The sequence below is a fragment of the Meles meles genome, chromosome X, assembly GCF_922984935.1.
Source record: "Meles meles chromosome X, mMelMel3.1 paternal haplotype, whole genome shotgun sequence".
Lineage (NCBI taxonomy): Eukaryota > Metazoa > Chordata > Mammalia > Carnivora > Mustelidae > Meles > Meles meles.
Window position 1 is genome coordinate 79,609,072 of NC_060087.1, and position 72,089 is coordinate 79,681,160.

At 38.9% G+C, this 72,089-nt stretch overlaps 1 protein-coding gene across 1 annotated transcript; it reads right to left on the reverse strand.

Moving 5' to 3' along the window:
• Positions 1-39,636: 39,636 nt before the first annotated feature.
• Positions 39,637-41,013, reverse strand: LOC123935004 (mitotic checkpoint protein BUB3-like). The gene has a single exon (XM_045995397.1). It carries the CDS (start codon positions 40,952-40,954, stop codon positions 39,974-39,976), a length of 981 nt encoding a protein of 326 aa, XP_045851353.1. The 5' UTR covers positions 40,955-41,013; the 3' UTR covers positions 39,637-39,973.
• Positions 41,014-72,089: the final 31,076 nt, after the last annotated feature.

A 72,089-nucleotide genomic window follows, 5' to 3' on the forward strand; every position in this document is an offset into this window, starting at 1 on the left:
GCTGCCGGGGCACCTAGGTGGCTCAGTGGATTAAGCTGCTGCCTTCGGCTGGGGTCATGATCTCAGGGTCCTGGGATCGAGCCCCGCCCCTGCATCGGGCTCTCTGCTCCACAGGGAGCCTGCTTCCTCCTATCTCTCTGCCTGCCTCTCTGCCTACTTGTGATCTCTCTCTCTCTGTCAAATAAATAAATAAAATCTTAAAAAAAAAAAAAAAGAACAGCTGCCCACAGCCAGATGCTTCTCACAAAGCATTTCTGAAAGCTTTTGCAACCCTAGGCTAGAGGAAAGGATGGAAGCTGTTTGCGCCTCAGAAGGGAACTGCTTCAAGATTACTGAAGAAACACCATGCATATAATATATTATCATGGTTTTCTTTTAACTTCTCTTTCCTGTGACTCATGTTATGTTTTTTTCCAGAGGCTTTGCCTTGGTGTTATTCTTCATCTACACCTTGAACAGAACTCAGAATTTTTGGAGCAAGAGTTATTTTACCATTGATAAATCTGACAGAGTTTATAGATACTCCTTTACTTTTTTCAACAGTATTGTAGAAATAACATAAAAAGATCCTACAGATATAGAACCCCTAAAAAAAATCCTCTTCATTCATGCTTAAGGAATCAAAAATATGTACTGAGCCATTCTTCTAACAGACCTTTATTGAGGGCCTACTTTATGTCAGAAACTATGTGACAAAGAGTGGTTATAACCAAGAAAAAGTTGGAGAGACCACCTTTGAGAAACTCACTGTTTGCAATGTTGGGGAAATGTGGTTTGTAACATTACCTCTCCTTATGGCTATTTCATTTGAAATATCTCAATATGGGCAGGGCCAGGACTCAAAATGGCCTACAATAGTGTTCAGCCTCTTAAGCTTTAGTTCAAAACCTACTTATGTGGGGATACCAGTAAACTCAACTGCTTTTTGAGTCATGGAAATTAACTTATAATTTATGTTTAAATCATTCCAATCATCTAAAGGCTCAAGGTAAATCCAAACAACAGGTCCAGCTAGAAATTTTTTTTTTCAGCTAGAAGTTTAATGTCTTGATTTGTTTTCTTAATTTTTCATGCATTATTTCAGGATATTCTTCCTTTCAATTAAAAAAATAAACATAAACATACATATTGCTTAGGGGAGACATAAAAAGAAATGTTCTCTGGCACAATCCACCTCACTCTACCTTTCCTAGATATTGAGCCTTGGGGAACTTGGGTGGCTCAGTCAGTTGAGTGTCTCCCTTTGGCTCAGGTTATGATCCTGGGATCCTGGGATGGAGTCCTGCATTGAGCTCCCTGCTGAGCAGGGCGTCTGCTTCTCCCTCTGCCCCTCACCCCACACATGTTCTCTCTCTCCCTCTCACTCTCTGTCCCTCGCTTAAATAAATAACTAATATTAAAAAGATAAGTATTGAGACTCATATCTTTTATGTGTAGAAAACTAGAGGAAATTTCTTTGGATACAGTTCCAGAGTCTGTCCTGGAGACCAGACCAGATTACATTCTTGTTGAATATAATCTGCTGTAGAGAGAAGTAACCTGCTTTGGTTCCAAGGTAGGAGAGGACACACTTTTCCTGTCACTCCCTCCTCCTTCTATAAACCTTGGTCAGAATTAGTTTTTTTATTTTTTTAATTAAATTATTTATTTTTTCAGCGTAACAGTATTCATTGTTTTTGCACAACACCCAGTGCTCCATGCAATACGTGCCCTCCCTATTACCCACCACCTGGTTCCCCCAACCCCCCCCCGCCCCTTCAGAACCCTCAGGTTGTTTTTCAGAGTCCATAGTCTCTTATGGTTTGCCTCCCCCTCCAATTTCCCTCAACTTCCTTCTCCTCTCCATCTCCCAATGTTCTCCATGTCATTTGTTATGCTCCACAAATCAGTGAAACCATATGATACTTGACTCTCTCTGCTTGACTTATTTCACTCAGCATAATCACTTCCAGTCCCATCCATGTTGCTACAAAAGTTGAGTATTCATCCTTTCCTTTTTTTTTTTTTTAATAAACGTATAATGTATTTTTATCCCCAGGGGTACAGGTCTGTGAATCACCAGGTTTACACACTTCGCAGCACTCACGATAGCACATACCCTCCCCAATGTCCATAACCCCCTCCCCCTCTCCCAATCCCACCTCCCCCCAGGAACCCCCACTTTGTTTTGTGAGATTAAGAGTCATTTATGGTTTGTCTCCCTCCCAATCCCATCTTGTTTCATTTATTCTCCTATCCCCCTAACCCCCATGTTGAATCTCCATGTCCTCATATCAGGGAGATCATATGATAGTTGTCTTTCTCCAACTGACTTATTTCACTAAGCATGATACCCTCTAGTTCCATCCACGTCGTTGCAAATGGCAAGTTTTCATTTTTTTGATGGCTGCATAGTATCCCATTGGGTATATATACCACATCTTCTTGATCCATTCATCTGTTGATGGACATCTAGGTTCTTTCCATAGTTTGGCTATTGTAGACATTGCTGCTATAAACATTCGGGTACACTTGCCCCTTCGGATCACTATGTTTGTATCTTTAGGGTAAATACCCAGTAGTGCAATTGCTGGGTCATAGGGTAGTTCTATTTTCAACATTTTGAGGAAACTCCATGCTGTTTTCCAGAGTGGCTGCACCAGCTTGCATTCCCACCAACAGTGTAGGAGGGTTACCCTTTCTCCACATCCTCACCAGCATCTGTCGTTTCCTGACTTGTTAATTTTAGCCATTCTGACTGGTGTGAGGTGATATCTCATTGTGGTTTTGATTTGTATTTCCCTGATGCCGAGTGACGTGGAGCACTTTTTCATGTGTGTGTTGGCCATCTGGATGTCTTCTTTGCAGACATGTCTGTTCATGTCCTCTGCCCATTTCTTGATTGGATTGTTTGTTCTTTGGGTGTTGAGTTTGCTAAGTTCCTTATAGATTTTGGATACTGGCCCTTTATCTGATATGCTGTTTGCAAATATCTTCTCCCATTCTGTCAGTTGTCTTTTGGTTTTGTTAACTGTTTCCTTTGCTGTGCAAAAGCTTTTGATCTTGATGAAATCCCAATAGTTCATTTTTGCCCTTGCTTCCCTTGCCTTTGCCGATGTTCCTAGGAAGATGTTGCTGCGGCTGAGGTCGAAGAGGTTGCTGCCTGCTTTCTCCTCAAGGATTTTGATGGATTCCTTTCTCACATTGAGGTCCTTTATCCATTTTGAGACTATTTTCGTGTGTGGTGTAAGGAAGTGGTCCAATTTCATTTTTCTGCATGTGGCTGTCCAATTTTCCCAGCACCATTTATTGAAGAGGCTGTCTTTTTTCCATTGGACATTCTTTCCTGCTTTGTCGAAGATGAGTTGACCATAGAGTTGACGGTCTATTTCTGGGCTCTCTATTCTGTTCCATTGATCTATGTGTCTGTTTTTGTGCCAGTACCATGGTGTCTTGATGATGACAGCTTTGTAATAGAGCTTGAAGTCCGGAATTGTGATGCCACCCACTTTGGCTTTGTTTTTCAATATTCCTTTGGCTATTCGAGGTCTTTTCTGGTTCCATTTAAATTTTAGGATTATTTGTTCCATTTCTTTGAAGAAAATGGATGATATTTTGATAGGGATTGCATTAAATGTGTAGATTGCTTTAGGTAGCATAGACATTTTCACAATATTTATTCTTCCAATCCAGGAGCATGGAACATTTTTCCATTTCTTTGTGTCTTCCTCAATTTCTTTCATGAGTACTTTATAGTTTTCTGCATATAGATTCTTAGCCTCTGTGGTTAGGTTTATTCCTAGGTATCTTATAGTTTTGGGTGCAATTGTAAATGGGATTGACTCCTTAATTTCTCTTTCTTCTGTCTTGTGGTTGGTGTACAGAAATGCAACTGATTTCTGTGCATTGATTTTATATCCTGACACTTTACTGAATTCCTGGACAAGTTCTAGCAGTTTTGGAGTGGAGTCTTTTGGGTTTTCCACATATAGTATCATATCATCTGCGAAGAGTGATAGTTTGACTTCTTCTTTGGCGATTTGGATGCCTTTAATTTCTTTTTGTTGTCTGATTGCTGAGGCTAGGACTTCTAGTACTATGTTGAATAGCAGTGGTGATAATGGACATCCCTGCCCTGTTCCTGACCTTAACGGAAAAGCTTTCAGTTTTTCTCCATTGAGAATGATATTTGCGGTGGGTTTTTCATAGATGGCTTTGATAATATTGAGGTATGTGTCCTCTATCCCTACACTTTGAAGAGTTTTGATCAGGAAGGGATGCTCTACTTTGTCAAATGCTTTGGTCAGACTTAGTTTTATGAGAAACTCTTTTCCCATCCACTTGAGCAGTAATTCAGACAGAGTACATTTTTGAACTTATTATATTCCTTTGTGAGTACTCCTGACATATAAGTAATATAGACATATCTAAAAATACTTGGAATTTGGGATTGCCCCGTCTTATTCAAACCAAATGGGATTTGATTGCAAAACTAACATTTATTCAGCTGAAAGAATTTAAAATGTTTCCTTTATGCATAACATACAAGGTTAGAATATGAATTTATACTCAGGACCAGGATTCACCTCAGTAATTGTACACTGTAATTTCTTTTGGATAATCCCTCCAATAAGACTTATTTTTTAACCAATTGCAGTGTAATGGTTAAGAACAAAATACTGGGGATGGACTGTTGGGTTCAAATCACAGACCCAACACTTCCTCTCTGCAGTACATAAACTTTCTGTACCTCGGTTTCTATACTTACAAATTGGAGATACTATTTTTCTTTCACCACTAGAATTGAAGATCTACAAGAAATATTTGCTCTGTTCATTGTTTTCCAAATGCTTTGAATAGTGCCTGCTAAAGGATGAAAGCTTAATATTTACTAAATGAAGAAAACCTAACTCCTGGGGTTACTATGAGGATTATATGAATGGATACAGGGAGAGTGATAGAGACTGGCCGAGGGTAAACCCTTTAGTAATTTTTTTTAAAGATTTATTTATTTATTTGACAGATAGAAATCACAAGTAGGCAGAGACGCAGGCAGAGAGAGAGAGGAGGAAACAGGCTCCCCGCTGAGCAGAGAGATCAATTTGGGGCTCTATCCCAGGACCCTGGGATCATGACCTGAGCGGAAGGCAGAGGTTTCAACCCACTGAGCCACCCAGGCACCCCAAACCCCGCAGTAATGTTAAGTTACAGTCATCAAGATCATACTCTCATATTTAAATATGAATAAGAGTCTCCACCTGCTCAGTTAGAAAAACTCAAGGTTTTACAAGGACATGGCAGGAAGCTCTAGAGCTAGTTCTGCTGTGGCCTTCTCATGGTCACAGAAATTCTGGAATCCATGGTTACAGGGTTTGGGAGATGCAAAATGGGGCTGAAAGCATATAAACCTCAGAAATCTAGAGTCTGTTAAAGTGACCTTGCAGGCTCCCTATCATTTAAACTGCCTCCCTCTCTTCCTCCTTTCCTCCTTTCCTTTAAAAAAAAGAAGGAAAAGAAAAGAAAAGAAAAAGAAAATAATATAGATGCACTGTAAAATGTTCAGAAATTTCTTTAAAAGATAGATAATACACACACACACATATATATATATGAATACTGTTACGCTATACATATATGTGTGTGTGTGTGTGTATATATATATATATATATATATATATGAGGACAACTTATTTTAAATTAATACTTAAAAATCTCTTTTTGTTACTAAGTACAATTCTACAATATATAGCTCTTTTATAACTGAAGTTTTTTCAGACAATTGCACTAGTACCATGTAGAATAAAGAATGTAGAGTTTAGCTTGAGTTCAAAGAGTCTCTGGAAAGAAATAGAAACCTATGAAGCAGCATTTTCTGAGTCAGACATATCCCAAGGTTACCATTGGGAAAGTAAACTGGTTAAAAAAAATTTAAATTTTGGGTTTTAGGGGTTACCATCCATCATAAACATGTGCTCTGATTCAAATCTAACTAATAAATATTATTGAAGGTGTACTATGTGCCAAACATGGTACTAGGTGCTTTATGGTGTTTCAAATCATCTTTTTAGCAACACTTGGAGGGACCTATTGTTATCTATATTTTACACAAGACAAAAGAGAGGTGGTTTGCATTTGCAAGCACTCTGAGGAATACAAAGATGTGTGAGGCACACAGTTCTTGCCCTTAAAAATGAGATAATTTTCAAAGTTATTGGTTGGGGCTGTTGTAAAGTTTGAATGAAAGACTACATGTTATGCACTATGTATCATTCTAGGGATGTAATAAGAGCTCAATAAATGTTTTTTTTTTCATTTTTTAAATCTTTTCAGCATAACAGTGTTCATTGTTTTGCACCACACCCAGTGATCCATGCAATACGTGCCCTCCCTATTATCCACAACCTGGTACCCACAACTTCCCACCCCCTGCCACTTCTTGACCCCCAGGTTGTTTTTCAGAGTCCATGGTCTCTCATGGTTCATCTCCCCTTCCAATTTCCCTCAACTCCCTTCTCCTCTCCATCACCCCATGTGCTCCATGTTATTTGTTATGTTCCACAAATAAGGGAAACCGTATGATACTTGACTCTCTCTGCTTCGCTTATTTCACTCAGCATAATCACTTCCAGTCCCATCCATGTTTCTACAAAAGTTGAGTATTCATCTTTTCTGATAGAAGCATAATACTCCATAGTGTATATGGACCACATCGTCCTTATCCATTCGTCAGTTGAAAGGCATCTTGGTTCTTTCCACAGTTTGGCGACCGTGGCCATTATGCTATAAACATTGGGGTACAGATGGCCCTTCTTTTCACTACATCTGTATCTTTGGGGTAAATACCCAGTAGTGCAATTGCAGGGTCATAGGGAAGCTCTATTTTTAATTTCTTCAGGAGTCTCCACACTGTTCTCCAAAGTGGCTGCATCAACTTGCATTCCCACCAATAGTGTAAGAGGGTTTCCCTTTCCCCACATCCTCTCCAACACATGTTGTTTCCTGTCTTGCTAATTTTGGCCATTCTAACTGGTGTAAGGTGGTATTAAATTGTGGTTTTAATTTGAATCTCCCTGATTGCTAGTGATGATGAGCATTTTTTCATGTGTCTGATAGCCATTTGTATGTCTTCATTGGAGAAGTGTCTGTTCATATCTTCTGCCCAATTTTTGATATGATTATCTGTTTTCTGTGTGTTGAGTTTGAGGAGTTTTTATAGATCCTGGATATCAACCTTTTCTCTGCACTGTCATTTGAAAATATCTTCTCCCATTCCGTGGCTTAACTCTTTGTTTTGTTGACTGTTTCCTTTGCTGCGCAGAAGCTTTTGATCTTGATGAATTCCCAAAAGTTCATTTTTGCTTTTGTTTCCTTGGCCTTTGGAGAAATATCTTGAAAGAAGTTGCTGTGGCTGATATCGAAGAGGTTACTGCCTATGTTCTCCTCTAGGATTCTGATGGATTCCTGTCTCACGTTGAGGTCTTTTATCCATTTCGAGTTTATCTTTATGTACGGTGTAAGAGAATGGTCGAGTTTCATTCTTCTACATATCGCTGTCCAGTTTTCCCAGCACCATTTATTGAAGAGACTGTCTTTTTCCACTGTATATTTTTTCCTGTTTTTTTGAAGATATTTTGACCATAGAGTTGAGGGTCCATATCTGGGCTCTCTACTCTGTTCCTCTAGTCTGTGTGCCTGTTTTTATGCCAGTACCATGCTGTCTTGGTGATCACAGCTTTGTAGTAAAGCTTGAAATCAGGGAACGTGATACCACCAGTTTTGTTTTTGTTTTTCAACATTTCCTTAGCAAGTTGGGGTCTCTTCTGATTCCATACAAATTTTAGGATGGTTTGCTCCAGCTCTTTGAAAAATACTGGTGGAATTTTGATCGGAATGGCATTAAAAGTATAGATTGCTCTAGGCAGTATAGACATTTTGACAATGTTTATTCTTCCGATCCAAGAGCATGGAATGGTCTTCCATCTTTTTGTGTCTTCTTCAATTTCTTTCATGAGTGTTCTGTAGTTCCTCGAGTACAGGTCCTTTACCTCTTTGGTTAGGTTTATGCCCAGGTATCTTATGGTTCTTGGTGCTATAGTAAATGGAATTGATTCCCTAATTTCCCTTTCTGTATTTTCATTGTTAGTGTATAAGAAAGCCACTGATTTCTGTACATTGACTTTGTATCCTGCCATGTTACTGAATTGCTGTATAAGTTCTTGTAGTTTGGGGGTGGAGTCTTTTGGGTTTTCTATATAAAGAATCGTGTCATCTGCGAAGAGAGAGAGTTTGACTTCTTCCTTGCCAATTTGGATACCTTTTATTTCTCTTTGTTGTCTTATTGCTTTTCTAATACTATGTTGAACAAGAGTGGTGAGAGTGGGCATCCTTGTCATCTTCCTGATCTCAGTGGGAAGGCTGCAAGCTTTTTCCCATTGAGGATGATATATGCTGTGGGTCTTTCATAGATAGATTTTATGAAGTTCAGGAATGTTCCCTCTATCCCTATGCTTTGAAGCGTTTTAATCAGGAACGGATGCTGGATTTTGTCAAATGCTTTTTCTGCATCAATTGAGAGGACCATGTGATTATTCTCTCTTCTCTTATTCATTTGTTCTATCATATTGATTGATTTGTGAATGTTGAACCATCCTTGTAACCCAGGGATGAATCCCACCTGGTCATGGTGGATAATCTTTTTAATGTGCTCTTGGATACTGTGTGCTAGGATCTTGTTGAGAATCATAGCATCCATATTCATCAGTGATATTGGTCTGAAAATCTCCTTTTTGTTAGGGTCTTTGCCTGATTTGGGTATCACGGTATTGCTGGCTTCATAAAAAAGAGTCTGGAAGTTTTCCTTCTGCTTCAATGTTTTGAAACAGCTTTAGGAGAATAGGTGTTATTTCTATTTAAAAGCTTGGTAGAATTCCCCAAGGATTCCATCAGGTCCTGGGCTCTTGTTTTTTGGGAGGTTTTTGATCACTGCTTCAATCTCGTTACTGGATATCAGTCTATTCAGGTTGTCAATTTCTTCCTGGTTCAATTTTGGGAGCTTATAGTCTTCCAGGAATGCATCCATTTCATCTAGGTTGCTTAGCTTATTGGCATATAAGTGTTGGTAATAATTTCTGATGATTGTTTCCACTTCCTTGGTGTTAGTTGTCATCTCTCCCTTTTCATTCATAATTTTATTAATTTGAGCTTTCTCTCTTTTCTTTCGGATTAGTGTGGCCAATGGTTTATCAATCTTATTGACTCTTTGAAAAAACCAGCTTCTAGTTTCATTGACACATTCTACTGTATCTCTGGTTTCTACCTCATTTATCTCTGCTCTAATCTTGATTGTTTCCCTTCTTGTGTGTGGAGTTGGTTTGATTTGTTGTTGATTCTCCAGTTCTTTAAGGTGTAGAAACAGCTGGTGTATTCTTGATTTTTTCATTCTTTTGAGGGAGGCATGGATGGCTATGTATTTCCCCCTTAGAACCGCCTTTGTTCTATCATATAGGTTTTGGACTGACGTGTCTTCATTCTCATTGGTTTTCATGAATTGTTTAACTTCTTCTTTGATCTCCTGGTTGATGCAAGCATTCTTTTTTTTTTAAGATTTTATTTTATTTATTTGTCAGAGAGAGAGATCACAAGTAGGCAGAGAGGCAGGCAGAGAGAGAGGAGGAAGCAGGCTCCCTGTGGAGCAGACAGCCCGATGCCAGCCTCGATCCCAGGACCCTTAGATCGTGACCTGAGCCAAAGGCAGCAGCTTAATTCACTGAGCCACCCAGGCGCCCCTGATGCAAGCATACTTAAGCAAGGTAGCCTTTAGCTTCCAGGTTTTGAGTTCCTTCCAAACCTTTCCTTGTGATTGAACTCCAGTTTAAAAACATTGTGCTCTGAGAACATGCAGGGAATAATCTCCATCTTTTGTTATCGGTTGAGTCCTGATTTGTGACCAAGTATGTGGTCGAATCTGGAGAAGGTTCCATGTGCAGTTGAGAAGAATGAATATTCTGTTGTTTTAGGGTGGAATGTTCTGTATATATCTATGAGGTCCATTTGGTCCAATGTTTCATTCAATGCTCTTGTTTCTTTATTGATTTTCTGCTTGGATGATCTATCTATGGGGTAGCATTCATTGGGGAAAGGGGATTACCTTGAAGTTTAACTCTATATGAATATTAGAAAATAAAAATAAAAAAAGAATAAACTAGACTAAACTGAATTAAAATTAAAAAATAGAAAAGCAAAAGGAAAACATGGGTGTTTGTATCAAAAAGTTAAGGTTAGAAGGTTTTTATGGAATTTGATATACTGGACATCTCACTGTGATGGTAAATAGGTTAAAAAATTATCTATATAAAAAATATGATCCAGAATAGTGGGAACGAGTTAAAAATAAAAGTTGTATCTATGAAGTATTGGTGGTTGTTCTCTTGTCCTCTTTTTTTTTTTTTTCCCCTTTCCTGGTTGGTTTTTTTGGGGCAGGGTCCTGCCACGTGGGTTTTCAGTCAATGATGTTCCCTGAGTTAAGTCCTCCAGCCCCCCTCAAGGGTGTTGGCTCTGAGGAGACTGTTTTTTTCAGGCTTTTGTTCCCTGGTGTTTTTATGTTTGTTCATCTGTTTCCTCTCGCCTTGACAGCTTTTGATGGTTTTGGGAGGTTTAGAGGAGAGCAAACTGCACCCTGACCTCCCTCTCAGAGAGAAGCCTCAGAATGCTTTGCAGAGCTGCTGGCAGAGTAGTTTCTGAGTCATGGTCCCTGGGGATGCAGGATCTTCTCCTTGTACCGAAAAGCATGGCTGCGGCGGCTGTCTGGGCATCTCCAGACTGCCAGAGAGGTTCCAAGCAACGATCACACACTGAGATTTTTCTGCTGGCCCTGGCTTGGAGTTCCTGGTCTTTCTGGGTCTGAGAGCTTCCGCCTGGGGCCTGTGTGCACTCTCCCAGGGGAGGGTGTGGGGCGCATGCTTCTCAGGCTCTGATGGCGCCGTGTGGGTCTTAAGAGTGAGCGCTGGGCTGGTGGTGCCTGCCCACAATTCTCTCAATGAAGGGTGTGGGGCTCGCGTGTCTCAGGCTCTGATGGCAGGGCCTGGCTTTCTGCCATCTGGCGAGGCTCCCAGCCCCTCACAAGAGCTGGACCCCACGGGTTCTCGGACACACTGGCGGCTCAGGGACCAACACCTGGTTTCTCCGCCTCACTCTCTCTGGCTCAGCGCCAGGGGAAGCTGTTCTGGGTCTGGGGACTTAAGCACCTTCCCCTAACTGCCCCGATTCCCACAATTCCCCCCACCCCCCGTGATCTTTTGCTCTTTTTGAGTGCTTTCAACAAGACTCCAAGTAAATGCTGGTCCCCAGTCACAGGGCACTCACGTATTGGGGTATTACTTTCCAGTCGGTTGTCTCTGGTGGCTCCCTCTCCCTTTTGTTTATCTTCCGATATCAGTCCCACGTTCCCACTCCACTTTACCTGCCCACTGGTGTCTTCTGCTCCTGTAGAGATCCAGACGTGTATAATTCTGCTCTCAGGTTGATTTCATGGGTGATCGGACTTCTTTGGTAGGTAATCAGCTCACTTTAGGGTACAAATTGAAATGGCACCTCCTCCTACTTCCCTGCCATCTTGTCCCCCTCCAGTGCTCAATAAATCTTATCAATGATGAGGATGAGAATGAAGATGACTGCAATGATGGTAGATTGTGAAGAAGATGATGTTGGCAAGATACAAGGGAGGAGAAATAGCGAAAAGTTAGGTTGAGGACATAGCAACCTACCTGAGAGCCTCTGGATGCTGACCAAAACAAGGTCAATTGACTTGTCATTCAGTTCTCTTTTCCCTGTGAGAGAGTTATAATTCCATGATCAGAGATATCCAAGGTCAATGCTATCAATACTAGCTACAATAGGAGGAGAAAATTCTTAGCTTCTAAGCTGGATAATGACTTTGGGAGATGTTTTCTCCCTTTTTAAATTGAAGGTTAAAATTGAACTTTTAACAAAGTCTTAATTACTTTTTCCAATATATTAGTTTACATACTATGGCTAAACTTTTTTCTTGACCAGTTTTAACAAGGTGGGGATTTTGGAATAGAGTTCAGTATAAAGAAATACACATTTATTACCACATTGTAACACTCTAGGTAGTGCTTAATTAAAGATTATTTTTTTAAATTAGCATATGACACTTTATGTTTCCAGACATATACAGAGAGTGCAGAGTTTAGAGGAAATGGAAATGAGGTTTAAGTTCAGAGATATTCTTAGACAGAAATTGACCTAGTGAAATTTGTAAGTTATTCAGCATTGCAGAGCTTCAGATTCCTAATTTTTCAGAATGTAGTTTATAACAGCAATGTCACATATTTGCAGTTCACTTTCTGGTGTGCAAAGTAGCCTTTCATATGTTCTCTTCTTTTGACTCTTACAATGACCCTAAAAGGCGTTGGGTAGGCATTATTATCCTCATTTAACAAATGAGGGAAGTGAGGTTTAGAAAGGTTAGTGGAGGGCGCCTATGTGGCTCAGTGGGTTAAGCCGCTGCCTTCGGCTCAGGTCATGCTCTCAGGGTCCTGGGATTGAGTCCCGCACTGGGCTCTGTGCTCAGCAGCGAGCCTGCTTCCCTCTCTCTCTCTCTCTGCCTGCCTCTCTGTATACTTGTGATCTCTCTCTTTCAAATAAATAAATAAAATCTTAAAAAAAAGAAAGGTTAGTGGATGCCTAAATTCACAGAACTAATAAGTATTACATCTAGAACTCAAAACCTTGGTCCCTATTTCACATATAATGTTTCGTATACATTATATACTCAAGTTCTCTAAGGAAAAGTATGATGAATGCAAGACAGACCTGAATTCTAGATCCAGCTCTCTCACTAAGAGGCTATGTGATGTTGGGCAGTTCACACTTCTCTGAGTCTTCTTTTCTTTTTTATAAAATAAGAAAAAAAAGATTAAATTTTGTAAAGTCTCTGCAGAGTATATTCATAACCACTCGCATAAACTAAGGAACCTAAGCAGACAAGTAAACCGCTTTGCTCATCATCACACAATAATTGGTAGCAAGGCTACTTCAGGCTCCAGAATGATGTAACTTTTGCTTAGCAAGGGGTAATTATCTACACAGTTCAAAAGAGAAAATAAAGAGAGGAATATATTTCTAACATGCTAAGGTGCATGGTGAAATCCAGTTCCTCAGTATGATAATAGACAAAAAGAAGAAATTCCCTACCTTCCCACAGTTTACAATTATCCCCTTCTTAGGAAATCCTCCACTAAGAGATGATAAGAGTGACAGACTACACCATGGAGAAATTAGTCTATAGAACAGTGGTTCTCACCAACATTTTCTTAAGGGCTATAGCAAATGTCTGAAAAGAGAACATGCAGGTAATTTTGTCAACTTTCAGACTGTGTATTTTATTCTTATACTTAGAGATAATAGTGATGCTGATGATAATGGAGATGATTGCTAATGAATAACCCAGACATGTCATTGAATGCGCACCCACAAGGCAATTTTTTAAGGAGTAAATTTTGCCTTTAATTAGGCTTTTATCTAAGTATATGCTGTGCTTTCTCTATAACTAGGAAGCTACCCCCTAATGACATGCACACCCAATCTTCCCCCAGTTAATTCCTCCTTATCCTTCATATCTCAGTTCAGTAACACTTTTCTAAGAAATCTTCCCTGAGGTTTAGTTCAGTTTGCCTCTTTAGTAGTAAAAATCCTTGTTTTTACTGGAGCAATAGCCATTATGCTTCTGGGAAAGACAGCTTAGATTTCTTAAGAACTTCTTTTTCCTCATGCATGGAGTGTTTGTAGGAATATCAATCAAAGTAATCTCATTTTCCCTAACCAAGTAATGGGACTGTGACCTGCAGTAGGTCATTCTGACTCTCCCTCACAGGAATGTGTACCTTGAACAGCATTGCAGAGCTGGAAAATTGAACCAATTTTTCTGAAGTCCATGTCCATTAATTCCTGCTACCTGGCTCCCTGAAGCTGCTCTGTTTGCTGTTTCACAGACCCTGGATATATCAGTCATTCCTTCTTTACACCGAGTTGCCTCAAATCCTTCTGATATTATTCATTTTTGCTTATGCTAACCTAAATAAATTTTGGTTGCTTGCAACCAAATAACTTAATCATACATCCCCGTTATGTGGTCTCATGATACATGCACCTCTCTTTAATAGCACTTCATTTATTTTGTAAGTACACATTTTGGTTGAGTTTGGTTAATGTCTGTCATCCCCACCAGGCTATGAACTCCAGGAAAGCAAAGAGTATATCTTCAATACTTAAAACAGCATTTAACATTTTTAATAACTTAATAAAGTTTTGTTTTATTTAATGAATGATTAAATTTGGGTTCTTAGTGCTGTCTACTGCTTCTAGTGTGGGAAACCCCACCACAGCATGCCACCAAGACTTGCTCTCCTCAATGTCTTGTTTTCAGCCTTTCTTTCTTTCCTTTTTCTCAGTCTCTTGCTTTCTCTCACTCTCTCCCTATGTCCTTTCCCTTTTTCTCTCTCTGTTTTCTCAGTCTGAAGCTGCATTCATATTTTCAAATTGGATTTCTCCCTTGACATAAAACTCCTGCTTGATTCTCTTTTACTTTCAGGAAAAAGTGCAAGGTTTTTCATGATCCTGAGACTGGTCACCTCTATTATCTCATGTCTCCCATTAATTCCACTTGTATTTTTGACTCTGGCCATACAGAACTCTTTCAGTTTCTGGATTCTCCATGCTCTTTCATGTTTCTATCCCTTTAGACTAACTGTCATCTCTTCCTGCAGTGACATTTATTTACCCCTCTCTTTCAACCCTCAGCTTTATAGTTTCTTCCTCCATGAGTTTCCACCCATCATAAGGTCTATCTTTGCCTAATCTTAGACTAGCTGAATGACCTTCCTTTGTGTTGCCAAAGCTCCTTCTGCACAAGTTTATTCTTATAATTGTTATGTATTTATTTATTTTATTGTTTTTATTTGTCTGTTAATTTACTGCCCCTTTTAATCTGAGCCCCTCAGTGACAGGGATCATCTTTTCCATCTATATCTCCTCAAAATCCAGTATAATACCTGGAATATAGCAGGTGTTTTATAAGTGTTTCTTTTGAAAAAATGGCTTAGTAAAAGATTGAACCACCCTACCAACTGAACTCCCTGCTGAAATTTTAGCATCATGCTTATAATCCTCTCTTTTAGTACTTCTCAATTTCAACTTTTCACTACAGGTATCTGTATATATCTCCTATTTTCACTGTTTTTACTCCTTAAAAGTGGAGTGTATGTCTTCTTAATCTATATATAATCTGCAAAACCTGGTATAATTCATGGCCTATAATAGGTACACAATAATTGGCGTGATCAGGGGCAGGAATCTACCTGTCATCACAGAGGTGTTTGTTCTCTGAAGGTTGCTGTTATATGGGGAACATCAGTGACTCCCTGTTTACCAGCTAAGCAGGCATCAAACTTGAGTTTAATCCATTTGTCCCTTGAAACTTGCTAATAAATAAAGTTATTTGCCACTGTAGGTGACCATCATGTCAGTGTTATTGATAATAACGAGGGGAGTAGCTGTTATCTCCCTAGTCTCTCCTCCTTCAATTTGGCAAGTAGTTCCTTCTAGAACTGATTTTGCAGTTTTAATGATTTTTATCATGACTTTTCCTTTCTCTAACCAAACCAATTTTTTATGAACACCATCCTTGAATAGAAAGTTTTCATCTCTCCAATTAACACATCCCTAACACCTAAACTTTCAAGCAAAGGCAAAAGCTAAGTTGGAAGCTAAGTGGAAGGAGGGCCAATAGCCCCATCTAGCTGTTAGTTTGAGCTGCCCATATGTATAACACCACTGCCTTATGGTGAAAACAAGTTGTTCATAATACACAGCTCCTCAACTTTTTGCTGACCACCTTCTTGGTCAGTCATAATCAGTTCTAATAGTGAGTTATGTTTGAAATCCGGTATCTGCCATCACTTGTAATAGTCTTTTAACAGGTGTTCTACATATGAGAGACATGTATTTCTCTCCATTGGTAGGTAACCAAACTTGTAGAGTCATAAATTCAATTTTCAGGGCTTCATCAACATAAGATTAGATTCAAATGACATAAGAGCCTCCATTTTAGCTGGTGGAGGTAAAACTGAAGACACATATATTTGAGCTTCTTTGCCAGAACACAAAGTCAAGTTCTTACACTTTAGTTTCTGAAATTTCTAACTCACACATTGAAGATCTGTTTGGGTAAATTATTAAGACTAATTATGGTGGGGTCAACTTTTCTCCAAGTTCAGTTTAAGTAAACTTCAGAGGCTATTATATCCCACATTCTAGTAATTATATCCCACATTCTAGTAATCACTTTTTGCACAAAGTAATAGTGGGTGTGATGTTAAATTAAATGAACCATAAAGAGATCTTGAAGATACGTTTTAGGTCTAGGCTGGTTGCTATACCATTGTCAATGACATCAACTGCTTCAATATGTGTGTTCTTCTTGGAAGCCCCGCCCCCCCGCCAGAAACACGAATCCACCTTCTCAAACATTTGTCAATCTTTCACTCCTCACCTACACCTGCCTTTTCAAAACCAACCCCAGAAAGCCCTAACCTAATGGCTCTGATTTAATCTCAAAACCTCTCTCTCTCTCTCTCTTTCTCTCTAGCTTTCTCCTATCTACCTCTTTACCATTTTTTCTCATTTACTTTAGGAAGAACATGGATTTATTGGATGCATAGGAAGTGCCTGGACTGAGAATCAAGGGAATTAAAGCCTATTCTATAATTAGACTCTATAACTAGATACATAATGTCCATTAACTTTTCAAAGAATCCTTAAAATTCTGCAGAAAAGATATTTAATCCAATATCTCACAAACTTATTTAACTATATAACCTTTAAGAAACACAATTGAGAGACAAGATAGCTGGAAAGTAGGAGGAGGTGCCGTTTCAACCTGTACCCTAAAGTGAGCTGATTACCTACCAAAGAACTCCAATCACCCATGAAATCAGCCTGAGAGCAGAATTATACATGTCTGGATCTCTACAGGAGCAGAAGACGCCAGTGGGCAGGTAAAGCAGAGTGGGACTTCAGACTGATATGGGAAGATAAACAAAAGGGGGAGGGAGCCACCAGAGGCGACCCACTGGAAAGTAATACCCCAATACATGAGTGCCCTGAGACTGGGGACCAGCATTAACTTAGAGTCTGGTTGAAAGCACTCAAAAAAAAGAGCAAAGGATCACAATGTGGAATTGTGGGAATCGGGGCAGTCAGGGACAGGGGCTTAAGCCCCCCCAGACCCAGGACAGCCTCCCCTGGCACTGAGCCAGAGAGAGTGTGGCAGAGAAACCAGGTCTTGGTCCCTGAGCCACCAGCGTGCCCAAGAACATGTGGGGTCCAGCTCTTGTGAGGGGCTGGGAGTCTCGCCAGAAGGCAGAATGCCAGGCCCTGCCATCAGAGCCTGAGACACGCGCACCCCACACCCTCCCCTGAGAGACGTGCGCGGGCAGGCACTAGCCTGGTGCTCGCTCTTAGACCCACGCGGCGCCGCACCATTAGAACATGAGAAGAGCGCGCCCCACACCCACCCCTGGGAGAGTGCACACAGGCAGCAGCCTGGAGCTCTCAGACCCAGAAAGACCAGGAATTCCCAGCCCAGGCCAGCGGGAAAACCTCAGTGTGTGATCGCTGCTTGGAACCTCTCTGGTGGACTGGAGCTGCCCAGACAGCCGCCGCTGCCTTGGTTTTGGATACAAGTAGGAGATCCACGTTCCCAGGGACCTCCACTCAGAACCTGCTCTGAGGCTTCTCTCTGAGAGGGAGGTTGGGATGCAGTTTGCTTTCCTCTAAACCTCTAAAAACCATCAAAAGCTGCCAAGAGGAGAGAAAAACAAAACAAAACAAAACAAACAAACAAACAAACATAAAACCTCCAGAGAACAGGCCTGAAAAACCGGTTTCCTCAGAGTCCACCCTTTGAGGGGGGCAGGAGGGCTTAACTCAGGGAACATCATTGACTGAAAACCCACACATCAGGGCCCTCCCACAGAAAACCAACCAGGAAAGAAGAAAACAACAACAACAACAACAACAAAAAGACAATAAGAGAACAACCACCACTACTTCATAGATACAACTTTTATTTTTAACACATTCCCACTATTCTGGTTCATTTTTTTTTCTTTTATATAGAAAATTTTTAACCTATTTACCATCACAGTGAGATGTCCAGTACATCAAATTCCATAATAACCTTCTAACCTGAACTTTTTGATACAAGCACCCATGTTTTTCTTTTGTTTTTCTATTTTTTATTTTTTTTAAGTTTTAGTTTAGTTTAGTCTAGTTTATTCTTTTTTTATTTTTATTTTCTAATATACATATAGAGTTAAATTTCAAGGTAATCCCCTTTCCCCAATCAATGCTACCCCTATAGGTAAACCAATTTTTAAATCCCCCTTTATCTTAGTAGGTTTGAGTCCTTTAACAAAAATATCAAGATACATCCAGGAAGAATCAAAATAACCTTCCTCACCCACAATGAGAACTTATAACCACTCTCCCATCTTTTTCTTTGGCCAGTGTTTCTGTGTATTTGTGTTTGTCCTGATAGTATATAAATCATATACTTGTGGTTCTTTTTGAGGAGGTTCTTCACTTTTTTTTTCTTTAAAATATACATATTTTTTTTTCCTCTTGTCATATACTTGTATCAGTCTTTTTGTTTGTCTGTATACCTCATAAATCTTACCTTGTGGCCCATTTGGGCTGAGCCATCTCTTTTATCATCTTTTTTTTCCTGTATCTCCCTCTCCCTCTCTCTCTCTCTCTTTTTTTCTCTTCTTTTCTTTTCCTTTTCTTTTTTCTCTAGTTTGGGTGGGAAATCCTGATTGCTCAGAAGCATTCAATGGTACATGTTGACTGCACCACAGTTGATACATCCAGCTACATCAGATCAGTCATCTCTCACCAAAATGACTATGAGGAGGAATGCCCAACAGAAGAAAAATACAGATGATGGGCCTTCTACAACAGAGCTAATGGCTATAGACATAGACAATATGTTGGAAAGGGAATTCAGGCTAACAATTATCCAGGCAATAGCTAGGTTGGAGAAAGCCATGGATGACCAAACTGAATTGATTAGGGCAGAACTAAAAGCCACCAGGGATGATGTTCACAATGTTAGGGCAGAACTGAAAGCCACCAGGGATGATGTGCAAAATGCTCTCAATGAGTTCCAATCTAATCTAAATTCTCTAAAAGCTAGAGTAACTGAGACATAAGATAGAATTAGTGATTTGGAGAACAAACAGATAGAGAGAAAGGATCTGGAGGAAGCCTGGAACAAACAGCTCAGAAGCCACGAAAACAGAATCAGGGAAAATAATGATGCCATGAAACGTTCCACCATCAGAATTATTGGAATCCCTGAAGGGGAGGAGAAAGAAAGAAATTTAGAAGATATAGTGGAACAAGTTGTCTATGAAAATTTTCCAATCTCATGAATGGAAGCAGCGTTCATGTACTGGAGGAAGTATGGTTTCCCCCAAGATTTTAGATTCTTGAAAGTCCTCATGACACCTGATAATATGAAGAATTATAATTGGAGGCAGACCCTCTTGAAAGCATCTAGGACAAAGAAGCTCCTAACATACAGAGGAAAGCCCATTAGAATAACGTCAGACCTGTCCACAGAGACCTGGCAAACCAGGAAGGGCTGGCAAAATATATTCAGGGCACTAAATGGAAGAACATGCAGCCAAGAACACTTTATCCAGCAAGACTGACATTCAAAATGGATAGAGCGATAGTTTCCAAGACTGGTAAGACTTAAAAGACTGTGCAACCACCAAGCCGACACTGTACAAAATCTAAAAGGGGGTACTATAAAAGAGAAAAAATCCTAAAAATATCATTGAACAGAAATATAGAGACAATCTACAGACAGAAAGACTTCAAAGGTAACAAATGTATCTATCAATAATCACTCTCAATGTGAATGGCCTAAATGCGCCCATAAAAAGACACAGGGTTGCAGACTGGATAAAACGACAGGACCCATCCATATGCTGTCTACAAGAGACCCATTTTGAACCTAAAGATACACACAGACTAAAAGTAAAGGGATGGAGAAGCATCTTTCAAGCCAATGGGCCTCAAAGAAGGAAGGGGTAGCGATTCTTATATCAGATAAATTAGATTTTAAACTAAAGACTCTAGTCAGAGATACAGAATGACACTACATAATTCTTAAAGGGACTATCCACCAAGACGATCTAACAACTGTAAATATCTACACCCCCAATATGGGAGTAGCCAATTACATAAGAAAACTATTAATCAAGATAAGGAGTCATATTGATATGAATACACTAATAGTAGGAGATCTTAGCATGCCTCTCTCATTAATACAGATCATTCAAGCAGAAAATCAATAAAGAAACAAGAGCATTGAATATAACATTGGACCAGGTGGACCTCATAGATATATATAGAGCATTCCACCCTAAAACAATAGAATACTCATTCTTCTCAAGTGCACATGGAACCTTCTCCAGAATAGACCACATACTGGGTCACAAATCAGGACTCAACCGATACCAAAAGACTGACATTATTTCCTGCATATTCTCAGATCACACTGCTTTGAAACTGGAGCTCAATCACAAGGAAGTTTGGAAGGAACACAAACATGTAGAAGCTAAAGACCACCCTGTTTAAGAATGCTTGGATCAACCAGGAGATCAAAGAAGAACTTAAACAATTCATGGAAACCAACAAGAATGAAGAAACATCGGTCCATAACCTATGGGATAGAGCAAAGGAGGTTCTAAGGCAGAAATACATGGCCAGCCAAGACTCCCTCAAAAACATTGAAAAATCCAGAATACACCAGCTGTCTCTACACCTTAAAGAACTGGAGAATCAACAACAAATCAAACCAACTCCACACACAAGAAGGGAAATAATCAAGATTAGAGCAGAGATCAGTGAGGTAGAAACCAGAGATACAGCAGAACGTATCAATGAAACTAGAAGCTGGTTTTTTGAAAGAATCAATAAGATTGATAAACCATTGGCCACATTAATCCAAACGAAAAGAAAGAAAGCCCAAATTAATAAAATTATGAAAGAAAAGGGAAAGATCACAACTAACACCAAGGAAGTAGAAACAATTATCAGAAGTTATTACCAACACTTATATGCCAAAAAGCTAAGCAAACTAGATGAAATGGATGCATTCCTGGAAAACAGTAAACTCCCAAAAGTGAACTGGGAAGAAACTGACAACCTGAATACACCAATATCCAGCAAGGAGATTGAAGCTCTGATCAAAAACCTCCCCAAAAAACAAGAGCCCATGACCTGACAGATTCCCCGGGGAATTCTATCAAACTATCTATCTATTCTATCAAACTTGCTAAGGAAATGTTGAAAAACAAAAATAAATATTCAAAGAAGAAATAACACCTATTCTCCTGAAGCTGTTTCAAAAAATTGAAGCAGAAGGAAAACTTCCAGACTCTTTTTTTTTAAGATTTTATTTATTTATTTGACAGAGAGAGACGACAAGTAGGCAGAGAGGCAAGCAGAGAGAGTGAGAGGGAAGCAGGCTCCCTGCCGAGCAGAGAGCCCAATGCGGGACTCGATCCCAGGACCCTGAGACCAAGACCCGAGCCGAAGGCAGTGGCCCAAACCACTGAGCCACCCAGGCGCCCCTCTTTTTATGAAACCAGCATTACCCTTATCCCCAAACCAGGCAAAGACCCTAACAAAAAGGATAATTTAAGACCAATATCACTTATGAATATGGATGCTAAGATTCTCAACAAGATCCTAGCAAACAGGATCCAAGAGCACATTAAAAAGATTATCCACCATGACCAGGTGGGATTCATCCCTGGGTTACAAACAAAGAGTTAACAAAAATTTAAAGAGTTAAGCCACAGAATGGGAGAAGATATTTGCAAATGACAGTACGGAAAAAAGATTGATATACAAGATCAAAAAAACTCCTCAAACTCAACACACACAAAACAGATAATCATATCGAAAAATGGGCAGAAGATATGAACAGACACTTCTCCAATGAGGACATACAAATGGCTATCAGACACATGAAAAAATGTTCATCATCACTAGCCATCAGGGAGATTGAAATTAAAGCAACATTGAGATACCACCTGACACCAGTTAGAATGGCCAAAATTAGCAAGACAGAAAACAACGTGTGTTGGAGAGGATGTAGAGAAAGGTTAACCCTCTTACACTGTTGGTGGGAATGCAGGTTGGTGCAGCCACTTTGGAGAACAGTGTGGAGATTCCTCAAGAAATTAAAAATAGAGCTTCCCTATGACCCTGTAATTGCACTACTGGGTATTTACCCCAAAGATACAGATGTAGTGAAAAGAAGGGCCATCTGTACCCCAATATTTATACCAATAATGGCCACGGTCGCCAATCTTTGGAAAGAACCAAGATGCCCTTCAACGGAAGAAGGGATAAGGAAGATGTGGTCCATATGCACGATGGAGTATTATGCCTCCATCAGAAAGGATTAATACCCAAGTTTTCTAGCAACATGGACAGGACTAGAAGAGATTATGCTGAGCGAAATAAGTCAAGAAGAAAGAGTCAAGTATCATATGGTTTCCCTTATTTGTGGAGCATAACAAATAACATGGAGGACATGGGGAGATGGAGAGGAGAAGGGAGTTGAGGGAAATTGGAAGGGGAGATGAACCATGAGAGACTATGGACTCTGAAAAACCACCTGAGGGTTTTGAAGGGGTGGGGGGTGGGAGTTTGGGAAACCAGGTGGTGGGTAATAGGGTGGGCACGTATTGCATGGAGCACTGGTTGTGGTGCAAAAACAATGAATACTGTTACGCTGAAAAGAAATAAATAAAAGAAAATAGAATAGCAGAAGAAAAACACAGGTGTATGTATCAAAAAGTTCAGGTTAGAAGGTTATTAAAGAATTTGATGTACTGGACATCTCACTGTGATTGTAAATAGGTTAAAAAATTATCTATATCTATAAAAAAAAGTGAACCAGAATAGTGGTAACGAGTTCAAAATAAAAGTTGTATTTATGATGTAGTGGTGGTTGTTCTCTTGTCGCCTTTTTTTTTCTCCCTTCCTGGTTGTTTTTTGGAGGGAGGGGCCTGTTACATGGGTTTTTTTCAGTCAATGATATTCCCTGAGTTAAGTTGCTGCCCCCCTCAAGGGTGTGGGCTCTGAGGAAACCGGTTTTTTTCAGGATTTTGTTCTCTGGAGCTTTTTATGTTTGTTCATCTGTTCTCTCTCGCCTTGACAGCTTTTGATGGTTTTGACAGCTTTTGATGGTTTTGGGAGGTTTAGAGGAGAGCAAACTGCACCCTGACCTCCCTCTTAGAGAGAAGCCTCAGAATACTCTGCAGAGCTGCTGGCAGAGTAGGTTCTGAGTCATGGTCCCTGGGGATGCAGGATCTTCTCCTTGTACCGAAAACCATGGCAGCAGTGGCTGACTGGGCAGCTCCAGTCCGCCAGAGAGGTTCCAAGCAACGATCGCACAGTGAGATTTTCCCGCTGGCCAGGGCTGGGAGTGCCTGGTTTCTCCAGGTCCCAGAGCTCCCAGCCAGCGCCTGTGAGCACCTCTCCCAGGGGAGGGTGTGGGGGCACGCGTCTCAGGATCCAGCAGCACATTAAAAAGATTATCCACCATGACCAGGTGGGATTCATCCCTGGGTTACAATATGGTTCAATATTCGCAAATCATCAATGTAATAGAACAAATTAATAAGAGAAGAGAGAAGAACCACATGGTCCTCTCAATTGATGCAGAAAAAGCATTTGACAAAATTCAGCATCCGTTCCTGATTAAAACACTTCAAAGTATAGGGATAGAGGGAACATTCCTGAACTTCATAAAATCTATCTATGAAAGACCCACAGCATATATCATCCTCAATGGGAAAAAGCTTGCAGCCTTCCCGTTGAGATCAGGAACATGACAAGGATGCCCACTCTCACCACTCTTGTTCAACATAGTATTAGAAGTTCTAGCAACGGCAATCAGACAACAAAGAGAAATAAAAGGTATCTAAATTGGCAATGAAGAAGTCAAACTCTCTCTCTTTGCAGATGACATGATTCTTTATATGGAAAACCCCAAAGTTTCCACCCCCAAACTACTAGAACTCATCAGCAATTCAGTAATGTGGCAGGATACAAAGTCAATGTATAGAAATCAGTGGCTTTCTTATACACTAACAATGAAAATACAGAAAGGGAAATTAGAGAATCGATTCCATTTACTATAGCACCAAGAACCATAAGATACCCGGGAATAAACCTAACCAAAGTGGTAAAGGAATTGTACCCGAGGAACTACAGAACATTCATGAAAGAAACTGAAGAAGACACAAAAAGATGGAAGACCATCCCATGCTCTTGGATGAGGAGAATAAGCATTGTCAAAATGTCTATACTGCCTAGAGCAATCTATACTTTTAATGCCATTCCGATCAAAATTCCACCAGTATTTTTTTTTAGATTTTTTAAATTTATTTATTTGACAGAGAGAGATCACAAGTAGGCAGAGAGGCAAAGAGATAGAGGGGGAAAAAGGCTCGATGCTGAGAAGAGAGCCTGATGTGGGGCTTGATCACAGGACCCTGAGATCATGACCTAAGCCGAAAGCAGAGGTTTAACCCACTGAGCCACCCAGGCCCCCCTCCACAAGTATTTTTCAAAGAGCAGGATGAAATAATCCTAAAATTTGTATGGAATCAGAAGAGACCCCAAATTTCTAAGGAAATGTTGAAAAACAAAAACAAAACTGGGGGCATCATGTTCCCTGATTTTAAGCTTTACTACAAAGCTGTGATCACCAAGACAGCATGGTACTTGCATAAAAACAGGCACATAGACCAGTGCAATAGAGTAGACAGCCCAGATATGGACCCTCAACTCTATGGTCAAATAATCTTCAACAAAACAGGAAAAAATATACAGTGGAAAAAGACAGTCTCTTCAATAAATGGTGCTGGGAAAACTGGACAGCTATATGTAGAAGAATGAAACTCGACCATTCTCTTACACCGTACACAAAGATAAACTCGAAATGGTAAAAGACCTCAATGTGAGACAGGAATCCATCAGAATCCTAGAGGAGAACATAGGCAGTAACCTCTTTGATATCAGCCACAGCAACTTCTTTCAAGATATGTCTCCAAAGGCCAAGGAAACAAAAGCGAAAATGAACTTTTGGGACTTCATCAAGATCAAAAGCTTTTGCACAGCAAAGGAAACAGTCAACAAAACAAAGAGTTAAGCCATGGAATGAGAGAAGATATTTGCAAATGACAGTGCAGACAAAAGGTTGATATCCAGGATCTATAAAGAACTCCTCAAACTCAACACATACAAAACAGATAATCATATCAAAAAATGGGCAGAATATATGAACAGACACTTCTCCAATGAGGACATACAAATGGCTATCAGACACATGAAAAAATGTTCATCATCACTAGCCATCAGGGAGATTCAAATTAAAACCACATTGAGATACCACCTGACACCAGTTAGAATGGCCAAAATTAGCAAGACAGGCAACAACGTGTATTGGAGAGGATGTGGAGAAAGGTTATCCCTCTTACACTGTTGGTGGGAATGCAGGTTGGTGCAGCCACTTTGGAGAACAGTGTGGAGATTCCTCAAGAAATTAAAAATAGAGCTTCCCTATGACCCTGTAATTGCACTACTGGGTATTTACCCCAAAGATACAGATGTAGTGAAAAGAAGAGCCATCTGTACCCCAATGTTTATAGCAATAATGGCCATGGTCGCCAAACTTTGGAAAGGACCAAGTTGCCCTTTATCAGAGGAATGAATAAGGAAGATGTGGTCCATATACACGATGGAGTATTGTGCCTCCATCAGAAAGGATGAATACCCAAGTTTTGTAGCAACATGGACGGGACTAGAAGAGATTATGCTGAATGAAATAAGTCAAGCAGAGAGAGTCAAGTATCATATGGTCTCACTTATTTGTGGAGCATAACCAATAACATGGAGGACATGGGGAGATGGAGAGGAGAAGGGAGTTGATGGAAATTGGAAGGGGATATAAACCATGAGAGACTATGGACTCTGAAAAACCACCTGAGCGTTTTGAAGTGGCGGGGTGTGGGAGGTTGGGGAACCAGGTGGTGGGTAATAGGGTGGGCACGTATTGCATGGAGCACTGGGTGTGGTGCAAAAACAATGAACACTGTTACGCTGAAAAGAAATTTTTAAAAAAAGAGAAAAAAAAAACCCACACGAGACACCACCTTACACCAGTTAGAATGGCCAAAATCAACAAGACAGTAAACAAGTGTTGGAGAGGATATGGTGAAAGGGGAACTGTCTTACACTGTTGGTGGGAATGCAAGCTGTTGCAGCCACTTTTGAAAACAGTGTAGAGATTTCTTTTTTTTTAATATTTTACTTATTTATTTGACAGATAGAAATCACAAGTTGGTGGAGAGGCAGGTAGAGAGAGAGAGAGAGGAGGAAGCAGGCTCCCCACTGAGCAGAGACCCTGATTCGGGGATCGATCCCAGGACCATGGGATCATGACCTGAGCCAAAGGTAGTGGCTTGACCCACTGAGCCACCCAGGTGCCCCAGTGTGGAGATTTCTTAAGAAATTAAAAATAGATCTACCCTATGACCCTACAATTGCACTATTGCATATTTACCCCAAAGATACAGATGTAGTGAAAAGAAGAGCCATCTCTACTCCAATGTTCATAGAAACAATCGCCACGGTCGCCAAACTGTGGAAAGAACCAGGATGTCCTTCAACAGACGGATGGATAAAGAAGATATGGTCTATATAGAGAGTGGAATATTATGCCTCCATCCAGAAGAATGAATACCCAACTTTTGTATTAACATGGACGGGGCTGGAAGAGATTATGCTGAATGAAATAAGTCAAGCAGAGAGAGTCAAGTATCATATGGTTTCACTTACTTATGGAGCTTAAGGAATGACACGAAGGATATTGGGAGATGAAGCGGAGAAGTGATTTGGAAGAAATTGGAGAAGGAGACAAACCATGATAAACTGTGGACTCTGAGAAGCAAACTGAGGGTATTGGGAGGGGTGTAGGGGGTTGTGTGAGCCTGTTTGTGGGTAGTGTGGATAGCAAGTGTTGCATGGAGCAGTGGGTGTTGTGCCTAAACAATTCATGTTGAAACACTGAAAAGAAATAAGATAAAATAAATTGGAAAAAGAAAAAGAAATAAAAAAAGAAATGTGTAAATATATTTATATATACTATTCTTCTAGTATATACATATGCATACATTATACGTATATACATTATACATACACACACATATACATTTCATTGAAAGATTTAAATTTAGCATATGCTATTGTAGGCTTCACATAAGGAAGAACTATTTTAAGTAACCAAATATGTCCATTTACAGAATGGGTTACTTATGAGGAAGAATGTGTCTCATCATGTTTGACTGAAAATAGTCAAGAAATTGTTGGAGAAAACATAGGCAGTAATCTCTTTGACATAGGTCTTAGCAACATTTTTATGGATATGTCTCCTCAGGCAAGGGAAACAAAAAAAAAATAAGCTGTTGGGAGTACACCAAAATAAAAAGCTTTTGCACAGTGAAAGTAACCATTAACAAAACAAAGTGGCAACCTACTGAATGGGAGAAGAGAATTACAAATTATATATCTAATAAGGTATTGTGATTTAAATATCTAAATAATTCACATAACTCAGCACCAAAGAACCCCCAAATAATCTGATTAAGAAATGGACAGAGGATCTCAATGGACACTTCCAAAGAAAACATCTAGATGGCCAACAGACACATGAAAAGATGCTCAACATATTTCATTGTCAAGGAAATGCAAATCAAAACTGCAATGAGGTATCACTTTACATCGTCAGATGGACTAGTATCGAAAAGACAAGAAATAACATGTGTTGGTGAGGACGTGGTGAAATGGGAACCATCATGCACTGTTGGTGGGAATGTAAATTGGTGCAGCCACTGTGGAAAACAATATCAAAAAAATAAAAATAGAAATACCGAATGATCCAGTAATTTCAGTACTGGGTACACAAAGAAAACAAAAACACTGATTTAAAAAGATATATAGACTCCTGTGTTTATTGCAGCATATTCACAATAGCCAATATACGGAAGCAACCTAAGTGTCCACTAATAGATGAATGAATAAAGGAGATGGATCTCTCTCTCTCTCTTTCTCTCTCTCACACCCACCCACCGCCCCCCCCACACGAATATTACTTGACCATTAAAAATGAGATCTTGACATTTGTGGCAACATAGATGGACCTAGAATGTATGATGCGAAGTGAAATAAGTCAGAGAGAAAAAGACACATACCATATGATTTCACTTATATGTGGAATCTAAAAAACAAAACAAACAGAAAGCTAGAACAGATAGATAAATCAGAGAGCAAACTGATGGTTGCCTGAGAGGAGGGGAATGGGGGATGGGCAAAATGAACGATTGGGAAATGGGAGGTACAGGCTTCTAGTTATGAAATTTGTTACTCATGGGGATGAAAGGTACATAATAGGGAATATAGTTAGTGGTACTGTAAAAACATTGTATAGTGACAGCTATACATCTGAGCATAACATAACCACTAAGTTGTACACCTGACACTAATGCAACACTACACGTCAGCTACAGTTCAATTAAAAAGAAAAGGAGGAATAGTTGTTAAAGACATCTGTGATGATCAATTTTGTCACAAAGTTTAGATTATATATGAGGTATATTTCAAAACTACAAGGGTATAATTTTGTGACTAAGTAGCAAACGCTTTTCTTCTTTATTTTTTTATTTTTTTAAACTTTTTTTATTTGTTTATTTACAGCATAACAGTGTTCATTGTTTTGGCATCACACCCAGTGCTCCATGCAGTACGTGCCCTCCCTATTACCCACCACCTGGTTTCTCAACCGCCCACCCCACCGCCCCTTCAAAACCCTCTGGTTGTTTTTCAGAGTCCATAGTCTCTCATGGTTCATCTCCCCTTCCAGTTTCCCTCAACTCCCTCTCCTCTCCATCTCCCCATGTCTTCCACGTTATTTGTTATGCTCCACAAATAAGTGAAACCATAGGATAATTGACTCTCTCTGCTTGACTTATTTCGCTCAGCATAATCTCTTCCAAGCCCGTCCATGTTGCTACAGAAGTTGGGTATTCATCCTTTCTGATGGAGGCATAATACTCCATTGTGTATATGTACCACATCTTCTTTATCCATTCAACCATTGAAGGTCATCTTGGTTCTTTCCACAGTTTGTCGACCGTAGACATTGCTGCAATAAACATTGGGGTACAGATGGCCCTTCTTTTCACTACATCTGTATCTTTGGGGTAAATACCCAGCAGTGCAATTGCAGGGTCACAGGGAAGCTCTATTCTTAATTTCTTCAGGAATCTCCACACTGTTCTCCAAAGTGGCTGCACTAACTTGCATTCCCACCAACAGTGTAAGAGGGTTCCCCTTTCTCCACATCCTCTCCAACACACGTTGTTTCCTGTCTTGCTAATTTTGGCCATTCTAACTGGTGTCATGTGGTATCTCAATGTTGCTTTAATTTGAATCTCCCTGATGGCTAGTGATGATGAACATTTTTTCATGTGTCTGATAGCCATTTGTATGTCTTCGTTGGAGAGATGTCTGTTCATATCTTCTGCCCAATTTTTGATATGATTATCTGTTTTGTGTGTGTTGAGTTTGAGGAGTTCTTTATAGATCCTGGATATCAACCTTTTGTCTGTACTGTCATTTGCAAATATCTTCTCCCTTTCCGTGGGTTGCCTTTTTCTTTTGTTGACTGTTTCCTTTGCTGCGCAGAAGCTTTTGATCTTGATGAAGTCCCAAAAGTTCATTTTCGCTTTTGTTTCCTTGGCCTTTGGAGACATGTCTTGAAAGAAGTTGCTGTAGCTGATATCGAAGATGTTACTGCCTATGTTCTCCTCTAGGATTCTGATGGATTCCTGTCTCACATTGAGGTCTTTTATCCATTTCGAGTTTATCTTTGTGTATGGTGTAAGAGAATGGTCGAGTTTCATTCTTCTACATATAGCTGTCCAGTTTTCCCAGCACCATTTATTGAAGAGACTGTCTTTTTTCCATTGTATATTTTTTCCTGTTTTGTTGAAGATTATTTGACCATAGAGTTGAGGGTCCATATCTGGGCTCTCCACTCTGTTCCACTGGTCTATGTTTCTCCACCCCCAAACTACTAGAACTCATACAGCAATTCAGTAACGTGGCAGGATACAAAGTCAATGTACAGAAATCAGTGGCTTTCTTATACACTAACAATGAAAATACAGAAAGGGAAATTAGGGAATCAATTCCATTTACTATAGCACCAAGAACCATAAGATGCCTGGGAATAAACCTAACCAAAGAGGTAAAGGACCTGTACTCGAGGAACTACAGAACACTCATGAAAGAAATTGAAGAAGACACAAAAAGATGGAAGACCGTTCCATGCTCTTGGATCGGAAGAATAAACATTGTTAAAATGTCTATACTGCCTAGAGCAATCTATACTTTTAATGCCATTCCAACCAAAATTCCACCGGTATTTTTCAAAGAGCTGGAGCAAATAATCCTAAAATTTGTATGGAATCAGAAGAGACCCCGAATTGCTAAGGAAATGTTGAAAAACAAAAATAAAACTGGCGGCATCATGTTACCAGATTTCAAGCTTTACTACAAAGCTGTGATCACCAAGACAGCATGGTACTCGCTTTTCTTCTTTAAATGTTCAGATCCAATTCAACTTTAGATGCATTCTTAGGTGGAGGTAGAGGAGCATCTCCTTAATTATCTACTTTCAATGGTAGAATTCCCCCAATCACTGCCTTCCTCTCAGCCCCAATCACAAAAATGCCTTTTTTCCCCCATCTTGTTACTTAGTTCCCAATTCTGTTAGGTCTCATGGTGATAATATAAGCATGAGCTTCAGAGACAGTCCTGATTTTGAATCCTAGGCCATTAACTTAGGCTTTTTAGACTCAGTTTGCTTATATGTAAACTGTGGATTTTAATGACTATAGTTATTACATCTAAAACAACTATATATTGCTTGGCCTTCAGTAATTGTAAACATTTATTGGAGCATGGTTATTATTATTACTTTGTATTAAAATATTGTTTTTCCATGAGTTATTTTAAAATTTAGACTTTTAAAAGTCTTGAGAACAACACATTCAAGTATTATCAATCAATATCACTATAATCCAAGTAAATGAGTCAGATATTTGAGCACAGGACAAGTACATTTGCTAGGTGGAATGGTGGAGCTAGGGAAGAACAGTCAGGAGGCAGGGAAAGTTACTGAAAGGTCAAATGGAACCACTGAAAATAAATATTGCTTGGGTTATCTCTGGATAAACTTCTTTTATTTTTAGCTATCTATCTATCTATCTTCTATCTATATCTTTATTTGAGGGAGAGCAAGTGAGAGAGAGAGAGAGCATGAGTGGACAGAGAAGGGCAGGTGGAGAGAAAGAATCTTAAGCAGGCTCCATGTTCAGTGAAGAGCCCGACACAGGGATAGATCTCAGGATCATGAGATCATGACCTGAGCTGAAAACAAGAGTGGGATGCTTAATGCACTGAGTCATCCAGGTGCCTCTGGATAAACCTCTTTTAAATCTGAGGACCTAGGAAAAAGAGAGGCTTATAAATATTTAGAAATTGGGAAAACACAGATACCAAGCCATCAGAAAGGAAACCAGAAAGAGCACTGGGAAAGGATCCTGGAGTAACACCCCCATCTCTGATTTTTCCAGGCCCTACCCCTTTAGTTACAGTGTCCTAAGGTGAATGGGAGCTATGGAGGGAAGGTATAAAGATCTCATGGTAGTAGGGTGACACTTGGGTGGTGCAGGACAGCAGCCATTTATCAACTGGTATGAAGTTTCAATGTTTTAACAAGCTGTATGATGACATAGCTGTGTGCCAGCTGAATATCAGTGCTAGCCCTGTGATCAAACAAACAAACAAACAAACAGGCCAAAAAAAGGAGTATAAAGTGAAACATCAGCAGAAAACAACCATCATTTAGCAACAGAGTGAAATCATCAAAAGATCATTAATCCCTGAATTATAATGTATTGTTAAATACCTACACTGAATTTGACACCATTTTTTAGATAAAATGAATTTGACAGTTTCCAGCTCTTAATTGGTAACACCAATTCTCCCCTTGGGTAGGAAACACCTCACCATGTTTAACCTTTATAATGTTTTTACTTTAACCCTTACAATATCTTCAAAGGAATATTACGCTTTTGTTACACATTTTTTTAAATGCTATGTACCTGGTTTACACATCATAATACAACTCCTTATGCACCAAAATTGCTTTGACAAATGGAAATTTGAATGGTAAAAGCCTCTTAGCAGAAATCCACATTTTGGGGCACCTGGGTGGCTCAGGAGGTTAAGCCTCTGCCTTCGGCTCAGGTCATGATCTTAGGGTCCTGGGATCGAGCCCCACATCAGGTTCTTTGCTCAGCGAGAAACCTGCTTCCCCCCTCTCTCTGCCTGCCTCTCTGCCTACTTGTGATCTATCTTTCAAATAAATAAATAAAATCTTAAAAAGAAAAAGAAATCCACATTTTTTCATAATTCTTTACAATGCAAGGCTTGTACACCCTCTAAGAAAGACATGTGCCACTACAAGCAAGGTTAGAGTGCCCTTATAGAGCTCAGCAGAGCTTCTATTTTTTTAATAGTATCAGATAATCACTCTGTAAAGGTTCTAAAACACTTCATTCAGTGGCTGTATTTCCCCAAATGTGTAACTATATGCAGTGTACAACAGGTTGGAAAAATTAAATTGCATTTAAAAAAAATCTGTGTTTGAATTTCTATATTCTTTGCAACTGGTATCACCACCTGGAGGATTCAAATAGGTAGTAAACCTATTTGAGCCAAGGCATATCAAATACCTCTGTTTGGAGAAAAGAGATCTGCAAGGAAGCCCATAGGGCTTCAGACAATTCTTACATAGCAAAAATCCTACTTAAAATAAACCTCTCCTTTCTCTTTAGATCTCCTATAATCTTGGTGATTAGATGGATTGGTCCTGGCAGTGGTTGCTCTTTGCTCAGAGAATTACTCCGGTTTTATGGGGCCTCATTCTGTTTTTCTCCCAACTTTAAAATCAAGTATTGAGAACATTTTATTTACTAATGAATTTCTCAAGGTGGTCACTGATCCATGATTACACTTTGAATTCTCCAGGGGCAAATTTGAACCCCAAAAGCCTTAATTTCATCAGTTTGGAATGAACAAGGCAAATCACGCCTCTAGTCTCTACTAGTCTCTATCATCCACAAGACTGGGCTTCTCAGGGACAGGGACATGCCTTATTTTTACTCTCTATTCTTACTGTCAAACATACTCCCCATATTGAACAAATCATATTTGTAGCATGAATGAAAGACTAAAAAAAAGGAATGAAGTACCAAAGAAAATGTCTAGCATGTAAGAGCTCACTTGCTTTACTTGTTATTGTATGGAATTAATTTATATTGAGTAATCCACACAAACGACTATTTACAAACTTCTGGAAAAAAAAACACATGTTGGATTTTTTTTTTTAAAGATTTTATTTATTTATTTGACAGATAGAAATCACAAGTAGGGAGAGAGGCAGGCAGAGACAGAGAGGAGGAAGCAGGCTTCCTGCCAAGCAGAGAGCCCGATGCGGGGCTCGATCCCAGGACCCTGGGATCATGACCTGAGCGAAAGGCAGAGGCTTTAACCCACTGAGCCACCCAGGCGCCCCCACATGTTGGATTTAATCTGTAAAGACATAGATAGCTGTCATGAACATGCTATGAAGGCACACACACGATCCCACAGTGTCAATTTTATTCAGTCATAAAGCAAAGTTCATCACAATTATAAAGCAGGTTCTGGACTCCAAACTCAGTGACATTTCACCATATGATTAAACTTTGCTTCTTAAATAGCACACAGAACAGAACACAAGACAAACTACATAACAAACAGGATAACAGAAGGGTGTAGGAAGTTAATAAACCAAACACAAAGTCAGTCTGTGGGTTTGCAATTGAGATAAGGTCTTGGTCCGGCCCAGGCCAGCTCTCAGCATTAACTGCTTATTATGTTCAAGCAGTGAAGGATCCTGGTGCTGTTCAGAGATCAATTGTGCAGAACTTTCAGTAGCAGTTGCCTTTTTTAAGGAGTCAGACACAAAGGGATCCGGTCTGAAGAGTCTGACTGTTTGCTGCAAAAATCCTCCACCTTTTCAAGGGATTTAATCCATTTTGGGCCCCTGCAGATCTACTCCGGTTCTGCTTGATATCAGTTGTGGGATGTCAGCTGATGCTGGTCCTGGTGATATCTCTTAGGGGCAGTACATTTAACTACTTGTGTCATTGCTTCACACAGGCCTCTGCTTGACACAGCCTCCTGCTTGACATGAGAGACTCCATTTTGCTCTCTACAACAGCCTTCTAGTTTTTTCCAATGTCATCTTTCTTTAAAAGTTCTTTTGCAGGGGCATCTGGGTGGGTCAGTGGGTTAAAGCTTCTGCCTTCAGCTCAGGTCATGATCCCAGGGTCCTGGGATCAAACCCCACATCGGGCTCTCTGCTTCGCTGGAAGCCTGCTTTCTCCTCTCTCTCTCCCTGCTTGTGATCTCTGTCTGTCAAATGGATAAATAAAATCTTTTTAAAAAAAGTTCTTTTGCAGAAAAGATGGGACACACAAACTTTTTGTGTGATTGAAAATTTAAAGGGGGGCGCCTGGGTGGCTCAGCAGGTTAAAGCCTCTGCCTTCAGCTCAGGTCATGATCCCAGGGTCCTGGGATCGAACCCCACATCGGGCTCTCTGCTTGGCTGGGAGCCTGCTTCCTCCTCTCTCTCTCTCTGCCTGCCTCTCTGCCTACTTGTAATCTCTATCTGTCAAATAAATAAATCTTGAAAAAAAAAAGAAAATTTAAAGGAAAAGCATGATATTTCTCCAAAAGTATTCTTGACATTGGAATCTCTTTGCTCTTGTAACTGCTAAAACCTTGGTTTATTGACCTGTTCATTCAATGTTCATTCTACTTGTGCTATATAACCGGGAAGTATTTTGTTTTCATGTGTTAATGCTTCTTTATTGTGCATAGATAATACAAAGAAATAAAAACTATTATAGTGGGAATTTCTTAAATATGTAAGCTATAAATATAATACTTCTGGCAGATATAAATGCTATGCATTTTTCATAAATGCAAAATATTTGAAAGTCAGGAAAATTTGAATTATAAATGCTATATTTTTCGCTTCCCTCTTAAAACCTCTAAGAGACCTACAACATTTAACTCTCATTCCATTCCTCTAAGATAGAGTAGGAGGAAGATATTTAAAAGAGTATCTGTTTTGCCTTCTAAAATCATTACATTATTTTCCAGAAGTGTATCCTATTCCAGTAAGACAGCTATGTCCCATTGATCCTAGATATATGCTGTTCCATGACTGCAATTTCTTTCTCTGAAATAATCTTCTGGTATTTTATTTTTTTTCCCTTTTTATTAATTTTTTCAGCGTAACAGTATTCATTCTTTTTGCACAACACCCAGTGCTCCATGCAAAACGTGCCCTCCCCATCACCCACCACCTGTTCCCCCAACCTCCCACCCCTGACCCTTCAAAACCCTCAGGTTGTTTTTCAGATTCCATAGTCTCTTATGGTTCGCCTCCCCTCCCCAATGTCCATAGCTTCTGGTATTTTAAATTTATAACCAGTTGGCTGGTGCAGTGCGGGTTTTAGTTGCTGAAAATTCAGTTGCTGAGTCCATTACAATAGTGAGGCTTGGAGTAAGTTCCTGGACTGTATTTGGTGCCAAAGTCCCTACAAACTGATTTTTTGTCACTCTCTTGACTCCTGTCCCAATGGGAAAATTTTGTCTTTTATTTGGATGGATCTTTTTTTTTTTTTGAAGATTTTATTTATTTATTTGACAGAGAGAAAGAGATCATAAGTAGGCAGAGAGTCAGGCAGAGGGGGTGGGGAAGCAGTCTCCCCACTGAGCACAGAGCCAGATGCAAGGCTCAATCCCAGGACCCTGAGATCAGGACCTGAGCCGAAGGCAGAGGCTTAACCCGCTGAGCCACCCAGCTGCCCCTAGGTGGATCTTCTATAAGGAATACTATCTATAGATATCCTTTGTCAGGATTGTAATCATTTGGGCACCTGGGTGGCTCAGTTGGTTAAGGATCTGCTTTTGGCTCAGGTCATGATCCCAAGGTCCAGGAATCGAGCTCTGTACCCTGTGTCAAGCTCCCTGCTCTGTAGGGAGTCTGCTTCTCCTATTGCCGCTCCTCCCACTCATTTTTTCAATCTCTGTGTCTCTCTCAAATAAATAATTTTTTTTAAAGTTAAAAAAGTAATAAAAGATTATAATCATCTGTTTTATAAGAGAGAAATCTGAGGTTAAAACATTAAAACACATCTGAAAAAAATCCATCAGAAGTCTAAGTTCATTCTGTACGATCACTTCATCTGCTCCTGGACCTTAAGGCAAGGTCACTGTTGCTGTTGTCATGGGAATCTGGGTCATGAGGGACAAAGCTCAAACTCATTTTATAATAGTATAAGAAACAATTTTTCCTCTGCAGAAAATTATTCATTTCCCTAAATGCTCACAACTGTAGGACTAGTAGTCAAGCTCTAAAGAGAAAATAATCTTTAATAGATGAAGACTCAGAAGATACCTCTTTCAAAAAGGGAAAGCATAGCAATCTATGGTCTGTTGAGAAGCTTAATTTTTATTAATGACAATGAAGTTTCTTATGAAAGCAGTATCAATCTTGAAAATAATATTATTTTCCTCTTGGGTTGTTTTGATCAAAATTGAGTAAAGGTTAAAGGACATTTGGAATAAACTTTACTTATTTACAATTAGCTGCAATCTGACATTCTTGTTCAAGTTATAGCACTGGACATTTCACAGTTTGACCTAATCAGGTTAAGTCAGTGTAAGTGACAAGTAAAACACACAGTGCCTGAAAGTAAAAGGAACAACCCTTTATCTTATCTTGCTCTTCTAAATTGGGCCTATAGCTGGATTGCTTTCTAAAGTGCTCAGGCATGTAATAAACTGCAGCAACATTCAATGTGTCTGATGATATCATAGGTCTACACATTCATTTTCCATACTGCTTTACCACTTTCGATGGATGCTCCGTATTTTCCTTGCACTAAATTGGTTACTAAAATAAATAAAATCCTGTATCTATGAAAATATGTGTACATGTTCACATTTCTTATATTCTGTATTTAATTATATCAAAAGATCAGCAAAAGTCAATTTCTTCTTTACCTGCCTATCATTGGCTGGATTAAGGCTTTATAATTGATGACAGCCCTTGCAAAGCATAGAACACACCCTGACTGCTACTCTCACTTCAGTTCTTTTAGACCAAAGCTGGAATACTGATTTTGATGTTCCTTTTTTTTTTGAACTATGAAGGAAATGTACTTTTAAATGTTTTGCTTTAAAATGTGACTGTTATTATCATTATTGTGCAAATATATGTGGCATTACTGTCATATTTAAGTTTTCAGTACATAACACACACTCCTGATTTGGAAACTTAGTTTATTTTTTAAGAGCTTTCCATATCATCCTGAAGCTTGTGTTACATAAGCTTAATGGACTCAGCTTTGTGATGGAGAGAATCCACCAGGTGAATAGCAGCAGTAAGCTTTGAAGGGCTTATTTTGCCAGACTGCATCTCCAGCTCACTGTTAGGAGTCACACTATTCTTTGTGCACTGATTATATACCATAAAGCTCTGACAATATTCACTGCAGAATGAAAATGTCTTTTGCCCCTGCCTCCTTTCTTTTTGCATAAATACAGTAAGTTGAGTTTTAACTAAGGTGATTTTTGAATTAAAGTGACAAATCCAAATGCCTGAAATTTAGGATTACATTTATGGATTTCATCTATAGTATATCAACATCAAAATATCAGTGATAGTAAGTCACAGACAAGAGAAGTTTCTATGGGTTTTGGAACTTTCAGATCAGGTTATTGTAGTGTTATCTAGCACAGGTCAGAGGAACAGGACTGATGGGGATGGTGAGACTTAAATTCAATACTTAAATATTCCTCCAAACTGGAGATTTACTCTGACACATGGGAGGAAGAAAGGATATCTTTAAAAGGAATCTTTGTGTGTGTGTGTGTGTGTGTGTTTCCTGAAGAAAGAAAAAGGGGAAAAAAAAACTAGTGAGCAGATTGAACCAGAATCCATTTTAGCAAAAGAATATGTCTGTGCTTAGAGGGTACAAATGCCAAAACCTTTGTTTAGTTAGGAGAAATATTAATGAAATGTCCTCTCTTTTCTTTTTTTCTTTAGAAAAAAAAGCTATTCAGTTTTTTGACTCATTTAAATATGCTGACTCCTTTCATAATTTTTTTTTTTTTTACAAAGAACAGGAATACTTTTATGAAATTTGTCTCTATGACACATACTGGATTGACCTCTGTGTGTTCTGGACTTCAGTTCAAATGTATTTCCTACTTGGATCATAGCTAAAAAGGTTTGAAAGTCACTGTTCCAGCAGATGCAGAACTCAGGGCAGAGCCCCAAGGCTACTGCACATCCCAGGCAGGTGAGTAGCAGTGGGAGAGGGGCAGTAGAAAGAATCATCATCAGAAAAGACACTTAAAAACACTGAAGAAGATATGGACAAAAGAAATCAAGGAGAACACTAAGGTTTTTACCCCTGGGTCCTCTGGGGGGAAAGGTGGCTGTAATCCTAAACAGGCAAATCATGAAGGAGAGCAAGCAGGCTAACAGGTCCACAAGGGAGGCCAGGAGACACCTTCAGGTTGAGACACGTCCGGTTTCAAGAGAAAGAGGACATGCAGACAGAAGTACAAAAACAGCCCTCCCACACCACGAACTCAAAACAGGTCCCCAACATTGCTTTAATTTGAGTCACCTTTTACAACACCACAGTAATTTCCTTTCAGTTAAACGGTGCTTTAAATTTATGCTTTGTCCTCAACCAAGTGGTTAGGACTGAAAGGCACATCATCACGCTCAGCACCAATGCCGTCAGTTAGTCTCTGGCTGTTACATTATTTACCGTCCCGAGGGCTTCACTTTGATTTCGCATTTGATGGAGAAGTACAGACGGTCCGTCACCTGGCTCTGTGCAGGCGCGGACGATGACTGCACCGGTCCACGGACGTGGGAGCCACAGGACCCCTACTGCACCAGCGCAGGAGAGTCAGGCTGAAGGGTGCCCGTCAGCTGCCACCCTGTCTGTGCCCACCCTGCGAAGCTACACAGTTGGCTCAAGGCCCCTGCTGATCCAGCAAGAGGGCACGAGGGAAATGGCAGAACTCCAACAGATCACTTTAGCCAGGACTGAATCCCCAACGTACACAAAAACAGACGTAATTAAACGAGGCCGTGCGGACTTAAAGGTAAAATGTCATCCCTACCAGGCCCTTGATGAAACGAGTTTTGCTTTACAGAAGCCTTTTTATGAAGTAAATTACATTAATTACAACATTTAAAAACATCCAACATTTAAGGGTTCTGAATCTCTGATTTATTAGACAGCACGGCAATAACAGGGTTAGATTATTTTACAAAAAGAGCTCAAGCTGCTCCGAAACAGCAACCGGGCTTCCTGGGGGTAAAAACAATTCTTTGGACTATCACCCGAAGACACAAAGACTCCTCATCCTACACAAAGTCAGCATGGAAGGGCACACAGACAAGTTTTTTTAAGACAGAAAACAGAGAAATCCACATACTAAATAAGGTGTCCACAATGACTACAACGCATCCCTTAGGGGATGAGTATGTGTTTGTAGGAAGCAAAACAAAGCTTGCCATAGAGAAACCACTTTCACGAGATGGTTAGGTGGACTTGGGTTTTGTTTCTGCATCTGTCACTTGGCGAATGAAGATACCATCTTCGGGATGTTCTGTGTCATCCATTTCATACATATACGACGATGCTATTGCGAGCGTGGTCCCGTCGTTACTGAAGGCCAGGGACGCAATGCTGGTGGGGTACCGGTGGAACTGGCACAGCCGTTTCTTGTTAAATGGGTCCCAAATGTTGACAAATCCATCCGAGCCACCTGTAGCAAATGTGTTGTGGATGTTGTGAAAGGAAATGGCATTGACCGGGTAGATCTGCTCGATGTTTTTCTCCTTCAGTCTGTGACACTTGAAGGCGTACTTCTTCTTCTGCACCTCAGGGCTTGGGTCCAAGTACTCAACTGCCACTCGGCCTTCTATGGAGCTCAATACATAGCCCTGCTTGTTGGGAAATGCCCGGATGCAGCGAATCTGGTACTTGAGGCTGGACTCCCGGCGCTGCTGCACGTAGCCCATGTTCCGTAAGTCCGACACCAGCACTCTGCGGCCTGCAGTGCCCACAATCAGCCGGTCTCCAGACACTGAGAGGGTGTACACCTTTTCGGGCTGAGAGAAGGTCCCTGCATTACAAGGAGTTCTGGGATCCCACAGTTTAACTGTCTGATCCCAACTCCCTGTCACCATCACATTCACTTCTGGGCAATATTCAACACATCTGATAGGGGCATCATGGGTTCCGACGAGATTTTCTTGATCAGTGTTCAAATCATGCATTTTCAACTGATGGTCTAATCCTCCACTCCAAGCATGTGTTGGATCGTAGAAGGCACAGTCCAGGACGGCGCCGGTGTGCTGGTACTTGAGCCGCATGGAGTTGGCCGGCACGTCGTAGAGGCGCACGGACGTGTCCCAGGAGGAGACCAGGAGGAACTGGGAAGTGTTGGGGCTGAACTTCACCGAGGAGATGCCGTCCTCGGGTGGCTGGTTCAGTTTGAACTCGTTAGAACCGGTCATCTTGGACTCCCTTCGAAGCAACTTAGCCGCTGCTGGCCGCCGCCACCACCTCCTCGCTTACCTCCGAGTACTCGCGGGCTGGGCGAGAAGAGGCGGAGAGGAAGCTCCTCCTTTCATAATTTTTAAGTATTTCTGCTTCCCTCCTGTCTCTGAATGCCCTCAACAGACAGTTTAACCGCAAACCATTTCAAATGTCTACATACATGTTTGTATTTAAGTATATTCCAAAAAGATGCTCTTGAGAATATGAACTGTGCAAATGAAATTTGAATCATTTTTCCAATATGATATTTAAAATATTTTCTTACTTTGAAGGATCACACTGGGTTAGTGAAATAAATTGCAAAAATGTATCTAGAAAGCAACTCTCAATTAGAAACTATACCATAATTTGCTATAGGCATATCCATGGCAGCCTTTAAATGAAGAGCTCTGTAAACTTACTGTGTGGATAGGTTGAGCTCTGCACTGCAACACTGAATCAGGAAGGACATTCCTATGGGAATAACCTGACAGAATATAATAATGTACCTACTGGCAATACAGCTTTGGGGATATGGGGAAAGAAAGGAATTATGGCAGATATCATATTTTACCTTATTATTATTGGAACTATTATTATTGGAAACAAAGTGGACAAACCCTAGGTCAGTGATTCTGTGGGAGTCTTGGCCCTTTGCTAGAATGGTGGTGAAATAGTGAGCATTCCATTGGAGTGGGTTGCATTCCTTGGTGTCACACCTTCTTGATACTACTTCCTTTTTCTTTTTCTCTTCTCTTCCTCCCCATGCCACCCCCACAAAAAAAAAAAGTGAAATAAAAGAAACTGGAGTCATTTGGGTGAGAAAACATTAAATTGTAGATAATACTGATGGGGAAATTATTGTTTCATTTTCCCAACTTAAATGTTCTTGACTCACCATATTTTTGGTTGCTTGTTTGTTTGTTTTTGTTTTTGTTTTTTTTTTAAGATTTTATTTATTTGACAGAGACAGAGATCACAAGCAGGCAGAGAGGCAGGCAGAGAGGAGGAAGCAGGCTCCCCACTGAGCAGAGAGCCCAATGTGGGGCTTGATCCCAGGACCCTGAGATCATGACCTGAGGGGAAGGCAGAGGCTTTAACCCACTAAGCCGCCTAGGCACCCCATGATATTGTAAAGGGAGCAAAACAAAACCAAGTAGAACAAAGCAAACCCCGGAAGACAATTTCATTTTAATTAATGTCTTATTTTGAAAAGGAGAGCCTATTGTAGAAAGCACTGAAGAGGGAGAAAATTTAGTAAACACAATAAAACATGAATCTGAAAAAAATCATGGGATGGTTGGGACAGGGGAAAAGTAAAATGGTTACAGAAAAGATAAATTCAATGAGAAAAAGAAGAAGAGAACTAGGAAAAGGAAAAGAATAATGAAAAGAAGACAAAAATATCAAAGGATATTTATTTCTTTGGCTGAAAGAGGGGTAAATTATACTCTTGCATCAAAACACTTAGTGCTTAGTATTATAACTTCCACTAAACAGAAAAACTAAGTTATGCACATTGTTTTTCAGGATAAAGAATGAGAAGAAACAGAGGGTCACAATTTGTTAACAATTAAATAGCAATGCATATTCTTGTGGACGGAGAACACTACTAGGCCTAACCTCTTAAAATACAGCATTTTGTTACTTTTAGAAGAATATGACACATTCACTTTATGCTTAGAAGACATGCACACTGAAACACCCATCCTTCTGTTCATTAGAAGAAAATGAAAACTTGAAACTATAAGTCAGATGTGAAGCCATTCTTGTATGTATTTTCCTTAAAGTACAAAGTATACAGCAGTGTAGAAAATATTATAGATTCTAGAATATGACGAACTTGAGCAAATTTGCAAAATGGATGGAAAGGCTATGCAATAGTACAAAAGTTCCACATTTCTTTCATCTCAAGTAAATAATCCAAAGCAACAACAAAATATTTGTCAATAATAAATACATAAACAAGAAGATGTTACATTCATAGACATAACCTTAGATAACAAAGCAAATTCTTCTATATGATTCTCATAGCCATCTTGTGAGGTTTGCAGGACAGGTCATATTTTCTCTCTTCTAAAGACAAAGAAACTAAAGACCAGAAAGCTGGAGTGACTTGCCCAAGATTAAAGTATGGAAAGTTGCAACTGAAATTCTAGTCTCTAGATCCAGGATTAAAGCTTTTCTGTCAACTATACTGCTCCTAAAATTATGGGAATCACAATTAGGTCAAATTGAGTGTGGTTATCTTTAAATCTAAGCTGCAGATTTAGAGCAGAATTTAGATAATACATCAACATTTCATGAATTTTAGTTTTCTAAATGCATCATCTACCAGGCATTTTATCCTTAATCACTCATAGCTCCTAGCAATATTCTGGCACAGATATACAATGGATGTTCAATAAATACTTACTTGGTTCAATTACTACACAAAAGGTTTATAATTAATAATCAATCAACTAAGAAACTAGTATTTCCATTTACCTTTTGATTTGACAGAAACACTCTACAATTAAGGAATATGTGATATTAAAACCACCTGTAAAATACATCATTTTTTAAATTTTTTTTTATTTATAAACATATAATGTGTTTATATCCCCAGGGGTACAGGTCTGTGAATCTCCAGGTTTACACACTTCACAGCACTCACCATAGCACATACCCTCCCCAATGTCCATAACCCCCCTCCCCCTCTCCCAACCCCACCTCCCCAGAAGAATAAATGAAACAAGATGGGATTGGGAGGGAGACAAACCATAAGTGACTCTTAATCTCACAAAACAAACTGGAGGGTTGCTGGGGGAAAATACATCAATTTTATTCACTCTTTTTTCACAGAGATGAACTATAAACTCTTTTCTTCTTTTATTTTTATTTTATTTTTTTAAAGATTTTATTTATTTATTTGTCAGAGAGAGAGCCGAGCAAGAGCGAGCACAGGCAGACAGAGTGGCAGGCTGAGGTAGAGGGAGAATCAAGCTCCCTGCCAAGCAAGGAGCCCGATGTGGGACTCGATACCAGAATGCTGGGATCATGACCTGAGCTGAAGGCAGCTGCTTAACCAACTGAGCCACCCAGGTGTCCCTCTTTTCTTCTTTTAAATTCAACAAGCTGGAGGAGGGGCAAGATGGCGGAGAAGTAGGAGACCCTGTTTCAACTGGTCCCATAAAGTGAGCTTATTATCTAGCAGAACACTCTGAACACCCATGAAATCAGCCTGGGATGTAGGATTATACACTTCTGGATCTTTATAGGGGCAGAAGACTCCAGTGGAGAGGTAAAGTGGAGTGGGAATGATTGGACAGCTATTGGAGGATAAACAGAAGGGGGGGAGCCACCAGAAGCAACACTTTGGAAAATAATACCCCAATGAAAGAATGCCCTGTGACTGTGGACCAGCATTAACTTGGAGTTTGGTTAAACACACTCAAAAAGAACAAAAGATCTTAAGGGCAACTGGTGGAATTTGATGGTCATGGGCACGGGCCTAAGCCCATGGACCCAGGATGAAACTGCCAGTGACTACCCATGCCAGAAAGAGTGTGGATGAGCCCCTGGGGTTGCACACCTTGCATCATCGCTTGGCTGGGCACACTCCCACTCCCACATGAGGGAGGCTGGTGAAGGCGCCAACCTGTGATCCCTAGAATTTTTGCACACTGTGCAAACAGGGTCTGACCCACTCCCTGCCAGCATCTGAGAAATTTCCATCCTGGAGCTAGCTGGCAGTCACTAGGACTGGCTGAGAGTCTGGACTCTCCCAGCCAGGGTGGAAAGGTCTGGACCCCAGCAGTACCAACAAAGGCAGCCACTGGAAGTGGGCTCCCTGGACCAATATCACTCATGGCTTTGGCACAGGGGTGCAGGACCTTCAGGTGACCCCCTGAGATGATAGCTGGGGATGTGCTCTGCCTGTGAGAAGTTGCATGGCAAAACGGAGTTTGAAGAGGGGGAGTCTGTGTTCTGGACCATCCAGAGGGAGGCAGACTGAGGTTTCACTCTGAGATGGAGGTCTGGGTGCAGTTTGCTTTCCACTAAACCTCTGAAAACCCACAAAAAGCTGCCAAAGAACAAAAAACTCCAGAGAACAGAAGCACCAAAAAAAAAAAAAAACAAAAAAAAAACCGGCTTCCACAGAGCCCAGCCCCACGGTAGGGAGCAGGAGGACTCAACTCAAGCAAGACTGACTGAAAAACAATGTGGCATCCCCTCCACCCCCAGAAAGCCAGCCAAAGAACCAGAGGACAACCACCACAGAGTCCCCATAAAACTGTAAATCCCCAGTATGAGAGGAAAAATAGATTAAGTTCTCAGTAATTCACTAGAACTTGTATACTTCATAGATACAACCTTTATTTTTTAATTTGTTCTCACTATTCTTGTTCTATTTAATATTTTTAACCTACTTACCATTACAACTAGAGGTTTCATACAATATATTCCATAATAACCTTTTAACTTGAATTTCTTTTTTTTATATTTTATTTATTCGACAGAGAGAAATCACAACTAGGCAGAGATGCAGGCAGAGAGAGAGAGGAGGAAGCAGGCTCCCTGCGGAGCAGAGAGCCCGATGTGGGGCTCGATCCCAGGACCCTGGGATCATGACCTGAGCCGAAAGCAGAGGCTTTAACCGACTGAGCCACCCAGGCGCCCCTTAACTTGAATTTCTTTCATCATATACCTATGTTTTTGTTTTGCTTTTCTATTTTTAAAATATACATATAGATATAAGGTTCAAGGTAATCTTCTTTCCTTATTCAACACTATCTCTATATATAAACCAGTTTTAATCTCCCTTCATCTCTGGAAAGTTGAATACTTTAACAACAATATCAAGATACACCAAGGTAGAATAAAAATTACCTTCCTCTCCCACATTGAAGATTTATACCACCTACCCATCTTTTTCTTGTGTCAGTGTTTCCGTATAATTGTTTTTGTTCTCATATTACATAAATCTTATTCTTGGGTTCATTTTGGCTGGGTCCTTGCTTTTTTCCCTTGACATTTACTTTTGTTGGTCTTCTTATTTGTCCACTTTTTTTTGTATACCTTATAAATCTTACTTTTGGGGCCCATTCTGTCAGGGTCTTCTCTCTCTCTCTTTTTTTTTCCTGTCTCTCTTGTTCTATCTCTTTTTCTTTTATCTATCTTTCTGATGGTGACCTCAATTGCTCAGAAGAGTTCCAGTGTGTACTTTGTCTGCATTATGGTTGATATCTTCAGGTACACATCCCCTCAATCACTTCTCACCAAAATGACTAGAAGAAGGAACACAAATAGAAGAAAATTCAGAGACTGTGCCCTCTCCCACAGAATTATTGGATATGGACATAAACTGTATGTTGGAAAGGGAACTCAGGGGTACAATTATCCAGAAAAAAATAAGTTGGACAAAACCATTGATGACAACATAGAATCTGTAAGAGCGGAAGTGAAAGCCACTGGGAAGAAGATAAAAAGGCTATCAATGAGATCCAATCCAATTTTTTTTTAATTTTTAAAAAAATTTCTTATGTTCAGTAAGCCAGCATATAGCAAGTACGTCATTATTCTTTTTTTACCTTTTACTATTTTTTTTATTTCTTTTCAGCGTTAACAAAATTCATTATTTTTGCACTACACCCAGTGCTCCATGCAATACGTGCCCTCCATAATACCAACCACCTGGATCTCCCAAATTCCAACCCCTCTCCCCTTCAAAACACTCAGGTTGTTTTTCAAAGTCCATAGTCTCCTTTGGTTCATCTCCCCTTCCAATTTCCCTAAACTCTCCTCTCCTCTCCATCTCCCTATGTCTTCCATGTTATTTGTTATGTGCCATAAATAAGAGAAACCATATGATAATTGACTCTCTCTGCTTGACTTATTTCACTCAGCATAATCTCATCCAGTCCCGTCTATGTTGATACAAAACTTGGGTATTCATCCTTTCTGATGGAGGCATAATACTCCATCATGTATATGTACCGTATCTTCCTTACACATTTGTCCACTGAAGGGCAACTTGGTTCTTTCCACAGTTTGGCGACCGTGGCCATTGCTGCTATAAACATTGGGGGGTACAGATGGTCCTTCTTTTCACTACATCTGTATCTTTGGGGTAAATACCCAGGAGTGCAATTGCAGAGTCATAGGGAAGCTCTATATTTAATGTCTTGAGGAATCTCCACACTGTTCTCCGAAGTGGCTGCACCAACTTGCATTCCCACCAACAGTGTAAGAGGGTTAACCTTTCTCCTCATTCTCTCCAACACATGTTGTTTCCTGTCTTGTTAATTTTGGCCATTTTATCTGGTGTAAGGTGGTATCTCAATGTAGTTTTAATTTGAATCTCCCTGATGGCTAGTGATGATGAGCATTTTTTCATGTGTCTGATAGCCATTTGTATGTCTTCATTGGAGAAATGTCTGTTCATATCTTCAGCCCATTTTTTGATATGATTATCTGTTTTGTGTGTGTTGAGTTTGAGAAGTTCTTTATAGATCCTGGATATCAACTTTTTTAAATTTCTTTCCAGCGTAACAGTATTCATTGTTTTTGCACCACACCCAGTGCTCCATGCAATATGTGCCCTCCCTATTACCCACCATCTGGTTCCCCCAAGTTCCCACCCCCCGCCCCTTCAAAACCCTCAGGTTGTTTTTCAGAGTCCATAGTCTCTCATGGTTCATCTCCCCACCCAGTTTCCATCAACACCCTTCCCCTCTCCATCTCACTATGTCCTCCACGTTATTTGTTATGTGCCACAAATAAGTGAAACCATATGATAATTGACTCTCTCTGCTTCATTTATTTCACTCAGCATAATCTCTTCCCGTCCTGTCCATGTTGCTGCAAAAGATGGGTATTCATCCTTTCTGATGGAGGCAAAACACTCCATCGCATATATGGACCACATCTTCCTTATTCATTTGGCGGTTGAAGGGCATCTTGTTTCTTTCCACAGTTTGGCGACCGTGGCCATTGCTGCTATATACATTGGGGTACAGGTGGCCCTTATTTCTACTACATCTGTATCATTGGGGTAAATACCCAGTAGTGCAATTGCAGGGTCATAGAGAAGCTCTATTTTTAATTTCTTCAGGAATCTCCACACTGTTCTCCAATGTGGCTGCACCAACCAGCATTCCCACCAACAGTGTAAGAGGGTTCCCCTTTCTCCACATCCTCTCCAACACATGTTGTTTTCTGTCTTGCTAATTTTGGCCATTCTAACTGGTGTGAGGTGGTATCTCAATGTGGTTTTGATTTCAATCTCCCTGATGGCTAGTAATGATGAAAATTTTTTCATGTGTCTGATAGCCATTTGTATGTCTTCATTGGAGAAGTGTCTGTTCATATCTTCTGCCCAATTTTTGATATGATTATCTGTTTTGGGTGTGTTGAGTTTGAGGAGTTCTTTATAGATCCTGGATATCAACCTTTTGTCTGTACTGTCATTTGCAAATATCTTCTCCCATTCCGTGGCTTAACTCTTTGTTTTGTTGACTGTTTGCTTTGCTGTGCAGAAGCTTTTGATCTTGATGAAGTCCCTAAAGTTCATTTTCGTTTTTGTTTCCTTTGTCTTTGGAGACATATCTTGAAAGAAGTTCCTGTGGCTGATATCAAAGAGGTTACTGCCTATGTATTTCCCCTTTATGACCGCCTTTGTGTATCCCATAGGTTTTGGACCAACGTGTCTTCATTCTAAATGGTTTCCATGAATTGTTTAAGTTCTTCTTTGATCTCCTTTCTGATCCAAGCATTCTTAAGCAAGGTGGTCTCTAGCTTCCAGGTGTTTTAGTTCCTTCCAAACTTTTCCTTGTGATTGAGCTCCAGTTTCAGAACATTTTGATCTGAGAATATGCAGGGAATAATCTCCGTCTTTTGGTATCGGTTGAGTCCTGATTTGTGTCCCAGTTTGTGGTCTATTCTGGAGAAGATTCCATGCGCATTTGAGAAGAATGAGTATTCTGTTGTTTTAGGGCGGAATGTTCTGTTTTTATCTATGAGGTCCATCTAGTCCAATGTGTCATTCAATGCTCTTGTTTCTTTATTGATTTTCTGCTTGGATGATCTGTCTATTACTGAGAGAGGCGTGTTGAGATCTCCCACTATTAATGTATTCATATCAATATGACTCTTTATCTTGATTAATAGTTTTCTTATGTAATTGTCTTCTTTCCATACTGGGGCATAGATATTTGCAGTTGTTAGATCATCTTTGTGGATAGTCCCTTTAAGAATTATGTAGTGTCCTTTTGTATCTCTGACTACAGTCTTTAGTTTAAAATCTAATTTATCTGATATGAGAATCACTACCCCGGCCTTCTTTTGAGGTCCATTGGCAGGAAAGATGCTTCTCCATCCCTTCACTTTAAGTCAGGGTGTATCCTTTGGTTCAAAAAGAGTCTGTTGTAGACAACATATGGATGGGGCCTGTCATTTTATACAATCTTAACCCTGTGTCATTTTATGGATGCATTTAGGCCATTCACATTGAGAGTGATTATTGATAGATACGTTTTTTATTGACATCGTGTTACCTTTGAAGTCTTTCTGTCTCTAGAGTGTCTCTATATTTCTGTTCAATGATATTCTTAGGATTTTTTTCTCTTTTATAGAACCCCCCCCCCCTTAATGTTTCATCCACTGTCAGCTTGGTGGTTGCATACTTTTTTAAGTCATGCTGGTCTTGGAAACTCTTTATCGTTCCATCCATTTTGAATGTCAATCTTGCTGATGAAGAATTCATGGTTAAGGTTCTTCTCATTTAGTGCCCTGAATAAGTCTTGCCAGCCCTTTCTGGCTTGCCAGATTTCTGTGGACAGGTCTGACATTATTCTGATGGGCTTTCCTCTGTACGTAAGGAGCTTCATTGTCCTAGCTGCCTTCAAGAGAACCTGTCTACAATTATGATTCCTCAGTCTTACTATCAGGTGTCTGAGGACTTTCGAGAATCTATAACCTTGGGGGGAAACCGTTCTGCCTCTCGTACATGAACATTAGTTCCATTCGTGAGATTGGGAAAATTTTCATGGAGAATTTATTCCACTATATCTTCTAGACCTCTTTCTTTCTCCTCCCCTTCAGGGATGCCAATAATTCTGACACTGGAATGTTTCAATGTGTCGTTTATTTCCCTAATTCTGTTTTCATGACTTCTAAGTTGTTTATTCCAGGCTTCCTCCTGATCCTTCCTCTCTATCTGTTTGTCCTCCAGATCACTAATTCTATCTCCTGTCTCAGTTACCCTAGCTCTTAGAGAACTTAGATTAGATTGGAACTCATTGAGAACAATGTGAAGATCATCCCTGGTGGCTTTCAGTTCTGCCCTAACATTGTGAACATCATCCCTGGTGGCTTTCAATTCTGCCCTAGTCAATTCCATTTTGTCATCCATGGCTTTCTCCAACCTAGCTATTGCCTAGATAATTGTTAGCCTGAATTCTGTTTCCGACATATTGTCTATGTCGACAACCATTAGCTCTGTTGCAGGAGCCCCATCCTCTGATTTTTCTTTTTTCTGTCGGGCATTCCTCCTCCTAGTCATTTTGGTGACAGATGGCTGAATGGATGTAGGTGGATATATTGGTCATGGTGCAGTAAAGATGCACCCTGGAACACTTCTGAGCAATCAGGAGTCCCCACCCAAATGAAAACAAAAAAAAAAAAAAAAGAGAGAGAAAAGAAAAGAGAGAGAGAGAGAGGGAGAGAGAGAGAGAGAGACAGGAAAAAAAGAAAGATAAAATAAAAGAGAAGGCTCAGCCCAAATGGGCCCCAGGGTAATATTTATGAAGTATACAAACAAAAACAGACAAGCAAAAAGACTGATAAAAGTAGTTGGCAAGAGAATATATATATATATATATATATGCAAAAGAAACAAACTAAAAAAGAACCTCATCAAAAAGAACCCCAAGTATAAGATTTATATACTATCAGGACAAACACAAACACACAGAAACACTGGCAGAAGAAAAAGATGGGAGAGTGGTTATAAATTCTCAGTGTGGGTGAGGAAAGTTATTTTGATTCTTCCTGGATGTATCTTGATATCTTTGTTAAAGGACTCAACTTTCCTAAGATAAAGGGGAGTGAAAAATTAGTTTACCTATAGGGATATAATTGATTGGATAAAGGGGATTACCTTGATGTTTAACTCTATATGAATATTAAAAAATAAAAATAAAAAAAGAATAAACTAAAATAAAATAAAATTAAATTAAAAAAATTAAAAAATAGAAAAGCAAAAGAAAAACATGGGTATATGTATCAAAAACTTCAGGTTAGAAGGTTCTTATGGAATTTGATGTACTGGACATCTCACTGTGATGGTAAATAGGTTAAAAGATTATCTATATACTAAAAAAATAAACCAGAATAGTAGGAATGAATTAAAAATAAAAGTTGTATCTATGAAGTAGTGGTGATTGTTCTCTTGTCATTTTTTTTTCCCTGTTGGCTTTCCATGGGAGGGGCCTGCCGTGGGGGTTTTCAGGCTGTGTTTCCTGAGTGAAGTCCTCCTGCCCCTCCCAAGGGGGTAGACTCTGAGGAAACCGGTTTTTCAGGCTTTTGTTCTCTGGAGGTTTATATTTGTTTGTTCATTTGTTTTCTCTTGCCTTGACGGCTTTTGATGGTTTTTGGAGGTTTAGAGGAAAGAAAACTGCACCCAGACCTCCCTCTCAGAGAGAAGCCTCAGTCTGTTCCCCTCTGGGTGCTCCAGAGCACATAAATTTCCCTTTGGCCCCTGGCAGAGAACATTTCCAGTCGTGGTCTCTGGGGACAGAGAAACTCCTGCTTGTATCCAAAACCGTGACAGCGGCAGCTCCAGACCACCAGAGAGGTCCCAAGTATCGATTGTACACTGAGATTTTCCTGATGTCTCAGGCTGGGAGTGCTCCGACTCTCCAAGCATAATGAATAACACAGAGGACATTCAGAGATGGAGAGGAAAAATGGGTTGGGGGAAACTGGATGGGGAGACAAATCATGAGAGACTGTGGACTCTGAAAAAGAAACTGAGTTTATTGGAGGGGTGGGAGGTAGTGTTTGGGGTGAGCCTTATGGTGGTATTATGGAGGGCATGTATTGCATGGAGCACTGAGTGTGTTGCATAAGCAATGAATTTTTGGAACACTGAAAAGAAATAAAATAAAATGAAAAAAATAAGTAAATAAAAGATAAATTCAGCAAGCTATCCATATATTGAAGGATATAGTTATAAGCTGCTCCAGATATTATCTCAAAACCTCTTAGCTCCTTTTTGTTCATAAAATGCAAACATTAAAAATTATGTCTGGAAATATATATCACTATGACAATTGTCTGCAGAAATGGGAGTAGGATGAAAGGTTAGAAGGAAGAGTTTGTGTGTGGGCATATTCACTTTTTTCTAATACAGAAAGGCAGATCAAACAAATTTAGGTGTTTTTTTTTCTTTTTGTTTTTAAGTAAGAGCACTTATAAATGCAATTATTTTCTTGAAATGTAGGATTAACCAAATTCAAGTCATTTAATCTGTACCAAAACCTGATTTTGAAGGAAGCAATATCAAAATGGAAATGCTGTATGATTATTGTCATATTCATGGTTATTAAATGAAATAGAAGCCAAAAAGCAGTTTGGAAACTGTAGGGAATCCCATGTAAATTGTGCCTTCTAAGATGTTATAGACAGAGGACAAATGTCAAAAAATCTTGTCCATTTCTAGCACTTCTGATAAAACCAAAACAAACCAATGCAAAAATCTCCTGTAAATTGATGTGAGAATTAATTCTGAGCTGTTGTATCAAAGTTGTGGCAACTTCTTGTCATTTCTTAAGCACCATATTTTATTGTTAGGATAAAAGAGGAAGAGAGCTACCTGCAGTGTTATAATTTAGTACCAACATTTGTTTTTCTATCTTTGGCACAGTATTGGAAGCTTTATGAAAGAAGTCATCATAGCTAACTTGTTCTCAATTTTATCTCCAATACTTAGCATAATGCATGACACATGGCAAGCAATATGTATTTTTAAATGAATTAACAATATCATGAGGGAATAAGTTTGAAAGTAGAGGACTACTTTATAGACATCCAGAAACTGCAAATATCTAAAAGTGTCCTGAAAGAAAATTTGTGTCTCTTGCAGAAAAGAAAAAACTATTGTGCAATAAACTGAATGAATGCAGTAAAAGCCAAGAGCATATCACCTCTCATACTGTGATTAGTTGGTTCATCAATAGGGAATAAATTGCATCAGTTGAAAAAAAGACTATCTTTCAGGGAAAAATCTGAAAAAAATAGAAATCATAAGGAAAAATGGAGAAAAAAATGAACAGAGAAATGAAAACAAATGGTGGAGACTTTCACACTAAAGAAGTCCAGTCACAAAAAGATAATTGGTATCATATTGTTGCATGCTTTGAAGTGTTCTTAGTTTAATAATCCTTTCAGTGTCAGCAGTTCTCAAAAGGTTAGTAAACACTAAGGCAGCAGGCCCTCTGAAAGGCATAGAAGTGTGTGTGTGTGTGTGTGTGGTGGAGGGGTGGAGGGGTGAGCAGCCATCTATATCTCAATAGTCCTTAGGTATATCACTATGTGAGCATATCAGCCATAGGTGTTCTTTTCTCTATTTGAAGACTTATAATTCTAATGAAAGAGCAAACTATGGTACATTGTGATGTCTAAAAAATAGCAGATAATGTTCAGAATGCTGCTGACAAGTCAAAAAGAGGATTATAGCAACAGTAACATTTTCTGGAAAGTAAAACGATAACTTAGGAGAAGGCTACTTGGATTTTGATTCAACAATCAATTTTGTGGAAAGGTGGTCATGCTACACCCACAGGAGATTAGACTACTGCACAATCTTTTCTTTCACTTTATGAGAAAGAGGAAAATGACTAAAACTCAGTTCAATAAAAGTAAATTTTCAAGAGAGTGAGTTCCTGGGTTCAGTACTTTTATTATGTTATTTAACAATTGAATATATATATATATCTGTAGTCATATATTTGATAATGGTAACTCCAAGTAATTAGGAAGAGATTAAATTATGTTTCATATAATCTTATAGAACACAATGCATTTTGGAAAGTATCCACTTCAGGAAAAGAAGTTTAAACAAAAGCACTGTCTACTTTCATTTGAACAGAACTAGGAAAAACTGGATGATTTTAGCCCTTATGAGAAGGATACAACTATTTTAGTCTACCACTGTCACCTACTTAGTCACAAAGTATAAAATTTGATTCAAGAGACCAAAGTAAATGCACCAGATGGCACGATATCAGGAAAAGAATTACTTTACATATGTTCTGAAGTGTGGAGTACTGCAATCCCAGACTCTCCCCTAAAATATTACTACAAAGAGCTATTATTAAAACAAGTTCCTATGCAATTTCTATATTCTATTTTCATATGTGAGCACTATTTGAGACTATTTCCAACCAGAGGAAAAATTCATAATTTACATTAAGGTGAACTCTCTCCTTTGTTACAGTATTTATAGCTTGTGAGATTAAATTCTGAACAGATCAGTGACATAGCATCCACAAAATACAGTGGAAATAAATTTTACAGATAAACATATGCCTAGAGTTAACAAATGATGATTCAAAGGTATTAAAACAGGTTTCTTGGGGCACCTGGATGGCTCAGTCAGTTAAGCAGTTGTCTCTTGATTTCTGCTCAGGTCATGATCTCAGGGTTGTGAGATGGAGCTCTGCATCTGGCTCCACCTTCAGCAGGGAGTCTGCTTGGTGTTCTCTCTTCCCCTCCCTCTAACCCTCCCCCTAACCTCTCCCTATTTACCTCAAATAAATAAATAAATAAATAAATAAATCTTTTAAAAGAGGTTTATTTCATTTTGTGGTCTTCCTTTATAGATCAAGTGGTATAGTCTATGAATAGAATGGACTAGAAGGCAATTTTTAAGACCTAGAGAAATTTATAATTATCAATAAAATTTGAGCAGATTAGTTATATTTATTATTGCAAATGAAAGTAAAGTACACTTGAAAGTACACTTATCTAGAATACAGCTTCAATATGTTTTAAATGCAATTAATTCTTCATTCTGTATGTTTTTGTGTTTGTAATGTATCCCTCAAATAAAACAAATGAAATAGGCATGACCTCTGGTACTCTGTCATTCTAAATCTAGCTTAATCTCTAATACTTCAATGCATTTTAATGAATTTTATCTATATTAGTCCCCAAACCCAATCCTCATACTTTCAAATTTATCCATTAAAAATAATAACAATTTTTTTAAAAGATTTTATTTATTTATTTGGCAGAGAGACACAGCCAGAGGGAACACAAGCAGGGGGAGTGGGAGAGGGAGAAGCAGGCCTCCTGTGGAGCAAGCAGCCCAATGCAGGGCTCAATCATTACCTGAGCTGAAGGCAGCCACTTAAAGACTGAGCCACCCAGCCCCCCCCCCGTTTTAAATCAATAACGCAATTTTTATATGCTCATCCATTTAACACCTGTGCTATATTTTAATCATGAGGCCTCAAGTGTATGTCTTGTATGTTTTAATCACCCACTCCTTACTGATGCACTTTTGTATTCCTTTCCTGACAGTCTTAAAGAAATATGTTTCCTTTATGCACCTCAAAACTTCTTCTTCCTTTTAAATTACTTCAGCTGTGGAAAGAATTTGGGAATGGATAACTAATGCACTTTTCAGATAAATTGCAAGTAGTCCTTATCTCAGGTGTAGTGTTTTCTGTGAGAGGTTGGTGACCATTACAAGATGAAAGAGCTCTAACCTCATGTGGTCAAAGGAGGTTCTATATGGTTTATCCAAATAAGCAAAAAGAAGCTGTGTCTGGGAGGAATGCAAAAGAGGAAAATATATAATTTCCTGTTTTAAATTGCTGAGCAGTTCTGGAGAGTTTGGAAAGAAGAGTTGTTTCCAGTCTATGAACTTCAGAAAGCAATGGTGAGGTCTGACTTATGTGCTCTATCCCCTAAACTTAGCATCATATCTGATAGGTGCTTGCTCAGTACATGTTGGCTAACAGATACAATCTTTAATAAGCATACATATTCCCTTAAATAACAGTCTTACAATTTTTATTTTAGAAAGACAAATAAAGACTGAATGATGATCACTTTCTGTCAAGTTAATTAGAATACTCATATATAATTTGAAGACCTACAATGTGTCAACCAAATCCAGAGCCATTAGATTTATAACATGTGGGAACAAATTTTGAAAGTGTGAGGTATCATTCCAAATATTTTAGAAGTCGCTAAGGAAGCCTAATTAACTTCTTTCACAAAGGGAAGAAACAGTATTTTTACTTCAAACTGGGAACCCAATACAGTTGATGGAATGTGAGGTTTAAATTGCAGCATTAAACAGGATTCTATCTCCAACATGTGTTGCTATGGTTTACACTTGAGTGTAAAATTGGGAGAATGTTGTAGCCTTTCTGTATTGTAACTACATGCATTTTCACACAATAAGAATTTTTATTCATATGCGTTCATACATTCCTTAACACTTTTCTGAGATTTTTTTTTTTTTAATTTGGGCACTTGCAAATGTAAAATGTAATGTTAGTGGGTGCCTAGATGAAGAGAGGTTTTTGTTAGGGAGAAAAACACATTAGTGATTTTAAAATGCAGTTTCTTAAAAAAAGAAATAAAAATTAACAAAATGCAGTTTCTTCTCCTCTTCAAAAATAAGTATTGATAGGCTATTTGTTAATTTGCTGAAGGAACAAGGGCTTTTTAGGAAGGTCTTTCCCATTAAGCTAGTCAGTTGAGTGAGACATTTCTAGGTAGGTTTCTAACTCATAACTTAGCTTGAACCCTGGCAGAAAAGAATCACTATCACTAAATATGTTATTTGAAAGAAAAATGTCTATCAGTAGATATGATGAGAAAAAAAGTGTTGTAAGGAGAGGCAGGAGTGTTAATAAAAACAGTAACATGTTAGACACACTAGTGTTAAAATTTAATTGACCAGATTTTATTTATCAATTTACTCATTTTTACTATTTGTTGCTTAATTCTGTTTGCTACAACTTTATTTTGTAGATTTGTACCTATGTTTGCAAGTGACATTGCCTATAATTTTCATTTCTTATACAATCTTTGGTTAAAATAGTTCTAAAAACTGACTTGGAGATTTGAACTCATTTTGAACCTCCTGACAAGTTTGTACATTATAGTCATCTTTTATATTTGAATAAAAACCTTAAACCATGTCATTATTTTTGTTAATGATTATTAATGTGTTTATATATAGAAGAGTAGGTATTTAAATGGTCTGTTCAGTTTTTTTACTGGTCTATTCTGATTTTCTATGTCTACTAGAATCATATACATCTCATTTCTGTTGTTTCATCTTGAGGAGGGCCAAGACCTTTTTTAGAATCTTATTAAAGCTAAACCCCCTAGTTAGTATGGGCTTTAAAATAAATTTTACCCCCAGCTTATGCATCCTATGCTCATTCTAGTCCATGCTATATGGATGGCAAAGTATTGCTTTGTGTACTTACCAATCTACCTTTCAGTTTCCACTGGTACATAGAGATTTCCTTTTGTTTCTTGGGAGCACAGATAATTAAACATGTATTTAAAAATTTGATTACCTTTTATCCAGTCTTCTTAGGTGTTTGTAGTATGAAGTCTTCCGTGATAGCTTAGTCCATCAAGGTTCCAGAATTATTCTCTTTTATATCCACTTTCCCAGTACCATTCTCTCCTTGGCTCACTGACATTTACATGCTGCCCTTAAGTCCTGAATCTGCTTTAGTTAAGGTCATCTATGACCACAGTGGATTTATTCTGTCTTCTATATCCATACAACAGGATCTGGCATATTGTCTGAACTCAGTAAATGCACGTGGAGTTAAATAATCTTATTTAACATCATAGCATCATTTACCACACCTACCTTTTATATAATTTTTTACTTGACTCTCTTAACAAAGTTAAGAGAAGCCAGGGGGATTTCCTTTGACCTCTCTGCATCCCTTCCTCATTTTCCTCTTAGATCTCCTCTTTTTTAAATGTATCCAGTTAGGTGTTGTGGCTTCCCAAGTAATTATTCTCATTCTTTGTGGTTAAACCCATACATTCTCCTATTTTCAGTTACCACCATATGTTTCTGGTTTTCAAGTCTTATCTCCAACTCAGATCTCTTTCTTGAAATTCAGACTCATATACAGATCTTTCTAGTATGTGAATATTTAACAGGTAACTTAAACTCACATGACTTAGAACAGAGACTTCCTCTCCAGAATTTACTCTTCTGCCTATATTTTCTATTTCATTTATCTGAGGTAGAATTCTTTTTTTAAATTGTTTTTATTTCAATTCAGTTTGGTTAACACAGACTGTATTGTTAGTGTCAGAGGTAGAATTTAGTGATTCATCTATTGCATATGACACCCAATGCTCATCATAACAAGTGCCTTCCTTAATGCCCATCATTTAATTACCCCATTCTCCTACCCATGTCCCTCCCAGCAACTCATAAGAGTCTCTTATGGTTTGCCTCCCTCTTTGTTTTCATCTTATTTTATTTTTTCCCTTCCTTCTCCTATGTTCATCTGTTTGGTTCCTTAAGTTACACATATGAATGAAATCATATGGGATTTGTCTTTCTCTGATTGACTTATTTTGCTTAGCATAATACCCTCTCATTTCATCCATGTCATTGCAAATGGCAAAAATTCATTGCTTTTGATGACTAATCTTCCATTATATCATCTTTAATCCCTTCCCTCACATTGCCCCACACCCAAATAATCTCCAAATCCTGTGAAATACATCTCCTAAACATCTCTTTAGTCTGTCTTTTTCTTCCTATTCTTATAACCATTGTTTAACCTAGACCCTTATCATTTTGTATCTTTATTATGGAAATGTCCTCATCTCCAACCTCAGGTTTTAATTTTGTTCCCCTATACTCTACATTTAATCTATCCTCCATACTCCTCACAGTTTGTTTTTTTTTTAAGTTTTATTCAAATTGCAGTTAGTTAACAAACAGTGCAATATTAGTTTCAGGTGTACAATATAGTGTAGTGTTTCAACACTTCCATATAACATATGGTGCTTATCACAACAAGTGCACTCCTTAATTCCCACCACCCATTTAACCCATCCCCTCACCCACCTCTCTTCTGGTAACCACCAGTTTTTTCTCAATAATTGAGAATCTGTTTCTTCATTTGTCTCTCTCACACTTTCTTTTTATCGCTTTGCTCATTTTTAAATATTTTATTTACTTATTTATTTGAAAGAGAGATCAAAAGCATGAGTGGGGGAGGGTCAGAGAGAGAGGGAAAAGCAGGTGCCTTGCTGAGCTGGGATCAAAATGTGGGGCTCAATCCCAGGAACCTGGGATCATGACCTGAGCCAAAGGCAGACACTTAACTGACTGAGCCATCCAGACACCGCTTTTCCCTTCACTTATTTCTTTTGTTCTTAAATTTCACATATGAGTGAAATCATATGGTATTTGTTTTTCTCTGACTGACTTTTTTTGCTTAGCTTAAAACTCTCCAGCTCCATCCATGACACTGCAAATGGTAACATTTCATTCTTTGTTGTAACTCAGTAATATTCCATTGTCACTATGTACACTTAGCAATATTACATTTAATACACACTAGGATCACAGCAAAAGTTAAATTAATGATTATAAATATATATTTTAATGTATTTTTACTTTTATTCTACTATCTATCCTTTTATTGCATGTATTACTAGCAATAATGAAATAAATATAGCAAATATATTTATTACTTACTATAGGTCAGGCACTATTATAAGTGGTTTATATAAGCTAACTCATTTCATACTCAGAATAAATCTTGTATTTCCATACTTCAGAAATGAGATTATATGATGTGTCCAGGAGTGCATAGCCAGTAAGTTGTAGATTTGGGATTTAAATCCAGGCAGTCTGTTTCCGGAGACCACAATAAGTTATAAGGGGAGAAAAAAGAAGGACATATGGGTGATTATAAATGCATTACCAATATCTAAATTATTGATAGTCAAAACTATGACCTTATAATTTAATCTTTTTAATTTAATTTAATGTTTCCAGTGTTCCAAAATTCATTGTTTATGCACCACACCCAGTGCTCTATGCAATATGTGCCCTCCATAATATCCACCACAAGATTCACCCAACTCCCACACCCCTCCCTCCAAAATCCTGAGTTTATTTCTCAGAGTCCACAACCTCTCATGGTTAGTGTCCCCCTTGATTTCCCCCAATTCACTTCTCCTCTCCATCTCCCAATGTCCTTCATGTTATTCCTTATGCTCCACAAGTAAGTGAAACCATATGATACTTGACACTCTCTGACATATTTCACTCAGCATAATCTCTTCCAGTCCTGTCCATGTCGACACAAAAGATGGGTATTGATCCTCTCTGATGGAGGCATAATACTCCATTGTATATATGGACCATATCTTCTTTATACATTCAACTGTTGAAGGGCATCTTGGCTCTTTCCACAGTTTGGCAACTGTGGCCATTGCTGCTATGAACATTGGGGTACAGATGGCTCTTCTTTTCACTACATCTGTATCTTTTGGGGTAAATAGTCAATAGTGCAATTGCAGGGTAACAAGGAATCTCTATTTTTAATTTCTTAAGGAATCCCCACACTGTTTTCCAAAGTGGCTGCACCAACTTACATTCCTACCAGCAGTGTAAGAGGGTTCACCTTTCTCCACAGCCTCTCCAATGCATGTTGTTTACTATCTTGTTAATTTTGGCCATTCTGTCTGGTGTAAGGTGGTATCTCAATATGGTTTTGATTTGAATCTCCCTGATGGCTAATGACAATGAACATTTTTTCATGTGTCTGTCAGCCATTTGCATGTCTTCTTTGGAGAAGAGTCTGTTCATGTCTTCTGCCCATTTTTTGACATGATTATCTGTTTTGTGTGTATTGAATTATACATCTTAGATATCAGCCCTTTGTCTGTAATGTCATTTGTGAATAACTTCTTGCATTCTGTGGGTTGCCTCTTTGTTTTGTTGACTGTTTCCTTTGCTGTGCAGAAACTTTCAATCTTGATGAAGTCCCAAAAGTTCATTTTCACTTTTATTCCCTATGCCTTTGGAGACATATCTTGAAAGAAGTTGCTGTGCAGAAACTTTTGATCTTGATGAAGTCCCAAAAGTTCATTTTTGTTTTTGTGTCCTTTGCCTTTGGAAACATGTTTTGAAAGAAGTTACTGTGGCTGAGGACAAAGAGGTTACTACCTATGTTCTCCTCTAGGATTCTGATGGATTCCTGCCTCACATTGAGGTATTGTATCCATTTTGAGTTTATCTTCATGTATGGTGTAAGAAAATAGTTGAGTTTAATTCTTCTACAAGTAGTTGTCCAATTTTTCCAGCACCATTTATTGAAGAGAATTTTTTCACCATATATTTTTTCCTGCTATGTCAAAGATTATTTGAACATGCAGTTGAAGGTCCATATTTGGGTGCTCTACTCTGTTCCACTAGTTTATTTGTCTGTTTTTGTGCCAGAACCATGTTGTCTTGCTGATCCCAGCTTTGTTTTGTTTTTCTTTTTCAACATTTTCTTAGCAATTCAGGGTCTCTTTGGGTTCCATATAAATTATAGAATTCTTTATTCCAGATTTCTGAAAAATGCTGGTGAAATTTTGATCACATGTCATTGAAAATGGAGATTGCTCTAGGCAATATAGACATTTTAACAATGTTCATTCTTATAATTCATGAGCGTGGAATGCTCTTCCATCTTTTTGTGTCTTCTTCAATTTCTTTCATGAGTGTTCTGTAGTTACTTGAATACAGATCCTTTACCTCTTTGGTTAAGTTTATTCCCAAGTCTCTTATAGTTCGTGGTGCTATAGTATATGCAATGGATTCTCTAATTTCCCTTTCTATATTTTCATTGTTAGTGTATAAGAAAGAAACTGATATCTGTGCATTGATTTTGTATCCTCCACATTACTGAATTGCTGTATGAGTTCTAATAGTTTGGGGGTGGGGTCTTTTGGGTTTTCCATATAAAGAATCATGTCATCTGCGAAGAGAGAGAGTTTGGCTTCTTCGTTGCCAATTCAAATACATTTTATTTTTTTTTTGTTGTTGTTGTCTAATTGCTGTTGCTATAACTTCTAGTACTATGTTGAACAGCAGTGGTGAGAGTGGGCATTCTTGTTGTGTTCCTGATCTCAAAGGGAAGGTTGTCAGCTTTTCCCATTGAGGATGATATTTGGATATTCGCTCTGTGGTTTTCATAGATAGGTTTAATGAAGTTGAGGAATGTTCCCTCCATCCCTATACTTTGAATCATTTTAATCAGGAACATATGCTGGATTTTATCAAATGCTTTTTCTGCATCAATTAGGAGGACCGTGTGGTTCTTCTCTCTTCTCTTACTTATTTGTTCTATCACATTGATTGATTTGCGAATGTTGAGCCATGCTTGCATTCCCTGGATAAATCCCACCTGGTCATGGTGGGTAATCTCTTTAATGTGTGGTTGGATCCTGTTATCTAGGATTTTGTTGAGAATCTTAGCATCTATATTCATCAGGGATTTTGGTCTGAAATTCTCCTTTTTGGTGGGGTATTTGCCTGATTTGGGGATCAGGGTAATGCTGGCTTCATAAAAAGAGTCTGAAAGTTTCCCTTCTGCTTCAATTTTTGGAAACAGCTTCAGGAGAATAGGTATTATTTGTTCTTTGAATACTTGGCAGAATTCTCCAGGGAATCCATCAGGTCCTGGGCTCTTGTGTTTTGGGAGGTTGTTGATCACTGCTTCAATCTCATTATAGGTATTGGTCTATTCTGATTGTAAATATCTTCCTGATTCAGTATTGGAAGTTTATATAGGTTTCTGGAAATGCATCCATTTCTTCTCAATTTTTTACCTTATTTGCATATAACCGTTGATAATAATTTCTGACGATTGTTTCTATTTCCTTGGTGCTAGTCATGACCTCTCCCTTTTCATTCATCATTCTATTAATTTGGGTCCTCTCTCTTTTCTTTTGGATGAGTTTGGCTTGTGGTTTATTGATCTTACTGATTCTTTAAAAAATAAAAAAACACCTTCTAGTTTTGTTGATGTGTTTGTTGTACTGTTTCTCTAGTTTCTATCTCATTGATCTCTGCTCTAATCTTGATTATTTCCCTTCCTGTGTGTGGGGTTGGCTTAATTTGTTGTTGATTCTCTAGTTCTTTAAGGTGTAAAGACAGCTGGTATATTCTGGATTTTTCCTTTTTTTTTTTTTTTTTTTTTTTTCCAGGAAGGCTTGGATGGCTATGTATTTCCACCTTAGGACCAGCTTTGCTGTATCTCATAGGTTTTGGACCAAAGTGTCTTCATTTTCATTAGTTTCCATGAATTGTTTAAGCTCTTCTTTGATTTCCTGGTTGATCGAAACATTCTTAAGCAGGGTGTATTTAGCTTCCCAAATGGTTGAATTCCTTCCAGTCTTTTTCTTGTGGCTGAGTTCCAGTTTCAAAGCATTGTGGTCTGAGAATATGCAGGGCTTATCTCAGTCTTTTGGTATCAGTTAAGCCCTGAACTGTGACCCAGAATGTGGTCTATTCTGGAGAAAGTTCCATGTGCACTCGAGAAGAATGAGTGTTCTGTTTTTATAGGGTGGAATGTTCTGTTTATATCTATGAGGTCCTTTTGGTCCAATGTATCATTCAGTGCTCTTGTTTCTTTATTGATTTTCTAATTGGATGTTTTCTCTGTTGCTAAGAGTGGTGTGTTAAGATCCCTTACTGTTAATGTATTCATATCAATATGACTCTTTATCTTGATTAACAGTTGTCTTATGTAGTTGGCTGTCCTGTATTGGGGGCATAAACTTTTACAATTGTTAGGTCTTCTTGGTGGATAGACCCTTTACTAATGATGTAGTGTCCTTCTTTATTTCTGACTACAGTCTTTAGTTTAAAATCTAATTTATCTGAAATTAGAATCACTATTCCAGCTTTTTTTTTTTTTTTTTGAGGCCCATTGACATGAAGGATGCTTCTCCATCCCTCCACTTTCAGTCTGGATGTATTCTTAGGTTCCAAGTGGGTCTTTTGTTGACAACGTATGGATAGGTCCTATTGTTTTATCCAGTCTGCACTACTGTGCCATTTTATGGGAGCATTTAGGCCATTCACACTGAGTTATTATTTAAAGATACATTTTTATTGACATCATGCTGCCTGTCAAGTCCTTATTTCTATAGATTGTCTCTGTAAATTTCTGTTCCATGACACTCTTTGTTTTTTTTTTTTTGTTGTTGTTGTTTCTGTTTGTTTGTTTGTTATAGAATCCACATTAATATTTCTTGTAGTGATGACTAGGAGGCTACATACTCTTTTAAATATTGCTGCTCTTGGAAGCTCTTTATCTCTCCATCCATTTTGAATGTAAACCTTGTTGGATAAAGTATTCTTGACTGCATGTTCTTCTCATTTAGTGCCCTCAATGTGCCTTGCCAGCCTCTTCTGCCTTGCCAGGTTTCTCTGGACAGGTCTGATGTCATTCTGATGGACCTTCCTCTGTATGTAAGAAATCTTTTCACTCTAGCTGCTCTCAAAAGCTCTTTTCTAAAATTATGATTTGTCATTCTTGCAATCAAGTGCCTTAAAGTCTTTCTATATTCGTTCATCTTGGGGGTGCTCTTTCTGCTTCTAGGATATGAATGCTGGTTCCATTCCCCACATTGGGAAAATTTTCATGGAGAATTTGTTCAACTATATCTTCTAGTCTTCTTTCTTTCTCTTCCCCCTCAGGGATCCCAATAATTCTGACATTGAAATGTTTCATGGTGTCATTTATTTCTCTAATTCTGTTTTTATGGCTTCTAAGCTGTTTGTTCCAGGCCTCATCCTGATCCTTTTTCTTTATCAGTTTATCCTCTAGATCACTAGTTTTAACTTCTGCCTCAGTTACACTAGCTGTTAGACTATTTAGATTCGACTGGATCTCATTGATAGCATTTTTAACTTCTTTGGGTGACTTTCATTTCTACCCTTAGCCATTCCATGTTTTCACTAATGGTTTTCTTCAACCTAGGCATTGCCTGGATTGTTACCTTGAGTTCCCTTTCCAACATTCTGTTTATGTCCGTATCCAATAGTTCTGATAGAGAGAGCTCAGTCTCTGAGTTTTTCCTCTGTGGGATATTCTTCCTCCTATTCATTTTGGTGAGATGTGGTTCAGGGGATGTGTAGCTGAATATATCAACCGTGATCCAAGCAAGGTGCACCCTGGAATGCTTCTGAGCAATCAGAAGTCACCATCAAAAAGAAAGAAAAGAGAAAAAAAGAGAAAGAGAGAAAGCGAGAGACAGGATAGAGAGAGAGAGAGAAGACCCAGCCATAGTGGGCCCTAAAGGTAAGATTTATAAGGAAAACAAACAAAAATGGACAAAGAAAAAGACCGAGAAAAGTAAATGACAGGAAAAAAAAAACAGTGACAATGAAGCCCAAGGATAAGATTTATATAATACCAAAACAAAAACAAATACACCAAAATACTGACAGAAGGAAAAGTTGGGATGGTGGTTATAAATCTTCAGTGTTTGCAAGGAAGGTTATTTTGAATCTTCCTGGGTATATGTTGATATTGTTGTTAAAGGACTCAACTTTCCAAAGATAATGGGAGATTAAAACTGGTATATATATATAGGGGTAGTATCGGGTAGTATTGGTTAGGGAAAGAGTATTACCTTGAAACTTACATCTGCATGTATATTAAAAAATAGAAAAGCAAAAGAAAAACACAGGTATATGTATGAAAATAGTTCAAGTTAAAAGGTTATTATGGAATATGTTGTGTTGAACCTCTTGTTGTGATGGTAAATAGGTTAAAAAAATTAAACAGAACAAGAAGAGTGAGAACGAACTAAAAATAAAAGTTGTATCTATGAAATACACAGGTTTTAGGGCAATACTATAATATAGCTTACTATATTGTTTTCCCCTGATAATAGGGTTTTACAGTTTTATGGGGACCTTGTGGTGGTTGTCCTCTCATCCTTTTGACTGGCTTTCTGGGAGAGGGATCTGTCGCATTGTTTTTCACTCAGTCTTGCTTTGGGTTGAGTCCTCCTGCTCCCTATCATGGGGCTGGGCTCTGTGGAAACCGGTTTTTTTGTGCTTTTGTTCTCTGGAGGTTTTTGTTCTTTGACAGCTTTCAGAGGTTTAGTGGAAAGCAAACTGCACCCAGACCTCTGTCACAGTGTGAAACCTCAGTCTGCCTCCCTCTGGATGGCCCGAACACAGACTCCCCCTCTGCAAACTCCATTTTGCCATGCAACCTCCCTCAGGCAGAGCAAGTCCCCACAGGCCTTTGTTCTCTGGAGGTTGTTTTTGATTTTGTTTTTCCTTTGACAGCTTTTTGCTGCTTTTCAGAAGTTTAGTAGAAAGCAAACTGCACCCAGACCTCCAGCTGAGAGAAAAGCCTCAGTCTGCTCCTCTCTGGGTGGTCCAGAACACACAGACTCACATCTGCAAACTCTGCTGAGCTGTGCAATCTCTCACAGGCAGTGCACATCCCCAGCCACCATCTCAGGTTTTCCCCAAAGCACCCGCTTGTCTCTGCATCCCTATGCCAAAACTGTGAATGATATTGGTCCAGTGATCCCGCTTCTGGTGTCTGCCTTTGCCAGGACTACTGTCTGGGGTCCAGACCTCAGGTTTCCACCATGGGAGATCACACTGGGTTCCATCAGGCCCCTGGTAGGAGAGTCCAGACCCTCAGCCAATCCTAGAGACCGCCAGCTAGCCCCAGGATGGAGCTTTCTCAGGTGCTGGTGGAGAGTGGGTCAGACCCCAGTTGTGCAGTGTGCAAAAGTTCTAGGGAGTGCAGGCTAGCACTGTCACCAGACTCCCTCATGTGGGGGTGGGAGTGTGCCCAGCTGAGCCCTGGTGCAAGACATGCAACCCTGGAGGCTCTGCTGCACTCTCTCTGGCATGGGTGAAAGCTGGTGGTGACTGTGCTGGGACCGTGGGTTTAGACATGTGGCCATGATCGCCTGATTCCACCAGTTGTAACTTAAGATCTCTTGCTCTTTTTGAGTGTTTTTAATGAGACTCCAAGTTAATGCTAGTCCCCAAGCACAGGGCACTTTCGTATTGGTGTATTTCTTTCCAATGGGTCACTTCTGGTGGCTTCCTCCCCCTTCTCTTTACCCTCCAATATCAGTCCAATCATTCACAGTGTGCTTTACCTCTCCACTGGTGTCTTTTGCCCACATAGAGATCCAGAAGTATATAATCCTATATCTCAGGCTGATTTCATGGGTGTTCAGAGTGTTCTGATAGATAATTAGCTCACTTTAGAGGACTGGTTGAAACAGGGTCTCCTACTTCTCCACCATCTTGCCCCTCACACTCCTATGCCCTTTTAATTTAGACTTTATGTGATCAATCTATAGCATACAACTTAAGTATGAACATTATGCTTGCTTTTGCTGATTTACACTGTTGTTATTCTGTTTGTTATTTTTATTTCTCAGCTTAAGTTTTAATTTTTGGCTGCATATGATCTTTTTTATGTTCTTTATCACGCCCACCATTTTTTATATGAACGAGGTGAAGTACCATAAATAAAAGCTTTGAAAATTAGAAGAGTCTTGGCTTTAATGATTCTTAAGACTGAAGCTTACTTAAATTATTAAAGCTAATGTTTTCTGCTTTTAGCTTCCATATTCCTAAAAAGAAATTATTCCAAACTTATATTTTTTTTTTGTTTGGGATCTGAAGATGAAAATATTCATAGAATAACAACATTAATCATTTGTATAGGTACCCAATGTCCTAAAATATTAGAAGATTTGGGTTTTCAGAAAAATGTCATCTTTTTTTTTAGATCTACTTATTTCAAGAGAGAGAGAAAGAGAGTGGAGGGAGGGGCAGAAGTAGAGTGAGAGAGAGACTCAAGCAGACTCCCTGCTGAGTGCACAGCCTAATGCAAGGCTTGATCTCATGATCCTGAGATCATGACCTAAGTTGAAATCAGCAGTCAGACATTCAACCAACTGAGCCACTCAGGTGCCCAGAAATATGCCATATTTTAGTTACAGTATTTTTCCCATGTCAAATCAAAGTATAATTTCATGGGTAATTAATAAACCTAGAATCATCATTTCTGAAAAATGGAAATCAGGTACCAACTTGGAATCTCCAAGGTTTCTACAGTAACTTCTACAATGTTTTACTATTTGGAAATGTGTTTGCTATCACTCCCCACCAATTCCTTCTCTAACCCATGTTGCCCATAGCTCAAAGCAACTGTCTTGTAAAAGACTTGTAGCAAGAACCAGAAAATCACTCTACACTTTGAAATTATGAACCTGCTGTGGAGCAAAAAAGGCCATTTACCTTTCTTCTTCTTCTTTTTTTAAAAGATTTTATTTATTTATTTGACAGAGAGAAACCACAAGTAGGCAGAGAGGCAGGCAGAGAGAGAGAGAGAGGAGGAAACAGGCTCCCTGCCAAGCAGAGAGCCCCAAACGGGACTCAATCCCAGGACCCTGAGATCATGACCTGAGCTGAATGCAGAGGGTTAACCCACTGAGCCACCCAGGAACCTGACCTTTCTTCTTTTATAAAGCATTGTTGTGGTTTCCATTTCTGCTGTAGACATAAGACTGACTTTCATCACCAAGACACAAAGTTATAGGACTTACATACTGATAGAGTGATTAATTACAATAAAAGTTCACTATCATTTGAAACACTGATATTTTTTTTAAATTAAATATATCTAATGAAACTGAAGTTCCCTAAAAATATGAGGAATGGACTGAATCTTAAATGGGTTTCATATCCAACAGGCTGCCCAATTAATGCATATAATCAGTTAACCTCTAAAAAACTGGTACTTAGTAAACATCCAAATCCACTTATCTGTTTATTGAAATCCCCTGATGTGATGAAGCCTGTTTACTGATCTCTATTTCATTTCAAAGAGAAGGCAGATTGCTCCTATTTATTTATGGCAATGAACTATGCCATAACACATTTTAATACACAAGTGCTATAAATTGCTTTGCTTTCTAATACTGAGCCCATATAGATGATGTGGTGAAAAACTGATTTTTTTCTTTCATGCTTTTAGTCATTCTGTGAGGTGTGTTGTTTATAGAATTAGTTTTTTCCTTTCTTTTCAATTTTACCTTTTCCTTTCACTGCAGACTTTGCTTTGACATAAAAAGGAGAGTTTAATGGACCACTCAGTTCTTTCCCTGCTCTTCCATTGGTCTTTGGCAATTGTACACACAGTCTTCTTTCCATTGACTTTACCTGGTCTTGACTAATGAACTCTTATTAAAGAACCTATTTACTCTTTCAGAATAGCAAATACATTTTTTCATTACTTCAGAAAACTGTGGAACTCCTGACTCTGGAGGTTCTTATCAGCAAGGGCAGCTTGTGTCTTCTCTCTGCATACACTGTCCAAAGCATTGACACTTGGCAAGAGAAACTGCATGTATGTGCTTATTTGGAGAAAACAGATTGGCGTTTCTCACCTAAGTAAATGACCTTGTTATTTATAGCTGCTGTCCAGACACTATTCTTTTTGTAAAAGTAAAAAAAAAAATAGAAGTGTTCTTTACAGTTAAATCTATTTGAGTTTTCATCCTCTTAGTGCTCTCTACTTCCTCTTAGGGATAAATTGTTTTATTTTCTAACATCAATTTATTCTGGACTTTTTTTTTTAGCAATCCTTGTGGAATTCTAAATATCTTCTGATTGTCCAAAAATGCATAATTCCCCAGAGTATATCCAAGCTATGAAGGAAAAATATCATTGGGCCAGTTCTTGCAATAAATAAAAAATGCACCTATTTGTTAGAGAGAAAGAAGTAATGAATTTTAAAATGCCATCCAGTCTTGAAGGAATGATGTTTTACAAGCATAATAATCAAATATCTATCATTTTGTTGTTTTGATTTCTTTGTTTTCATGGCTTTGAACTTTAGAATCAGTTTTTAAAAGTTGGAATAAGTCTTTGAAAACTGTTTTCAAAATCACCCCAGGGAAGGTGTTGAGTCTCAGAGAATACACCTTTTCACCTTTTCATGAATCAGGATAAGTCAGCTTGACTGATTCACTGTCTGACCACTGGGCAAAGTATAAATCATGTAGGAAAGTGTCAGTTGAAATGTTAGTGCATTTTAAGGTCATCCATTGAATTTTCAGTGTATGTCTATAACATTTTCAAAAATCCCCAGCATTAAAACACAGGTGTAAATAAATGAACATGTAGTCTTCATTATTTCTCTTTAGAAATGTGAAAACTACATCATATTCAGATCTATGTCAGAACGAGGATGGTAAGAATTATTGCATGAAACAAAAGAATGGAACTTTTTGCTGTTTCTGTTTATTGATGGAAACCAATTTAGCAAACATGAATTCTTTGCCTACTTTGCTCTACAACAACAACAAAAAATCCAAAAGAAAATAATTCAAAACAAAGGATAACAACAAGGAATCTACAGACAGTGGCAAAAAAATAATAAATAAAGTTGAAAATAACACATAAAAATAATGTCGGTTACTACGGTGGTCATTTTTCCCCCCCATAAGAACAGCTCAGACACTTCATTAATCTAGGAGATTTATAATGTTTTGGCACCAAATCAGAAGACGGTATCCTAAACATTTCACATGCCATCGAGAGATTTCCACTTCAGCAATATATTATCAGACTATACTTAGACAATAGTGTCCATACTATATGGAAAGCAGGCTAACAACAGAATCTGAAACATTTTTTTTTAATTTCCAAAATCAGGGGTGCCTGGATGAACATATAATGTATTATTAGCCCCAGAGGTACAGGTCTGTGAATTGCCAGGTTTATGCACTTCACAGCACTCACCATAACACATACCCTCCCCAATGTCCGTAACTCCACCACCCTCTCCCTACCCTCCCCCCAGCCACCCTCAATTTGTTTTGTGACATTAAGAGTCTTTTATGGTTTGTCTCCCTCCCAATCCCATCTTGTTTCATTTATTCTTTTCCTACCCCCCCCCAAGCCCCCACGTTGCCTCTCCATGTCCTCATATCAGGGAGATCATATGATAGTTGTCTTTCTCCGACTGACTTATTTCTTTCAGCATACCTTCTAGTTCTATACATGTCATTGCAAATGGCAAGATTTCATTTCTTTTGATGGCTGCATAGTATTCCATTGTGTATATATACCACCTCTTCTTTATCCATTCATCTGTTGATGGACATCTAGGTTCTTGCCACAGTTTGGCTATTGTGGACATTGCTGCTATAAACATTTGGGTACATGTGCCCCTTTGGATCACGTTTGTATCTTTAGGGTAAATACCCAGTAGTGCAATTGCTGGGTCATAGGGTAGTTCTATTTTCAACTTTTTGAGGAACTTCCATGCTCTTTTCCAGAGTGGTTTCTCCAGCTTGCATTCCCAGCAACAGTGTAGGAGGGTTCCCCTTTCTCTGCATCCTCGCCAGCATCTGTCATTTCCTGACTTGTTAATTTTAGCCTTTCTGACTGGTGTGAAGTGGTGTCTCATTGTGGTTTTGATTTGTATTTCCCTGAAGCCAGGTGATGTGGAGCACTTTTTCATATGTTTGTTGGCCATCTGGATGTCTTCTTTGCAGAAATGTCTGTTCATGTCCTCTGCCCATTTCTTGATTGGATTATTCGTTCTTTGGGTGTTGAGTTTGCTAAGCTCTTTATAGATTTTGGATACTAGCCCTTTATCTGATATGTCGTTTGCAAATACCTTCTCCCATTCTGTCAGTTGTCTTTTGGTTTTGTTAACTGTTTCCTTTGTTGTGCAAAAGCTTTTGATCTTGATGAATTACCAATACTTCATTTTTGCCCTTGCTTCCCTTGCCTTTGGTGATGTTCCTAGGAAGAAGTTGCTGCAGCTGAGGTCAAAGAGGTTGCTGCCTGTATTCTCCTCAAGGATTTTGATGGATTCCTTTCTCACATTGAGGTCCGTCATCCATTTAGAGTCTATTTTCGTGTGCGGTGTAAGGTAATGTTCCAGTATGATATTTCTGCATGTGGTTGTCCAATTTTCCCCACAACATATGTTGAAGAGACTGTCTTTATTCCATTGGGCATTCTTTCCTGCTTTGTCA

Bases quoted from the DNA above. Each gene is read 5' to 3' on its own strand.
- LOC123935004 (XM_045995397.1), bottom strand. From the start codon at position 40,954: ATGACCGGTTCTAACGAGTTCAAACTGAACCAGCCACCCGAGGACGGC.